Source organism: Cornus florida, unplaced genomic scaffold (assembly GCF_030987335.1).
Source record: "Cornus florida cultivar Cherokee Brave unplaced genomic scaffold, ASM3098733v1 CherokeeBrave_3.0.0_Hap2_Chr05, whole genome shotgun sequence".
Taxonomy (NCBI): domain Eukaryota; kingdom Viridiplantae; phylum Streptophyta; class Magnoliopsida; order Cornales; family Cornaceae; genus Cornus; species Cornus florida.
Genome location: NW_026775575.1, coordinates 62,905,281 through 62,977,369, shown reverse-complemented (window position 1 = coordinate 62,977,369; position 72,089 = coordinate 62,905,281). Strand labels below are relative to the sequence as shown.

The 72,089-nt window shown below is 33.9% G+C and overlaps 1 pseudogene; it reads right to left on the bottom strand.

Moving 5' to 3' along the window:
* Positions 1–15,242: 15,242 nt before the first annotated feature.
* Positions 15,243–46,338, bottom strand: LOC132306631 (chloroplast envelope quinone oxidoreductase homolog; annotated as a pseudogene).
* Between the last annotated feature and the right edge of the window lie 25,751 nt (positions 46,339–72,089).

Here is a 72,089-nt window from a genome sequence, read left to right as displayed (position 1 = left end):
TGCATGCATAAGGAGGGTAAAAATATAGAATCATTTACAAAACTTATGGAATACATCAATTAGACAACTTTACCTCTTTAGACGCAAAAAGTTCCAATTTATGCCCAAATTTTGAAAATCCCACAATCACCCAAACGAAAATCGGCTCTGATCACTTTGAAGCTCTCGTGTATATATATATATATATATATATATATATATATATATATATATATAGAATATTTCGGCTGAAAGAAAGAAGAAAGAATGGCCAAAAAATGAATATGTGGCCTTATATATATGGATGGGATGTTATATTAAAATTGTAAGGGTTTTGGGTTTTAGATCCAGATAGAGAAAAATGTCACAAAACTATACACCAGTTTCTCAAACGTAGAGACCCAAAACCCTTGTATACCCCATCAATTAGTAATAAATTAACTGGATCGATGGGATGTTCCATCAACAGTCAAATTAATTTCATATATATAAGTATATACTATATGTAAAAATAGGAAATATCTAAAAAGAAACAAACAATACAAAAATGGAATAAAAAAATTTACAATAGGAAATATCCAAAAAAGAAACAAACCATACAAAAATGGAATAAAAAAATGGCAAGTTATCACAAAAGCTATGAAGGTGATAATGAAGAAAGAGAGAAAAAGACTGAGCGAGACAAAAACATACCTATCTGTGAACAGCGTGAGACATGTTACGTGTAGTGGGAGGAAATCGACAAAGATGGGGGAGAGTGATCGTTGCATTATTAGAAGAAGATCAAGAAGGTAAGGTTAGGGTTAAAAAAGCAACCGCAGATTTAAATTATAAATATGTTAGAGATAGAGAACAAACCCAAAATGCTTTAGACAAGAAGTGATCCTTTTGGTTAGAGGAGCAGTCGTAAGCTGATTTATAAGAGTATTGAATCTTAGGGTTTCAATAATCAAGAAAAGTTGAACAAGTTAGATGTGTAAGCCAGGAGATTGCTATTTTAGAGTTAAAGACTGATATGGTAACTCTTTGTAGTCAACTTAGGAAATTCTTGTACAACAAGAAATTAGGTTTGAAGACTATATAAATAGAGATGAGTGTGAGAGATTAGAGAGAAAAAAGAGAAAAGATGTATGAGGTTTAAGGGTGAATGTTGTGAGGAGATGGGAGAGAATATGTATTTCCCGCATATATAATGTAGCCTCAAAAGAGAAGATGAGTGAGTAAGTGGAGTTTTGACATCCGGTTGTATATTCTCTTCCTTGATTTATAGTATTGGAAATCTCTCTCTCCAAGGCCGTAGCCTTAGAATTTGGTGACCCATATAAAATATTGTGTTATGCATATATGTGTATGATTGCTATTTCTATATATGCTTGTGTTGATGTGATGTGATGATACTTTCGCTGTGTCTGATGAACGTGTGATTCAACTTTCAATAACAGCCGACCGTTGAGTAGGTTGGAAGGAGTTAATATCCCTAACACTTGATTTGTGGTGTTAAACTCGGTTTGTATGTTACAATTATGGGTCCAATTTATAGAGTTCCCACATAGCAGTTATTACTAACAATTCCATTGGTAGTTACATTGTTTTGATCAGAGTTTGCCAAGTGTCTCGTGTTGCCCTGACTATTTTCTTACACGACTTTCCACCAGAATAACCGTTTGCCACCACGATCTTCCATTAGAAATCTGTCACGTGTCCAATGTTCCAATGTTTTGTGCTTAGATTGCACCTATGTTTTAGTCCATGTTCTGTTGTTTCTGTTGCTTTATTGCACGACCTTCCACCAAATCTTCCACGTGTCATTGGAATAACCATTCTTCTATTGAAATTCTGCTATATGTCCCACTTAGCATATATAATATTCAACTGCAAGTAACCATTTACTCATTTGCTTTCCACGTGTCCCACTCAGCAATAACAACCTTCCAACAGCAGGTAACTGCTTACTTATTTGCTTGTCACATGTCTCACTTGGAGGATATAACTTTCAGCCATAACCACCATCTTAGATGTCTGCCACATGTTTATAGGTAGTTTCTTTTACCAAATGGCTTCGTTAGATGAGACTATATGTCACTTTTTAATTGAATCCTTATCTACACATCAATCTTCCATTGGAATCGACAACCACAATTTTCATTGAAAAGTGGTTGATAATTATGGTTTAAACCAGGGACGGAGGGAACATGTGTCCGAGGGGGCACATGCCCCCCTCCCCGTAAATTTATTTATTTGTTATTATATATATTTTTTTAAAAAAAAAAATTTAGGAATGCCCCTCTAAGTTTTTTCCAACCTTTAGACTGGTGATGGTGTAAATTTTTTTATACACATTCACTTACTCAATGCAATCCATGAAAGATAATTAACTGATGCCTTTAGATGACATAAATTTTTTTTTTCTGCACCTACACATACACAATACAAACTATTTGTAACGACCCAAATCCGGGTGTCCGGATCGCTAACTGAGTCCTAACCTGACCTGGGGACACATAACGGCAAAATGGTTATTTTGTGTAAAAATTATGGGATAGGACCAATACGATTAGAAAGATGGCTAAAAAACATGAAAGTTAGGCTCAAAAACGACCTTAATCGGGTTTAAAACGAAGAAGATATTGGCGTTTGAAGTTTAAAGTAACATAAGTAGGGTCAAGACACTTTGTGCTCGAGCACAAAATTTTTGCTTGAGCTCTGAGACCTGTAGAGAAAAGCCCCAGGAGCTACCAATCCAAAACCATCCCAATGCTTGAGCACAAAAAGTTTGTGCTCGAGCACAAGCCACCTTGCAAAAACTAGCTCTCGGTCCAGGGCCCTATGCTCGAGTACAAAAGTTTGTATGTATGTAATATATGGATGTGGAGACAAAAGGTGTTTGACACTCAGAATAAATGTGGAATTTCTACGACGTCTACGTACTATTTGTAATTTGTCCCACTACACTACGAATACCTCCCGCCTCTCCCCCTCTTTCTTACACACAGTACACTACACACGCTTAACACCTCTCTTTCTCTCAACAATATGCACAAGTTCCACGCGCTCTCCCAAGTCATGTATAAGAGAAATTATTTCATAGTTTAAGATTATTTGGTCTTGGCTATTTACAATTTATGTTTAAGTAAAAAATTAAATAAAATTAATATATTTATTTTTGTATCCAGTTGGAATCATATAATCCTGAACCAAATTAAAGTTTTTCATTAAAAGTTGGGCAGTAAACTAAAGGCATGGCATAAGTTCAAACCGTATTGTAAATTTAAGCAATTTTCTTGTACTAGCTGTACATAATATATACTAGTATTTACCTTACTTAAAAAAAAAAAAAAAAAAATGAGTGAAAAGTTTAAAAAGAGAGGGCACAACGGTAAATGAAGGACTGGAGGGGTTATGATTCTCATGAATCAGAATCACAGAACGTGAAGAATAGGAAGTGGTAACACCGATTCAACACTTCTTGGTTTAGTGAGAATCGTAGTTGGCTACAATATAACATAACCAAATATGCTGCATTTTCTTTATATTGTTACCTTTTCAAGACATATTTCGAAGAACAAGCGGGCGGTGACTCCTTTGTAAGTGAGTGATTTTTTAATTAGAAGAAGAAAAAAAAAATTCAAAGCTCATGTTGGAGGCCCCTATACCCCTAATCAAGCTTGTAGATCGGAAGAAGCTTCGATGAACCAAAATCAACATATTCAAATAAGTTTTTTCAAGCAGTCGGACCAAGCTCGAAGTGAATATCAAACTCGTTTGAATGCATCAATTGAATGCATCTGATATCTTTTACAACAAGGACTTGCATTTTGTGGCAACGATGAATCCCATGATTCAAACAATCAAGGGAACTTTCTTACTCTTTTGAGATTTCATGCCCGTCACAATGAGGATGTTAAAGCCATTGTATTGGAAAAAGCTCCTGAAAATATGAAATTAACGTCACCAAATATTCAAAAAGAAATTGTAAATGCCACTGCAACATAGATCATCAATTTTAGTATCAGAGTTATTGGAGATGCATTTTTTTTCTATTCTAGTTGATGAGTCTCATGACATATCGGTAAAGGATCAAATGGCTATTGTGCTACGTTATGTGAAGGATGGGCATATCATTGAGCGATTTATTGGTCTTGTACATGTTAGAGATACAACTGCTATTTCACTTAAGATGGCGATAGGTAATTTTCTATACATGGATTGAACATTTCTAAATTTCATGGGTAAGGTTATAATGAGGCAATCAACATGCAAGGTGAGTTCAATGGTCTTAAAATGCTTATTCTGAAACCGAATGAAATTTTTTTTTTTTTTTTTATTCATTGTTTTGCTCATCAACTTCAGTTGGCTCCTATGGCAAAGAATCATGCTAAGATTTCTCATTTTTTTTTTTTTTTTTTTAAATTTTTTTAGTGGTTGCTAATGTGGTGAATGTAGTTGGAGCCTCGTGTAAATATTGTGATATATTTACACGTTCTTATGCGTGACTTAATAGTGGCGAGCTTTCAAGTGGGTAAAACTTAAATCAAAGTACTTCTCTTATATGTTCTTGTGACACTTGTTGGGGCTCACATTATGGTATTTTAATTAGCTTGATTACGATTTCATCTGTAATTAGTGTTTTTGAAAATATTGAAGAGGATTGATTGAATTCTAATCAAAGAGGTGACGCAACTATTCTGCTTGAGTTGATGCAATCCTTTAATTTTATATTTAATCTCTATTTGATGAAGGCAATGTTGAGAATTACAAATGAATTATCAAAAGCCCTCCAAAGAAAAGATCAAGATATTGTGAATGCCATGTCCTTAGTCAGATTATGTAAGCAACAACTACAAATGATGAGAGAGGATGATATGTACTTAACTCGAGGACGACCATGGCGTAATGCACAAGAGATCACAAACTTGCATTATTATCGTGTTGGAGTTGTTTTATTCAGTCATATACATGCAACTTTAAGAGCTAAATGGTCATTTCAATGAGGTAAATACTGAGTTACTTCTTTGTGTGGCATGTTTATCGCCACATGATTCATTTGTGGCTTTTGACATGGAAAAGCTAATTTGCTGTGCTAAATTCTACCTAAAAGAATTTTCTGCAAGCAAGCTTACAGAACTTGGTGATCAACTTGAGACTTATTTAAGGATTGAAAGGGATTTTGATTCTTGCAAAAAGAATGGTTGAGACACAAAAAAAAAAAAAAAAGACGAGATATATCCATTGGTTTATTTGCTTATGACTTTAGCGTTGATTTTACCAGTCGCGACTGCCTCGGTGGAGAGGGCATTTTCTGCCATGAATCTTGTAAAGAATCCATTGCGTAATCGGATGGGAGATCAATTTATGAATGATAACTTGGTTGTATATATAGAAAGAAATATATTTAATGGCATAGATAATGATGCTATCATGCGTCGTTTTCAAAATATGAAAACCGACCGAGGACGGTTGTAATTGTATTAAATTGAAATATATTATCAATTGATATTTTGGTTTTTGGCAATATAAATGGAAATATTATCCATCGATATTTTGGTTCATATATTTGTCAAGTTTTCTTGTCTCTTTAGTTCAGTTTTATTTTATTTTTATCAAGTACACTAGACCCCCTGAACTGAAATCCTGGTTCCATCCGTGATATAAATAGTATGCATATAATCAAACTTGTTGCTTATATGAGATGAAAACAACTAATCATACCTATATCTCAAAGAAAAAGTGAAACACTCTGTTCTAAAGTTATCCAATTATTTAATTGTGTATCTGTGGAAAAAAAAAAAAAAATTTAGAAAACTATAAAAATGATTTCATTCTATTAATTCTCCGAATGAATATGCAGTAAATTAAAATTTAAAGAAAAAGAATTCGGGGAGTTTTAAATACATGTAATATTTTTATAATTAATAATATATAGAGTTAGAATTCGTATTTAGTCGGTTTAGGGTGGTGACGCTTCAACCAACTCCAATCTCTAATTCAATATGGGTTGGACACTTCTTGGACTTTGTTTGATACTTTATTGACATGTTTATAATTTAGAAATAATATTTTTTTTAAACTCGAACAATTGGCTGACACATCCAAGACACTTGATCGACACGTCATGAAAACTTGACCAAGGCTTTTAATACAAGTCTTTTATAATAAAAATATATGATCGTCTTGAAAATGTTATAGTATAGTCCAAAGTGTTCAATCTAATTTTCTTTTTAAGAAAAAATTGACAATACGCATGTCATAGCATATTTAAAAAAATTATAATGACAAAATAACAAAGTGTCAATATATATAATATTAAGATATTCACACAGCTCTGTTCTCTACACATGTTGTATTCTGTCTTAATTTTTTAAGATTTCACTTGTCATGATATTCGTGTTATCTCTGGTCTGTGTCAATGTTATAATTAGGTTGGAGTTTTTTTTTTACCCAAGTTTCGAGTTTATAAAAACAGTAAATTCTCATTGGAATTAAACCACCCAAATTGCAGAGTAGATCTAGGGTACGCCAAATATACCAAATCATTGGTACGCTAAGCTGCTCAAAATGTGCAGTTTAAGTTGGGTGTTGGCAGCTTTTATATATTATTGGGACTGATTTTCTTGAATGCTTAATTATAATTGATTGAATATACTAATGACGTGATATGCACGATACGATAAATCTCCTCCAATTTGCAACACTCTCCAATTTGCACTACTATTGATGAGCCAAAGAGATTTTCTTATCCAGCTTGATGAGGGATACCTTAAAAATTATAGGATGACAAAGTCCACAGCCCTATTGCTTGTAGAGGTAGATCACACACACACACATATATTTTGATAGGTAATCATATAAAATTATTGGATGACCAAATTCATGTAGCCCTATCGCAGCCAACTTTTGGAAAGACCCGCTTTCTATTTATATATATCATGGATTAATGGCTCAACTTTATTCTACAATCCACGTTACTGCTTTCATGAAAGCAATGATATATATTACAAACATGGTGCTGGCCTCTCTCACATGCACTATTGACAAAATTAAATTGTGGCTACTATACTAGCATTTAAAAAACAGTTGTCAACCCTCCTCAGAAATCAATAACAGAGGCCACCTTTTTTTGTAAGGATTTCTTAGTATTTTATATGGTCGGTAATAAATTAATAATAAGGAGATCAAGAGGGAACACCATGATCAGGGGATTTTTTTGATGCATGTCCGACGGAAGGATTGTATGTGCTCGATAGTAAATTATGAATTATTCTATAAGATCCGATCATATACATATACATATATTTATATCTATATCTATACTATTATTAAATGTGTAACGAATTTCAGTATTTATTTATTAATATATCTATATTATTATTAAATGTGTTAAGAGTTTCAGTATTTCAGTATTTATTTATTAATATAAAAATAGAGTTTTTATAAACAAAAAATTACTTAAAAATTATTTAAAGAGTTTAATTCAAATTACAAATTACCTAATAAAATTTATAAAAATTAATTTAAAGAGTTTAATTCAAATTGCAAATTACCTAATAAAATTCATTTTTCTTGTCCCACATTGGTTTTAAGTAAAAATGATTATATGGAAGCCTCTTATAAAATTATAGACATAAAGAAATAATAATCATACATTTCTCGGCTTTTTGCTAAGATCAAGTGTAGTACTAAATTTTTTGGGTTGGCCTTTTGGCTAACCTTTTTAGGTTTTTTGACTAACATCAAATGTAGTACTACTTTCTCAGCCTTTTGGCTTTCAGTATTTATTTATTAATATAAAGATCTTTTGGCTAAGATCAAGTGTAGTACTACTTTCTCGGCCTTTTGACTTTCAGTATTTATTTATTAATATAAAAAAAGAGTTTTTATAAACAAAAAATTACCTAAAAATTATTCAAAGAGTTTAATTCAAATTACAAATTACCTAATAAAATTTATAAAAATTAATTTAAAGAGTTAAATTCAAATTACAAATTACTTAATAAAAATTAATTAAATGTGTAAAGAGTTTCAGTATTTCAGTATTTATTTATTAATATAAAAATAGAGTTTTTATAAACAAACAATTACCTAAAAATTATTTAAAGAGTTTAACTCAAATTACGAATTACCTAATAAAATTTATAAAAATTAATTTAAATAATTTAATTCAAATTGGAAATTAGCTAATAAAATTCATTTTTTTTGTCCCACATTGGTTTTAAGTAAAAATGATTATATGGAAGCCTCTTATAAAAGTATAGACCTAAAGAAATAATAATCACACATTTCTCGATCTTTTAGCTAAGATCAAGTGTAATACTAATTTTTTTTGTGTTGACCTTTTGGCCAACCTTTTTAGGTCTTTTGACTAAGATCAAGTGTAGTACTACTTTCTCAGCCTTTTGGCTTTCAATATTTATTTATTAATATATATAAAAAAGAGTTTATATAAACAAAAAATTACCTAAAAATTATTTAAAGAGTTTAATTCAAATTAGCCTTTTGGTTAACATTTCTTAGTCTTTTCGCTAAGATCAAGTGTAGCACTACTTTTTCGGCCTTTTACCTTTCAGTATTTATTTATTAATATAAAAAAAGAGTTTTTATATACAAAAAATTACCTAAAAATTATTTAAAGAGTTTAATTTAAATTACAAATAACCTAATAAAATTTATAAAAATTAATTTAAAGAGTTTAATTCAAATTACAAATTACCTAATAAAATTCATTTTTCTTGTCCCACATTGGTTTTAAGTAAAAAAAATTACATGGAAGCCTCTTATAAAACTATTGATCCAAAAAAATAATATTCACACATTTCTCGACCTTTTGGCTAAGATCAAGTGTAATACTAAATTTTTTTGGGTTAGCCTTTTGGCTAACCTTTCTTGATCTTTTGGCTAAAATTAAGTGTAGTACTACTTTAAAGAGTTTAATTCGAATTACAAATTACCTAATAAAATTCAATTTTCTTGTCCCACATTGGTTTGAAGTAAAAATGATTACATGGAAACCTCTTATAAAACTATAGACCTAAAGAAATAATAATCACACATTTCTCAGCCTTTTGGCTATGATTAAGTGTAGTACTACTTTCTTGACTTTTTGCCTTTTAGTATTTATTTATTAATATATAAAAAAAGAGTCTTTATAAATAAAAAATTACTTAAAAATTATTTAAAAAGGTTTAATTCAAATTACAAATTACCTAATAAAATTTACAAAAATTAATTTAAAAAGTTTAATTCAAATTACAAATTACCTAATAATTTTTTTTTTTTTTTCTTGTCCACATTGGTTTTAAGTAAAAAGAATTACATAAAAACCTCTTATAAAATTATAGATCTAAAGAAATAATAATCACACATTTCTTAACCTTTTGGCTAAGATCAAGTGTATTACTACTTTCTTGGCTTTCAGTATTTATTTATTAATATAAAAAAAGAGTCTTTATAAACAAAAAATTACCTAAAAATTATTTTAAAAGATTTAATTTAAATTACAAATTACCTAATAAAATTTACAAAAATTAATTTAAAAAGTTTAATTCAAATTACAAATTACCTAATAAAATTCATTTTTCTTGTCCCACATGGGTTTTAAGTAAAAAAGATTACATGGAAGCCTCTTATAAAAGTATAGAGCTAAAAAAAAAAATTAATCACACATTTCTTGGCCTTTTGGCTAAGATTAAGTGTAGTATTAAAAATTTTTAGGTCGGCTTTTTGGCTAACCTTTTTTGATCTTTTGACTAAGATCAAGTGTAGTATTAATTTCTCAACCATTGTGCAAAGAGTTTAAGTATTTTAGTATTTATTTATTTATAAACAAAAAATGACCTAAAAATTATTTAAAGAGTTTAATTTAAATTACAAATTACCTAATAAAATTTATATAAATTAATTTAAATAGTTTAATTCAAATTATAAATTACCTAATAAAATTTATTTTTCTTGTCCCACATTGGTTTTAAGTAAAAATGATTACATAGAAGCCTCTTATAAAACTATAGACAAAGAAATAATAATCACACATTTCTCGGCCTTTTGGCTAAGATCAAGTGTGACAATTATTACTATCTTAAGGCATTCTGGGCCTGAAACTATTTTGTCTAATTTTTTAATAAAACTATAAACAATTAAAAAATATATGTAAATATATATTATATAAGTTAGAAAACATTCATCACATGCATCAATCAAGGGGTTTAGTTATTTTTTATTTGAGGCGAATTCCAAATTGTTCGAACCGTGGAATTGTCAATTACCGATATTGGTAAACGACCCAAAGTAACTTGATTATAATTCAATTCGTGACGATCATACGTAGAAAGTTCATATTCTTCAGTCATCCAGTGCCTTTTACTAGTATATATATATATATATATATATATATATATATGTATGTATATATATATATATAAGGAGAGAATTTACCTGAGAACTTGGGACATGACCCAAGCCTACGAAAATGGCCTCAAAGCCCATGTGGGCTATAAAGAGACAATTGTTCATACCAGAGCCGAAACAAACTAAGCAACAAAGCCCAAATCAAAGTTTTAGTTGAATTTAAATATTTTTCCGTCCACTTCCAGGAAAAATGGGCCAAATAAACTCTTTCATTTTGAAATTTCTTAAATAAACTATTTCATGTAAAACTATGTTTTATTTATTATAAGAGTGACAAGAAATTTTTTGCTCTAATACCATATTACTCACTATCTGTTTATTTTTTATTTTTTATTTTTTGACAATTTTAGAGATGGTGTTTTCAAATGGATAGCTTTGAATGACAATGGGCTTGCTGATTGTTTCTATTTTAAAAGAATGGGCCTATTTTTGTAGGTCCAATAGGCTTAGTATATGGACTTTGCGGTTCATACAATCCTCTTGTATATCATCTACCGAGTACTTACTACTTACTACTTAGCATATGGAATTTTAAATTAATATTAAGTTAATTTCTCCACCGACCAAGCAACTAACTAAACTAACCTCTTTTGATGGAGAAGAGCCAAATTGAATCCGCAATGACATGTAAGGCGTGTTTGGTTGTATAAAATTATAGTCTTGAAATCGGTAAAATTTGAAAAAAATAATTAAGAAAATTGAATGAAATTTTTTTCAAATTTCATTAATTTCAAGGTTTCAATTTTATGCAGCCACCCTTAAAGTTTTCAGAGGAAATAATTTTTCTACCTATAGTTATATATATAGTATTATTATCATTTTTATCTAGATTTATTGCCATTAGAATGTACTTCATCTATTTCAAAATAAATATTTATTTTAGAAGTTTTAAGAGATTGAGTTTTAATAATTTTTTATTGTATTGATAACGATGGGTCTAACTCGGCAACTTGTGGGCCCCAAACAAAAATTGGTGGAAATGCTTGTAATGCAAATTGACTAAATTGGAACACCGTGTTCTTATTGCCAGGATATATATATAAGGCATGTGAGCATCATGCTCCTTGTTGTAAATCATACCAGTTATAACTTTCTTGAATATCTGAGTTCCATATAATAACAATAACATAGAAATTGAAAAGTTTATTATTCCATTCAACAAGCAATCCACATACGTATACCTTTTTTTAAACTATTCTATTTTTTTTTTTTTTAAAAAAAATAAAACAAAAAAAACTTGCATGCATTTATAGTCTTTTGATTTTCGCAATACCTTTTTTATAAGAACAAATGGTCGACGAACATCTCGAGCTCACTTTATGTTTTTTTATTTTCGCAATACCTTTTCGCAATACGTTCATTTGCATGTTCTGCTTTCCTTTGTTCGCAATGCCCATTTTTCCAATGCGGTGTAGGTATAAAGATTAGGTCGACGCTTATCCAGTGTAATTTGAGTAAATCTCAGGGACTTTACATAGAAGCTATGTTGAACATGCCTTCTTTGCAAATACCATCAATCATGGGCCATCATCTACTATCTTTCTTAGTATTAACAAAAAGTGAGGAAGACACGTTTCCTTTCCTAGAAATAAAAAAATGAATACTTGACCGAACAAGAAAAATGTTTTGAATAATCTTTCGAATTGGTCAACACTATCTAGTTTATGGCCGTGGTGGGGGATGTCTCACTTTCCATCCATTTTCCATCCCTCCAAAAGCTAAAACAACTCTTCCCTCTTTGCAGGATTTAACCATTAATCAGTGCTTTGCAAGTCAGCTTGTGAGCAAACAACTACCTTTTAACATCTTTCTGAACATCATATTGGCCTCCAAAGTCCATCCTTCAATGCATAACCAAAAGGCTTTTTGGAGCTTGCCTGCTTCAATAGACCAATATATCAAATATTAAGTAAAACTGTTAGGGCCACAACCATCCTCTTCGTGCATTATCTGCATCACCCAGAATTCAGAAGGTCTGCCAGAGATCTGTTGGGATTTATATGTCTTAGCATAACAAATTCTTATTTGAATTATAGTGACATATGTTCCTGACGTTTCTGAAATATTTATGCTTTATACAATTGGTGAATTCAATGTATTATGTTTCGATTCATTATAAAATTGATAGTGTCCACTTGATTACAAGAGATATTTATATATGTATGTGATAACGATCAATACATGAATATAAGTAGTAATCATAAAATGTTCATAGTCAGTAATTATAGATGGACTCATAATTAATTAAGACTTGAACTGAATCCGCGTTAGGTTGAGATATATTGTGAGAGCCGTCATATGCAATTGCTCCCTATCACCGTCATGGCATTTGACTCTTAAGTATGAGAAAAGTATAAACTCTTTTATTAATTAATAATTACTTTGATTTATTCGGCGGATACTTCGGGATCCTTAGACCGACACTTTAGGTAGTTATGTAATTAATAGTTAGAGGGTTATATTTTTAATATTTGCATCATTGCTACTTGTATTTATTTTGTATTGATTAAGGTTGATCACAAAGTAAATTCGAAGGCCTTTGTGTGTTTTTAGACAAAATAATTTATTATATATTTATTTATTTAAATTATTATTTTTGTCAAACAAATGCTTTATTGTGATCAAGCCAGAAATAATCAAAGGTACCAAAATAAATATATTAATTAAGTAGTCGGATTGATAGGTTTATTTATCCGATAACTAATTATGCATAGGGAGGTCAAAGTGCAATATTGACTTAGAGGTTATTTATTATTTTATTGGAATTCAATTAATTTCTTTTAGTGGAGTATAAATTAATTTATGAATTAATTGAGTTGGGTCCATGGACTGGGCCAGTTATTAATTCATTGTAACTAATAAAATAATAAGCTCAAAGAATTCTCACTTATAACCCAATTTGATATTGGAATCCTATTAGATTTGAGACATGTGAATTAGAGGATGAGAATGATTTATTGTTTCCTTTTCTTTATCTTTATGTTGTCTATATATATACATGGTCTATGTATATTTCGGGTGTGTTTTTTGGAAGAAGGAAAAAAAAAGAATCTATTTTCTTTCTCTAGAAAATTAGGGTTAATGTTCTTATCTATTGGAGGCTCCTACAAGCCTAGTTTTCCAAGGTCATTCATGGAGGCTTATGAGTGATTCCTAAAGGCAAAACAATTACCAAGAAGATGGAAATTCAAGGAGAAGACATCTTGTTAAGGGATCTACAATAAGTGAGAACATTCATTTTAAAGGAAAGATTTAAAGGTTTACTCAGACATTTGATGTAAGTATTCAATCTATTAATTGAATGATACATCATATTTTATTTTTGCATAAAACTTGTCTCCATATGATGAATCAAGATCTATGAATCATAATCCCTCAAAAAGTTTTTAAAACTTGCACGTTTCCCAACAAGATCACCTACCACACAACTGTTAAGAATTATGTCTCAAATTCCCATTTTTATTAGTTTCTATTTTAGAGTGTAATTTTATGGTAATTTCTTATAGAGACGTGAATTGGGCTTTAAGAAATTGTAATCCTTGTCCACAAAGGAATTGGGTATGTGACTCTATAAATAGACACTTAGGCTATTGTTGAGAGTGATGAGTTGAGAGAGATATAGCCTCATGAGGGAGTACGATGCTGGTAGGGGTGAGTTACGGGTTTGGTAGAGTGAACACTGATGGCGAGAGGGAGTCTCATAGAGTACACGGAGAATTCGGGAAGAGTTTGTGTGTATGATTCGGTGTTGAAATTCTCTACAATTGTAATATCTCTACATATATAGTGAATCTCTTCTCATCCGTAAATGTAACCCTGATTTTAGGTGAACCATGTATATATCTTGTGTTGTGGTTTGAATTGTTGTTTTTCTTTCTTTCTTTTGCTTTCGCTGTGCCCCAACAACTGGTATCAGAGCCAAAGGTGAAGGAGATCCAGAAAACATAAGAAGTCTCAACATGTGCTACAACGGGCTTCAGTTGTAGGTGGAGTCAATCGGCTTGGTTCCATGGCATGAAGCTTTAGTAGTCAAGGTGGAGCCTTGGGGTTTGACTGATTGAGCAACGTATAGTGAGGGGATAATCCGAGTTCTGCAATAAGATAGCGAAGATTGAAGTTGCAGAGAATTGTCCAGATTCAATTGCCATAAGAAGCGATGATTGACGTAATAGAATTTGAGCCAAGGTGGAGATTGTTAGGAATTATGTCTCAAATTCCCATTATTATTAGTTTCTATTTTAGAGTGTAATTTTATGGTAATTTCTTATAGAGACGTGAATTGGGCTCTAAGAAATTGTAATCCTTATTCACAAAGGAATTGGGTATGTGACTCTATAAATAGACACTTAGGCTATTGTTGAGAGTGATGAATTGAGAGAGATGTAACCTCATGAAAGAGTACGATGCTGGTAGGGGTGAGTTACGGGTTTGGTAGAGTGAATACTGATGGCGAGAGGGAGTCTCATGGAGTACACGGAGAACTCGGGAAGAGTTTGTGTGTATGATCCGGTGTTGAAATTCTCTACAATTGTAATATCTCTACATATATAGTGAATCTCTTTTCATCCGTGGATGTAACCCTGATTTTGGATGTAACCACATATATATCTTGTGTTGTGGTTTGAATTATTATTTTTCCTTTCTTTCTTTTCCGCTGTGCCCAACAACTACCCACACCAAGACCTATATTAGTATGAGCATCCACACCAATTAAACCCGAGTCTCGAAACTCGAAACTCTCAAACAAGAATATTTCAGCAGCTTGTGTAAATGCAGTCTTGCATAGTGCATTACTTCCTGTCTTGCGGTCAATTAACCATAGCCCAAACAAACTTGTCAGAAATAAATTATAAGATGCCACTAAATTTAAGAGATGAATTCTACTATCTTAATCAAGAAATACAAGGGTTGTTGAATATACACAAGTACACACCGAAGAACTTGATCCCTGAGTTGAATAAGAGTCAACAAACGACTGGATTGTTCGGTACTGTGGAGATGGAAGGGAAATAGAGTAAAGCATGGAAAGAGACTGCTGCACATGAAAAGGTTTGGAGAGCAGCTTCTGTTTTGGTACATGGTTCACCCGCATACCCTATCATTCAAGTACATTATTACTAAATGTGTAATTCAACGTACAATAATTTAAGGCTCCACGATGATTTTCCCGGTAGCATGACTGTCAATGCTCTTAGCCCAAGCATTTTCAGCCCTGCTCAGAGGATATTTTGAATCGATCACCGTCTTAAGCTTCCCTTCCTTCACCAACTTAACAAGACAATCCAGGTTTTCACATTTGCGTATTAGATGTAGTGGCACCAGCTGCTTTTTAGATAAGGTGAGTTTCTTGAAGGCAAAAGTCAGCACGGTACTGATGCCGGGAGTGATATCTATTACCTTCCCATTTGTGCTTAAATTAGGCTCGAAAGTAGACCAAGGAATGCCCATTGCGCAGTGGATAACTGCATCATATTTCTGGCCTGACGGGCTCTTCAAAGCTTCCCCACCCGGAGTTTTGTAGTCGAGGACCTCATCAGCCCCTAAGCTCTTCACCAAATCCATGTTGCGCGCTCCACATGTGGCTGTGACGTGCATGTTGCCAAGCTTTGCCAGTTGAACTGCATAATGACCCACACCACCGGAGGCAGCCGTAATTAGAATATTTGTTCGCAGGCCGCTACCATCAAGCTTGATCCCTGCTGATTGAGTGACAGCCTGGTGAGCTGTAAGACCGGCTATGGGTAAGCCCACACCTTCAGTGGCTGATACTTCTGGGGGCCTACAAACAGTCAGACTTTCCTTGGCCACTGCAAACTCAGCTAGTCCGCCCCCACCCTGTCATTCAATCCCATAATGATCAAGAACCATAATAAACAAATATGGACATAGCAAACAGATTTGAGATATGATTTGTGAGGCTACCAAACAACCCATTACCGGGTTTTGGAATTCAGAACACCTTTTCTTCTTTCTTTTTTTTTTTTTTTTTTTTTTTTTTTTTTTTAAACTATTCTTCAACTGATAAAATCATCCAACTGGATGTTGATCGGATTTTCTCAACTCATGCTTTTGTCTTTTTCCTCTGCTATGACATGTAGATTACTTTGGAGGGTCATGTTGTGCTTTGGTGTAACAAGGCAAGGTGAGAGTTTCGAACTAGGAGGCAGAGAATTTGGCTTCAAGGGAAGGAAAAACATGAGAATTGATCGCTACATTTGTTGGGAAACGTGCAAGTTTTAAAACTTTTTAAGGGATTTTGATTCATAGATCTTGATTCATCACATGGAGACAAGTTTTATACAAAAATAAAATATGATGTATCATTCAATTAATAGATTGAATACTTACATCAAAGGTCTGAGTAAACCTTTAATTCTTTCATCTAAAGTGAATGTTCTCACTTATTGTAGATCCCTTAGCAAGATGCCTTTTCTTGGATCTCCATCTTCTTGATAATTGTTTTGCCTTTAGGAATCACTCATAAGCCTCCATGAATGACCTTGAAAAATTAGGCTTGTGGGAGCCTTCATTAGATGAGAACATAAACCTTAATTTTCTAGAGAGAGAAAATATATTCCTTCTTTCTTCTTATAAAAATCATCATTCAAATATACATAGACCATGTATATTTATAGGCAACATAAAGATAAAGAAAAGTAAACAACAAATCCTTCTTAATCTCTAATTCACATGTCTCAAATCTAATATGATTCCAATATCAAGTTGGGCTATGAGTGAGAATCTATTGAGCTTATTATTTTGTTGGCTACAATGAATTAATAATTGGCCCGGTCCATGGACCCAATTCAATTAATTCATAAATTAATTTCTACTCCATTAAAAGAAATTAATTGAACTCCAATTAAATAATAAATAACCTCTAAGTCAATATTACACTTTGACTCCTCTATGCATAATTAGTTATCGGATAAATAAAGCCATCAATCCGACTACTTAATTAATATATTTATTTTGGTACCTTTGATTATTTCTGACTCGATCACAATAAAACATTTGTTTGACAAAAATAATAATTTAAATAAATAAATATATAATAAATCATTTTGTCTAAAAACACACGAAGGCCTTCGAATTTACTTTGTGATCAACCATAATCAATATAAAATAAATACAAGTAGGAATGATGCAAATATTGAAAATATAACCCTCTAACTATTAATTACATAACTACCCAAAGTGTCGGTCTAAGGATATCGAAGAATCCGCCGAACAAATCAAAGTAATTATTAATTAATAAAAGAGTTTATACTTTTCTCATGCTTAAGAGTCAAATGGTATGACGGTGAAAGGGAGCAATTGCATACGACGGCTCTCGCAATATATCTCAACCTAACGCGGATCCAGTTCAAGTCTTAATTAATTATGAGTCCATCCATAATTACCGACTATGAACAATTTATGATTACTATTTATATACATGTATTGATTGCCATCACATACATATATAAATATCTCTTATAATCAAATGGACACTATTAATTCTATAGTGAATCGAAACATAATACATTGAATTCACCAATTGTATAAAGCATAAATATTTCAGAAACGTCAGGAACATATGTCACTATAATCTAAATGGGAATTTGCTATGCCAGGGCATATAAATCCCAATAGCTCCCACTTGCCCTCATAGCCAATTCAAATTACAACTAACTCCAATGTTATCCAGATGATGATCAAAACTATTGATCGATGACACCTCTGTTAATGGATCAACAAAGTTGTGTTCCAATGCAATGTTCTAGCCATGAATACATTTTCTTGCCAGACAATATCATGTAGAACATGATACTTCCTCTCAGTGTATCTTGTTCCTTTATGGAACCTTGGGTCATTGGTTTGGACTACTTCTGCACTATTATCACAACATAGTTCAATAGGTAGGCTAGTATACTCCACAACCTCTAAATCAGTGAGATCAAACCAATAGGCTTCATTTGCCGCCTTTAAGGCTGCAATATATTCCACTTGTAGGTTTGAGTCAGCAGTTGAAATCTACTTAACAATCTACCAACTGATTTCCCTTCCATTAAGTGAACATACACTAAGTCATGAACCTCATAGTATCTACTTTTGATTGAAAATCAGAACTAACACACCTGATTAGGACCATATCATCATATCTATAAATGAGTATGATATCCTTGGTCCTCTCAGGTACTTAATGATATTTTTCATAACAGACCAGTTATCAAGTCTAGGATAGGATTGATATCTTTTGACTATCCCTACTATGTAGCGGATGTCTTATTTGGTATAGACCATGGCATATATGAGACTCCCATATGCCAAAGCATATAGTTCCAGTTTCATTTACTCAATCTCCTCTACTAGTCTTAGAAAACTACTTACTAGAGAGAGCAATCCATATCAATAAAGCAAGAACTCATTCTTTGAGTTATGCATACCAACCTGCTCAAAACTTTATCAATGTAGGATTATTAAGATAAGCCTATTTTCCTTTTAACCTGATCTTGCAAAAGCTTGATCCTAAGAATATAGCTTACATCTTGAAAATCATTCATTTAAAAGTAATTGAACAACTACCTTTTTATTGATGACAAAACTTCCACGTCATTATAAATGAGTAGGATGTCATCAATATATAGAATTAGGAAAAATAATGACACTCCCTTATACACTCATGATTTAATTACTAAGAAATCTTCTGGTATCCTTTTGTAGATTAACTTGCCTTCCATAGGTATCACCCTACTAGAAAGTTCTACAAGATCTAAGATTTTATTAAAATACACAGATTCTAACTCTGATTTCATAGCAACTTGCCAAAACGATCTGTATCCATATCGGTTCACGCTTCCGTGTAGCTTACTGGGTCTAACTCATGTTTAACAGGAATGTCCATAACGGTCTCACCTAAAAACATGATTCTGTCGGATTGGATGATAATCCTCCCACTACAACAATGTACCGATGCAGAAATCTGTGTATTTGATGATGCTGATGCATCAATAGAGAATTCATATATTATTCTCAATCTCTATAATAAGTGTGTTCACATGTGGTACATCTGGTACTCATATCATATTCTCTAACATTATGCTACTAGGTATGTGATTCATAATATGATTCTCCTATAGATAAATAGTGAGTGTAAATAATCAACTTTTATCTTTGAGATCATAAAATAATCCATCCTAGTGACTTTAGAGTAGCTATCAAATCTAGCATGCCTATGATCTGCTTCCAACTTATTCGTCTATATCAAACGCACATGTGCAAGACTACCCCATATGTGCATGTGATTCAAACTAATAGTTAGTAAAAAACACAGCTCAAACGGTATCCTTAAGACAGACTAAGATATAATGCAGTTCATAATGCGCATCGATATCATTAACACTAAACTCTTAAATGAAAGAGATAATGTAGCATAATTGTTCATAGATCTAACCATGTTAAGTGGAATTCTGTTATTCCTATTTGACACCTTAATCAATTGAGCATCAATTGCGGAAAACTGGTACACAACACCCTCATTGACTATATAGTCTTTGCACTATCCCAAGAAATACTCATATCCACAATCAGATCGAAGTGTTTTGATAAGTTTACCTAATCTGTGCTCTATATCAGTCTTGACACTTTCAGAATATACCAAAAGTTTAAGACTCTTGTCGCATCAGATAAATTTATCCAAAACTTGAGTAATCTTGCTTGGATGTTCATAAGACCACACGTGTTTGTGTGTACTGATTCCAATTGTTCTTTATGTCTATTTCATTTGGCTGATTAAGCCCTTAGGGTTTTCTATCCTTCAATAAAAGATTCACAAGTTGGTTTAGGCTCCTCTGACTCACTAGGTTATAAACCTTCTTTGACCAATCTTTGAATCTCATTTTGATTGATTACAACCCAATAATAGACACTAAAAATACAATGAGTCAGGAATAACAATTTTTCTCTTAACATTCAATCTAGAAGATGCAACATTAGTTTCTACATCCTGCAAATCTTAAGAGTTTATGATTATGGTATATTAACCATCTTTCAATGCACCAGAAGCAATCGCATAACTATTCAATTTTATAAAACCAGTTTTACAAAATAACGATCCAGTTTTTATAAACCACAAGTGAAACAAAAATTAGATAGCGTCTAACCTCTGTGCATAAAGATAATTCTCTAATACTAATATGCTCATACTCTCTAATTTCAGATGTAATGCTCCCACTGACTTAGCTATAACCTTGACGTCAGGTCAAGTACAAATATATTCCGTATCATCGAGGGTTCTGAATTCCTGAAATTCTTGCAATGAATTGCAAACATGTTTGGTGGGTCCAGAATCTATTCATCAGGAATTAATAGATACAACCACATAACATGGCTCAATGATTAAATATATATTTTCCTATGCCACGTCATTGCTTAGACAGTTTGTCCTTTAGTGTCTTAGTCAGCGGCAAAAGAAATAATTTCATTCGCCCTCAACATACACTGCCTTATTCCCTTTAACTATTTGGATACTTATGTTTTGTGCTAGCCTAGTCCTATTATCATCCTTCTTCTTTGCTTTGCCCTTCCACTTGGGCCTAGAAGAAGATGGTATAGACTAGGTTAGATTGATAGGAATGCCTATACTTTTGATTATCCCTTCATCTGTTACCAATTCTATAAGAATATCAACGAGTGTGAACTCAAACTGATTCCTTATTTAGTTTACTCTGAAAGAACCGAGCCAGTTTGGTAACAAGGCAATAATCATGTTAACTTGAAACTTACCACCCAAGTCAACCCTATTGATCTCCAGCTAATTTTTAAATAATAAACAATCATTTTCAAAATACAATTTCATACTGGAGTTCCTTAGGCTATCTTGATGATGTTCAAGTCTGACATAGTACGTAGGCATACGCCCTATCTAATCTCACTAAAACATCTCATTAAGTATCTTAAAGTAAAGGAATTAGGTATAGGAGTATTAAATACATTTTGTACCCTTACGTTGTGAATAAAATATCTAAGTTCCTTTTCTTGTCATTATAAATGAGGTCCACATACATTGAATATGTTAGCAGGCAGATAACATGGATTAGACATAATAAATCTGAATATAAATGCATTCATACAATACGCAAGGTGAATTATTAATACTATCATGCATATTTAAAATTAAAATGAGTTTGTTAACCACATAATATAATAAATCTCAAATAGAATAAGAAATCATTATCATTATTGGTAAACAATCCCTTTTAATTAATGCGGGTTCCTCAACTCTGTAGCATAATAAATCAATCAATCAATATGTCAATAACTTATTCTGTTGGAGGAGTTCATTATTACTATTGTTGAGATTCATTTGCTATTAGGCGAGCACTTCCATTAAAATAGTATGTGGGTCCCTTAACCACTGCATGAAAAATCGGATACCAATACGCCAATAACTTATTCGGTTGGCGAAGTTCATTATTGTTATTGGCGGGCAAATCCCATCATCTCCATATCTCTTAAGACAATGCCTTGTCTATCTATATGAAATGATTCCCGATTTATGTTTAGCCTTTTGAAAATCACCTAGTATAGACCACTCCGTTGGGGAGTTAACACTATTGATTTTAGATTGAATGTATAATGTTATTAAAGCTCTAATGAAAAATAAAACATTAAATATATTGTCATTATAATCTAGACTCTTTAAATCATGCGTAGGGCCTTATTTTTAAAGATCTAAATACAATGAACATTTAATATTATTATTTTCATGAGACAACCATTCTTGTAATATTAAGACTCTTCAAATCATGCGTGGGGCCTTATTTTTGAAGATCTAATTACAATGGTTTTAATAACGAAGGCCATGGGGTAATGTATAAAAATCCTCGCTCCTACTCAATTTTTAATCATTCATAATTAGGGTTTATTTATTTATTCATTTACATGATATAATGCGTGCAAAACGTCTTAATTTTGATCCAATTAAATTTAGAAAATATTTGGACTTTAAATGATTCACTAATATTTAATTTGAGGCACACTTTAAAAATAATTTACAAAAATAATTTTTCGTTTCCCAATAAGTGCCATCTAATTAATTAGTAATCAAATCCAATTAATTTTCATAATTTAATTAATATAAATCAAGTCATTTAGATAAAATATCATGGATCTAATGCATGAATAATAATTAATTAACAATTATCTATTCTATGCATCACATAAATAAATAAACAACTGATAAAGCAAATTAAATGGCTAATGGAATCAGCTTTTAACATTTAAATACTATTCTAGTTGTACTGACAACCATCAACGGCTTGTATACACCTATAGGGAGCTTGATCGCGCTAGGAGAAGCAAAACAACGTTTTGGATGTGACCGAACGACACTGCACGCGTTGGCACGGGCCTCGGAGGTCCAGAAGCGCGTGGCACGCGCACCCACACGCCTCCACGCGCACCCATGCGCTTCCACGCGCTCATACGCGCCAGAAAGGCGCTGCAGTGCGTGGCATGCGCATGAATGTGCTTCCACGCGCCTACACGCGGGCGTGGAAGATTCTTGCTTGGCCTGGCGTGTGCTCCTCATGCGCCAGCAAGCAGCCTACCTGGCGCTTGTGGAACACGCGCCAGTTGCATGGAAGGTGCGCTGCACCTGATTCCTCTCTCCAATCCAACCGTTGTGGATCCATGCGCACGGTACTAAGGTGTACCTCGCCGCACTGGATTCTCCTTGATCTTTCCAGCACTGCAGTCGCTGCTGGCGGCGCTCCGGTCGCCTAAAAGTCGCCGAAAAGCAATCGAAAACAATAAAAAAAAAAACAGAAAAATTAAATTTAGGCTCTAAAAATTCCAGAAAAATTCTGAAAAATTTCTAAAAAATCCCAGAAAATTCCTGAAGCCTAATTTAACCCTCGTGGGCCTTCTTGAAGCTTCATGATATCCTTTGATGAAGATTACACGACTTTAATAAATACTTACAATTTGAAATACAATGGAAAAAATTAAATTACATTATTGAATTTTCAAACGGCTAAATCAAAGCCTTAATTACATTCATCCAAAGATAAAATTACATTCAACGAACCTATAAGCTTCATCCATGGCCCAAACACACATCATCATCCATTCACAATTATACATACATCATCATGTATCAATATATTAAATCATACATCAATATATATATATATATATATATATATATATATATATATAATTTGGATCCATGATGATGATTTTGATAAAAACATGATCTCTAGTAATGAATCAAACCATGCTCTGATACCACTGTTGGGAAATATGCAAGTTTTAAAACTTTTTGAGAGATTTTGATTCATAGATTTTGATTCATCACATAGAGACAAGTTTTATACAAAAATAAAATATGATGTATCATTCAATTAATAGATTGAATACTTACATCAAAGGTCTGAGTAAACCTTTAATTCTTTCCTCTAAAGTGAATGTTCTCACTTATTGTAAATCCCTTAGCAAGATACCTTTTCTTGGATCTCCATCTTCTTGGTAATTGTTTTACCTTTAGGAATTACTCATAAGCCTCCATGAATGACCTTGGAAAACTAGGCTTGTGGGAGCCTCCATTAGATGAGAACATAAACCCTAATTTTCTAGAGAGAGAAAATATATTCCTTTTTCCTTCTCATAAAAATCATCATTCAAATATACATAGACCATGTATATTTGTAGGCAACATAAAGATAAAGAAAAGGAAACAACAAATCCTTCTCAATCTCTAATTTACATGTCTCAAATCTAATATGATTCCAATATCAAGTTAGGCTATGAGTGAGAATCCACTGGGCCTATTATTTTATTGGCTACAATGAATTAATAATTGGCCCGGTTCATGAACCTAATTCAATTAATTCATAAATTAATTTCTACTCCACTAAAAGAAATTAATTGAACTCCAATTAAATAATAAATAATCTCTAAGTCAATATTACACTTTGACCTCTCTATGCATAATTAGTTATTGGATAAATAAAGCCATCAATTCGACTACTTAATTAATATATTTATTTTGGTACCTTTGATTATTTCTGACTCGATCACAATAAAACATTTGTTTGACAAAAATAATAATTTAAATAAATAAATATATAATAAATCATTTTGTCTAAAAACACACGAAGGCCTTCGAATTTATTTTGTGATCAAGCATAATCAATACAAAATAAATACAAGTAGCAATGATGCAAATATTGAAAATATAACCCTCTAACTATTAATTACATAACTATCCAAAGTGTCGGTCTAAGGATCCCGAAGAATCCGCCGAACAAATCAAAGTAATTATTAATTAATAAAATAGTTTATACTTTTATCATGCTGAAGAATCAAATGCCATGACGGTGATAGGGAGCAATTGCATACGACGGCTCTAACAATATATCTCAACCTAACGCGGATCCAGTTCAAGTATAAATTAATTATGAGTCCATCCATAATTACCGACTATGAATAATTTATGATTACTATTTATATACATGTATTGATTGCCATCACATACATATATAAATATCTCTTGTAATCAAATGGACACTATCAATTTCATAGTGAATCGAAACATAATACATTGAATTCACAAATTGTATAAAGTATAAATATTTCAGAAACGTCAGGAATATATGTTACTATAATCCAAATAGGAATTTGTTATGCCAGGGCATATAAATCCCAACAACATTTGCCATTTTCCTATGGATTTGAAACCACCTGTGAAGAATGTATGCAAATAGGATACATGTACTGCAAGGACTCCTCTGTTTAACTCATCTTGCCCTGATTATGTGATTAACAACAGTCTCCGATTTTTCCTTCATTATAAATAATTTAGCCTAAATAACGAAAATCTTATACTTTTTTTGTACCTCTTGATCCTCAATATTCATTACATCCCTATTTGTATTTCTAAATTTATTAAAATAACATGTCACATATTCAGTTTTATTTCTACTTATCTTAGACATGTTATATGATATGTATGCATGAAATGAAATATAATGTATTAGTAATTCAGAGGCTCCTAGGGCATAAGCCAAATGAGAACACTGATAATTTTTTTAAAGCTTGAAGCCATTCAAAACCGCCTCTCCATGAGGTGAGCCTTAATTTCTTGGAGTGCCTTAATTTCTCTTGAAACATGGCAACCATTCAATGATAAGCTCCAAACCACCGCAATATGATATTTCCACAAAACAATTTGAAATCATGTGAAGCCTTTTTTTTTTTTAATTGGAAGTTCACCTTCATGGCCTCACCAATGGCGCAAGTACACACTAGAAGGAAGGTAAAAAAAGAAAAATAAAAAACGAACGAGGAGGATGCATTATACTTACAACATGGCCAAGCATGGCTAAAACTTTGTCACCAGGTTTAAAATTCTTGACTCCACCTCTCCTGCCACATCAGTAACTTTTTCAACCAAAAAATAATCATTAACCCCAAAAACATAACCTGCAAATACTTCCCTAAAATTGCAAGATTAATACTTTTAACTTAATACAAATACATTGGGGTTTCATAATTTAATGTTTTGATCTGGAAAAATCCTAATTCAATTGCATATAAGTGTTTCTGGAAACTGCTTATTCTGAAATTTTCTGAGTATACATGACTTAGGCACTTCGATCAATCGACATATCAATTGAAAGGCACTGGACGTATGTGGACCGACTGACATGAGTCCTTGATCCACTGAACTTCAGGGAAACAAATTTTTTATTTTTTATTTTACAATCTAAACTCTAAAACCATAATCTTTCTACTACTCTATTTTGTATATCAAATTAGTCTACATTAAAACCATTAGTCCTTGATCATTTGAAAGGCACTGGACGCATGTGGACGGATTAAGTGACATACGTTAATAGAACATATGAATCATATATGATAATGTTTATATTGCAGATTTCTTTTTTTCTTTTTTCTTTTTTTGCTAAATATTATGTTTTGTTTTTTTCCTTTCACTTTTATGAGTTTTGAATTTTATGTTCTAATTATTTAAAAATGCATCAGTATAAGAATATCATTAAACTAAAAATACAGGTGTATTATACATAATAATTTATCGTACTCAAATTAGTCTACATTAATATTTTTGCATAAAAAATTAAGTAATAAAGTGACTTTAAAATAAAAACAAATAAGTAAATATTTGATACAATACAGATTTTAGTCTGCATTAAACTTTTGTAATTCAAAATAAAATATAAAGTGAATTGAAAAAAACAGAAAGTTGCAGTTATATTCAATAAAATCCATTGGACTAAAAGTAAACTTGAAATACTGACAATGCCTTAAAATCTAATACATAGGCTATCACTAAATATCAAAACACCTTTAAATATTAAATAAAATACATTAAATATCATCTATATTTTTATGTACCCACAAAACACACACACACACACACACACATGGACAGTTAAAGCAGTTAAAAAAAAAAAAAAAACCATGTAAATATATAAATAACATCATACATGTAAAGTATTCATATAGATACTAACAGCATGCTAATACTTCATGAAGTGTTTCTCCTCGAAAGTTAACAAAAGGAAAATTGTCACAATTGAGGGCCAAAATGGAGAGGCTCTGCAGGGTCCTGAGCTACAAAATGAGTTCCTCAACCACTTCCAAAACTTGCTGGGGCAGAGCTACAACCACTATCCAGCATGCTGCAGGGATCTACATCAACCCTACCAACTGGAGGGACCTAATTTCATGGTGCTCAACAACCTGGAGACAGAACCACTTCATCACACACAAGTTGCTTCTCTCATGTGTCATTTACTTCATATGGCATGAGAGAAATGCAAGAGCATTCAGGAACAAATCATCTTCATGCCCACCACATCATCCATCGCATCAAGGACTGTATAAGAGCAAGGTTTACATCTCTTAAATTAAAGTCTAGTGCAGAAATGAGGAAGATTGGCTCCCTTGAAGCACTCCAGTAGCTTTTCATTCAAGGATGTTCTTATGCCAATGGACAATCATGGTTCCTAAGACAGCAGCTGTAACATTACTGTTATCCCTCACTTGTTCAACAAAGATTTGGCCTCCAGCATACCACACTGCTACTGGAATTGATGAAGGGAACTATAGCCTATTGAGATTACTTAATAGAAGCACTTGGTAGCTTGACAGGTTGTTGCATTGGTATTTGTCTGATGTTGTATTGATTGGATCAGTTTTTGGCTTAGATTGCTTTTACTTTACTACTCTAGGAGACAACCTTTGTTGTCTTTAGCCTGGACTTGTATTGTCCTACTTGGACTCCTGTACATTCTTCTTTTTATTTATTAAAGCTTACCATTTACCTTAAAAAAAAAAAACACACACGCATATATACACTAGTAACAATTCACCTGCAACGCACATCATCATCATCCCTATCTTTGTCTCATACGAGTGGAGTTGGCCACATGAATCCTCATTTTCTATTCTTTCCTATTGCATGTCAACCACGTCTCTTACAATATTTACTTTTTTAAAATATTTTTTAATTACTTCATCCCATGTAAGCTTTGGTTGGCCTTTTTGTTGCTTACCTTCTACCTTCTAGCTAGGAAAACCACCCTTCTCTGGCCTCTTAACTGGTGCATCTTCTGTTCTACGCTGTATATGACCATACCACCTAAGCCTACTTTCTCTAATTTTATCACTAATAGGAGCTACTCCTAACTTACCCCTCACTTGTTCTCTGCTAATCCTATCTCTTCTACTTACTCTTATTATCCATCTTGGCATCCTCATTTCCGCAACATGAGCACGTTGTTCTTGTTTCTTTTTCATCGCCTAACACTCTGCTCCATACAACAGTCCTATAGAATTTTCTTTTCATTTATCTGAGATTCGTTTATAACATAGGATGCAATTAGCTTGCCTCCATTTTTTCCACCCTGTTCCAATCCTATTTCCTACATCACCATCCATCTCTCCCATCTTTTTGTAATATTGACCTTAAATAGCAAAAACAGTTATTTTGAGTAACTATATTTGGTCTTGAATTTTAATATTTATATTGTCTTCTTCTGTTGCTTTATCAAAATTACATCTCATACACCTCTGTTTTAGTTTTACTAATTTTTAGACCTTTTGCTTCTAAAGCTTTTCTCCATATTTCTAACTTTGTTGCTAAAGCTTCTTTCGACATATCTATTAAAACAATGTCATCCGCAAATAACAAGCACCATGGAATGTTTTCTTGGATATATTTCGTTATTTCATATAACACTATTGTAAATAGGTATGGACTTAGCACGGATCCTCGATGTAGTCCTACTTTTATGGAGAAATCCCCAGTTTCTCCACATGTAGACGAACTCTAGTCAACATCTCGCTATACATATCCTGAATAAGATTTATAAGTTTATGAGGGACTTGTTTACTTTTTAGAGCCCAGCAAATTATGTCTTAGGTGTAATTTTTAGAAATTTTCCAAGAGTCATAATTTAGATTAAATAAATCAATTTATTTTTATAAAATGTAAAAAAAAATAAAAATTGGCATTTATATAGCAATATATATATGCTCTTGGGAGACACATGTAAGGTATTTAAGAACTTTATTCAGGTTGTAGTTGTGAAAAAACCAAAAGAACAAGGATACCGATTCAGTGGTTCAAATTGTTAAATGAAAGATCAAAATGAGAAAATAAAATCTTGCTGATGAGAAAGGTGACATAAGAAAGATATATTGTTGATATAGGCTGCAAGTGCATTCAATGTACCTGGTATGTATGGAAATTTGCGGGGAAAAATAGGTCGTAACAAGCCATCTTGAATTTTCCAATCCACTGGATTTAAGCTTGCTGCTTCTAGTTTCAGCAAAACCTCATCTAAATTGGGGGCAGGAACAGGAACTTCAACATGCTGCAACATGGAATTCAGAAGTTAAGGTAGGACCAAACTCATTAAAATAAGTTGATCCCTGCTGTCTTACTTCAGGGAGCATTCAGATGCTTCATAAATTATAAATGTGCAATCATATCCTGCAAGACGTGAGAAGAGGAAGATTGATTTACATAGAGGGCAACTGACAAATAGGTCGACCAAAACTAAAATGCAATGAAGTGATAAAGAAATGATTTCAATATATTAAATGCACTAGAAGATACGACGTATGATATAAAAAAGTGGAAAAAGAGAATCCATATGACTGATCCGTTTGTACGGGATAATAGCAAGGATGATGATGATCCTGCAAGGGCCGTTGCTTGAAGCAATGGTAAAAGGTGTTGTCAAGAATGAAAACGTGCATGGGGGGCTCAAACTAGAGCAGTCACTTCTTGCAAAAAATGCCTTTGGTCTATAACAATTACAACCCCTCGCAGCACCCCATATTGGTGAGAATTGTGAGATCAAGACTGTGTAAAGACATACTCTGACCAGATTTAAGTTCTAAAATTTCAAAATTTACTCAAGTTGTCAACTAAAGAATTCCATTCATGCCCTCTTCTGTTTTACCTTCTAGAAAAATTGATATAACGGGGTTCTGAACAAATGGGGTTGATTTTCGAGCTTCAAAAACATATTGTGTGTACTCAGGGTTACAGTGTTTGTATGCTTGAAATTCATCATTGAGAAATTTATAAAGCTGAAAAAATTTCTAACAAACATTTAGTATATTCAATTGAACAAAAAGGGTTTTGAGGTATGGTGCAGAGAAATCAGAGTAAGAAAGTCAAACTGAAAATAATATGGATTAGAACATAAACTTGTCTTTTCTCTCCCGTTCTCCGAGGATGACAAATACATAAATTAAGGTTCCTTTTATTTGGATGTAAAATATTTTTTAAAAAATAAAATTTTATTTTATGGTATTTAGTTGCCTTAAAATATTTACGAAAAAAAATATTAAGACCTAACAAAACTAACTTACCCATTAATTTTGGACAAGTATTTTACGATGGATTCGAACTCAACTTTAACTTAGACCTTTACCAAATACTAAAAAAAATAAAAAAAAATAAAAATATTTATTCTTAAAAAGAAAAATCTTTTCTGAAGAAAATATTTACAGAGTCTAAATGGCGTTGAAATTTAGAACAGAAATAGCAAATTTCCTTACTCATTATGTCCAGTATAAATTATGCACCTCAATACCTCATTATGTCCAGTATAATTTATGCACCTATACCCTTGTGGGAAACTGGAAAACAGTGTCTTTTTACTGCAGATATCCTAGTAGCATGGAAATGTGGTGGTAGAACTAGAGGGGTGAATTGGTGCCTTTTCGTCTCTTGTATCTTAGCTTTATTGGTTAACCAATTACAAAATTTTACTTTCACTCAATCAACCACACAATCAAAGTAAGAAACAACACAGTAGAGAAACGCAAATCAAATGAGAAAGACCAATATTAACCGCCCCCTTCAAATAAATTTCTGGCCAGTCACTGCAAAATTGTATCTAGATACACCATTAAATAACTACCACACTTTTTTCCTACATACCCGTTAAAATCTCAACCTATAAATACATGTACAGATACGACCAAGTATATCAAATTCTCTCCAAACCTACAATGGTGGGAGCCTACTAGCTCAAACGACCTATCAAATCCTCTCAAAGGACCTATTAATAGAACCTCCCTATTATGTGTTTACTTTCCCATTCAAATATATATACACACAAATATGGAAAGACAAATTAACTTTACGGAAGAGGGATTCGAGCCAGCGTGGGCAAGAGGGTGTTTATGTGTTTACTTTACCATTCAAACATATATATATATGCATATTTATAAAATTATATATACATACACATAATATGGAAAGACAAATTTACTTTTACGGAGGAAATGTATTTTACCTCAATAATACGGAGGAAACCGTGGAAGCCAAAAACCCTTTCTTTGAAGTATCACCACCACCTTACACTACAGCATAGGGAAAAGGTGTGATATAGTGGGCATGGAGGGAAAGGATGGGAAGGTTCGTTCCATATTTGTCTCCATCGGGACTCTCTGCTTATATAATAAAGTATATGGATATTATTTCTCATTATATTTTCTTCGAAAAAAAAAAATATAATAATAATAATAATTCAGTAGCTTTTTTTTATCCGTTGAGTTTGACCTTTCAAGATGATAAGATTACGTGGTAGTATCTTGGTAGGAGCTAAGTCACACAATTCTTTTCAATGGATGTCAGTCTCATGTTTCGAGCATACTTTCGCTCTCACACTTCGCGCGCGCTCTAGCTCAAATCTCACCATTTATAATTTAATTTTGCCGCTCTTATGGTCCCGCTCTCGAATTCGCTTTCGCTCCCACTTTATGTGACTTAGGGTGAGAGTCTGTGCAACTATTGAATTATCTCGTAAATTCCAATTGTCAAGAAAAAATAAAAATAAAATACGTTGTGAATTCTACTTTGTTGAAAATAATAATAATAATAATCATAATAATAATAATAATAAAAATCTACTTTGGTAAACTTACCGCAAAGTCCTATAGAGTACTTTTTTTTTTTTTTTTTTTGTTGGAAGATATATTAGTCATTTAAATTTTGTTTACTACCAATAAATCTTACTTTTTAATTTTTTTAATTTTATTTAAGTTCTAAATTAAATTCTTTAGAAGAATCAATATGATGTTCTGAATATTTAGCATGGAACATCGTCAAATTGGTGATGAAGAGTCTGCGCATTTGTCGCCATTTTTCTACGGGTATGGCGTTATAGCGACAACAACTGGTAGTTGCTCCGGTATCGATAAGAACACAAAAACTGTATGGTTTATAGACTTTGAAGTCAAGTATGCCGTTGACATAGGTATACTTTCGCTTTTTCCCTTAAGAAGGGGCGATAAGGATTTCATCTTTTTCGTGTTGGAAATGAAAAAATAGTGCAGACTCCTTGGAAGGAAAGGTGCATCAATGGTAGCTTTTCCTTTTTCTGCCCATGTAAACCTTCTTTGTGGAAGTAGTAGATCAGAGGACTGAATGTTGGATGTTTGTGGAGGAAGTAACTTGTCCCATCCAGATGGTTCTCGAGTAGTCGTGCTGAAACTAAAATGGTATAATGTTATTACCCAGTATTCTTTTTCCATTGAACATATTAAAGGCACTAATAATTTTCTTGCAGATTTTCTAAGTAGAAATTACAATGAAGTATCTAACCTAGATATTTCTTTGTACACAGATGAGTGATCAAGGCAAAAATCCGCTTGATAAAGAAGGTTGGATCACAATCACCAAAAAAACGATCAATAAACCAACTTCATCACAACCTAACAAATGGTTTGTGGTTTTTGCTAGTCACCAACCAGGAATCTATTCAAATTGGAACGACTGCCACAAACAGTTGTGATCATTTCTTGGCTCGTGCTTCAAGGCTTATGACACACTTATAGAAGCCCAAACAGTCTTCTATCATGTGGGTAAAGTCTCCCAAAAAATGTTTTCACATTTACAGGAGCCAATAGAGGTAAACGACTTCTATAACCCTGGTCTTCCAAACAATTTTTTGGCAACCTAAAACTGTAGAAAAATAACCTGCTGCATTTGCTACATCCTATAATTACGATTATATGACCTTTCCTACCTTTACCCGAAAGGATGACCTTAGTAAGTATCCTATTTCACAAAATGGTACTTAACTTGATCTTACTAATGTCCCCTACAAAAATCATCTAAAAGCTATAGATGAATAGGCACAATCCTTAGCTATTCTGGTAAATAACCAGAAAGCTCATTGGGGAAAGATCGCTTTCTCGATTACATTGCAGCAACCCTATAAGGTGATGCCCTTGATTGGCTTCGCCAGTGGGATCAAATAGCCCAAGGCAAAATCCAAAAAGGAGACCTCCTTAACAACTTTCACGAGATACCAGATATTCTACGTGGCTTTGTTTAGATCCTTAACGAAGAACTCGTTGGACATACCGGTGAAGTACTTCTTTCTGATGATGCTAATTTTGCTCTTTCTAAAATTGAATTATGCGATATTTGCCGTTTTCCCGAATACGTCAAGATATTTAGCAAATACTTTCGGCATCTTCCCCCAAATGCTATGGAACATTGGTTACCCCAATTTTTTCATAAACTTCCCCGGGATGAGTTAGCCATCAAAGGCTATCGTGACTTTTTAGTACGAATCAAACGAACCGACAACCTTGGTTTTCGTATCAATTTCATTTATTGTCTTCTTAACAATAAATGTTTAGAAACCGAAGCCAAAAAGCAAGTAAAGAATCAAATCAGCAACACTCCAGCTGGACAGCGTTGTTGTGACAAGATTCTCCAAGAAACCTGGAAGGTTGGATGCGCACCTAGCAAATCTGCCCCTGCCCGGCATTCCATTAGGAAGAAATGCTTCAAATATCGCAAATGGAAAAAAGGGTAACAAGCCAATTCAAAAATCAAAGAAGTATGTTAAACCAACATCTTCTCCTTCTAGCAAAAGCAAACGAAAGGGAAAAAAGACTCTTGAGATAAAAAAAGGATTGCAAAAGCAACATTTGTAATGAACCTGGTCATATTGCACCCAATTGCCCTAATAAAGGTAAAAGTGCATCCAAAATGATCAAACGCCTAAACGCAGAAGTCGTTTATGGCCGCGACCTCTCCGATTCTGATGATATTCTTTATGAAATTTCTAGTCAATCCTCAGAATCCAGTAATAGCGATGAAGAAGTCTGTATGATGCAGTTTACTTCTCATCAAGAAGATGAAACCTCTAACATTAAACTCAGTAGTGTTATTGGGGAAGAAGTCCAGTTTACGAATGAACAGCTCAGTCAGTTCGCTAAACTCCAGAAGCTGAAGAAAGAAGAAGTCTACAAAACTTCAAAGTTCTTAATCTTTTCAAAAAGGATTCTTGAACAGTTCAGCGGCAATACCACTATTGATTATACTTCTGGTGGTAAACAAGGATTCAACATCTTCAGCAACGAAAATATTGCTAGATGGAAACAACAGAATCCTCTTACATGATATATTCATATAGGAATGGTTCAAATTAAGATCACTTCTCTTTTCCGAAAAGGTACTGATCAACCCATTCTTGCTCTAGTCATGGACAACAGATTCCATAATCCAATTGATGCCTTAATCGGAGGAATTCAATCCAACCTTGTCAACAATGTTATTTGGTTCAAACTCACACCAAATTATTTTTTTTCCCTTACTGATCCAAATATTGAGAAAGTTCTTCAAGTTAAACTCCAACTTTCAAACCTTAAAATGGATCATGATTCTCCTGGGTTAGGAATACAGTGGAAAGTTCTTTATGAACTCACACGAGAACCCGAAACCGCTACTGTTCCAACAATTGACTCTAAATTAGTTACATTGTTTGAACCACGTCCTTTTGACTCAGTAAACGAACCAAAATTATTAAAATGGACAGATCTGGAAATCCCTAGAAATTGGTTATTCGAAGACATTAATTCGAAACCCAAAATTCGAATAGTTGAACCCACTGTTATGACTATTCAAGCCTCTGGTTCAAATCTTTATATAACCAATATAGAAAAACCACAGTTGCAAATATTAGTTTCAGCATGACTATCTCGAGAACCATCTGGATAGGACAAGTTACTTCCTCCACGAACATCCAACGTTCAGTCCTCTGATCTACTACCTCCACGAAGAAGGTTTACATGGGCAGAAAAAGGAAAAGCTACCATTGATGCACCTTTCCTTCCGGGATCTAATCAATCCATGAAGTCTGCACGATTTTTTCATTTCCAACACGGAAAAGATGAAATCCTTATCGCCCATTCTTAAGGGAAAAAGCGAAAGTATACCTATGTCAACGGCATACTTAACTTCAAAGGCTATAAACCATACAGTCTTTGTGTTCTTATCGACACCGGAGCAACTACCAGTTGTTGTCGCTATAACGCCATACCAGCAGAAAAATGGCAACAAATGAAACATCCCATTGGTGTACAAGGTATTGATGCAGAAGCTCCAATGAATGTCATTCAATTTAAAGAAAAAGAAATTGCTATTTGGTTAAATGACAATAAGTTTATCATACCAAAATTACTCTGCTTTCCATATTTGCATTGTGATTTCATTTTAGGATGTAACTTTATTTACAGTTATCTTCCTTTACAGTTAAACGAAAAAACAATTTCTTTAACTTTGAAAGACAAAACAGTTGTCGAAATTCTAATTCAAGAAAATTTAGCTTCTATTTGTAATGAAAAATTTTCTCCCCCAAAACGAGAAAATAATGAACTCTTTGTCTTGAATGAATCCCATTGGTTATATTCTATTTTGAGACAAAATTTCTCTGATAACCCTTTAAATCTGTGGAAAAGAAGTCCTCGATTTTGCAAGTTACAACTCAAAGATGCACATATCATTATTCACGTCAAACCCATGATATATCTCAAAAAAGATATAGACGAATTCGACGACCAACTTCAAGACCTTCTCGAAAAGAAGCTCATTGAATGGATTAAAAGTTCTCATAGTAGTCCCGCTTTTATGGTAAGAAACCATAGTGAGGTTAAAAGAGGAAAAGCCCGTATGGTAACAACTATAAACGGCTTAATGAACATTTAATATTCGATGGATATTTTATTCCTTGAAAAGATGTTCTCATTAATCAAACTCGCGGAGCAAAAATCTTCAGCAAGTTTGATTGTAAAGCAAAATTTTGGCAAATAAAATTACGGAAAAAATCCAAACCATTAACTGCTTTCAGCACACCACGAGGTCATTATCAGTGGACTGTAATGCCATTCGGTCTCAATACTGCACCTCAGATCTATCAACGATGGATGGATAAAATCTTTAATGACCTTAAAGATTTTGTTGTTGTATACATCGATGATATTCTGGTTTTCTCTAAAACAAGAAATGATCACAAAAAACATCTCCAATTTCTTTCAGAAAAATTGAAAAACCATGGAATCATTCTATCTCCGACAAAGATAGATGTTGAACAGGAATCTATTGATTTCTTTGGCCTAGTTTTAACCCACAACGGAATAAAACTACAGGATCACATCATTATCAAAATTCGTGATTTTCCTGATGTCATTCAAGATAAAAAGCAGCTACAAAGATTCCATAATCCAATTGATGCCTTAATCGGAAGAATTCAATCCAACCTTGTCAACAATATTATTTGGTTCAAACTCACACCAAATAATCCCTTGAGAAGGGGCGATAAGGATTTCATCTTTTCTGTGTTGGAAATGAAAAAATCGTGCAGACTTCATGGATTGATTAGATCCCAGAAGGAATTAAGGCATCATATTTTATTTTATTTTTGATTTCTTGCCAAAAGAGATAATTTGATAACTTATTTTTTTGTTACTTTTGGGTACAATCTATATATATATATTTTGGTTCATATTAAAAGAGATAATTTATTTAGTAGTTGGTGGGTTTAAAAAATTGATTCGAACCTAGGATCATCGGTTGGAATGATTAATGATGGTTAAAGTCTGACTCTTGCCACTAGTCTAGAATGCAAATATGGACTAATTTTAATACAAAATTTGATTGTTATTCGTAAAAATTTTCTTTCACGGGTGGACTTTAGATTGCATATAAAAGACATGTAATGATTGTAGCACATTTGTGTTAAGTCCACTCTTTGATTTTGACACGTAGATTAGAGTTTGCATACTCGGACAAGCCCTAGATGTCAAATTTCATTTCAATCTTTACTATGAAGAGTTACATACTCTATTTAAATTTATTGATCTTATATATATATATATATAGAGAGAGAGAGAGAGAGGCTCTCAGGCGGTCCAAACAAGGCGACTCTTGAACGGTCCTGAGTAGATTTCTTTTTTTAAGCCTTAAAAGTTAAAAGTCATATTGGTGGGACCATTGAAACGGTTGGGTAGACGAGATCTGAAATTGGTGATGCGGGTGATTGACGGAGAGAATGGAGATGGCATCACGACGGTTGAAATGACACCGAACCCAATCACCACAACAACAACAAACACCCAACCAATTTAACCACCCATTTCAAAACACTGTAAACAAACCCACAGAAAGCACAACAACCCATAAATTCAATAACAAGCACAACCTCACTGGTGTCCACTTCACCGGAGAAGAAAACAACACTTGGAATTGACGCAAAATAGTGACCCAACAAACCGTGGCCGTCGGAGAACACAACCCGCCATCCCATACCCACAATCCACACATGACCGCCATGCAAACTGCCGGTGAGAAGACTGTTACCCACGACGGCGCAGCAACCCACAGCCGAAAAACACACACCCACGTCGTCGGACACGTTTTCTCTGTCTTCTTTTTGTTTTTTAATTTTTTTTTTCTGCCTATGAAGAAACAATCCCACGGGCTCTGTCGCAGCTGGCTTTCCCTTTCCTCCGGCGAGATGGGAGTTGGTGAATTAGATTTGGGTTTTGCAAAAATTCGACATCAATTGAATACTCCGATGATTGATCAAAAGAAGGGGAAAAAAGTGATAACGAAAGGGGAAAGGGTTTTTGCAGAGTAAGGGACTAGGGAGAAGGGTGTTGGGAGAGATAATAATAAACAAACACAGCGGAATAACTCTTCGCCCTATATTTAAGCAAATATAGTGTATCTCTACTTTTATATGTGCTGAAAATAATAGAAAAATAATCAATCACACCAAGCCACAAGAACACAAGCAATTTTTTACGTGAAAAATATCCCCAGTGTGAGGAAGAAAAATCACAGGACCTAGTCCAGTTGAAATCTCCACTATCAATCAAATAATGGGTACACAAAGTCTTCTCTAATCGTAATTAGAGGTTACAGTACATCTCATCAAGATATCACCAATCTTGGCAAAAACAAAGAGAATTGGAGAGAAGATACCAAAAACCTGGTTACTGTTCATGGGCACGACCCCAACTCCCAAGTTCAAAATCTGATCTCCACTGTTCAGATTTTAACTCAGTGAGTCTTGAACCTCTCCTCCAAATTTTAGCTCGATCGGACCACGGACAAAGCGGAATTGGAGTTTTGATGAAATCTGGACAGTATGAGAAAAAACTGCGTTTTTCTCTCTTTCTTGGGAAAAAACTACGGCTGATGTCCCTCTATTTTTATTTTGACTTCCTTAGGGTTATTCACCCTAAAGGGCTGGGCTTTGGGCTATAATAAAACCACTTTAGCTTTCCTCCATATAGAAGGAAATAAACCTAACAAGTCTCCTCCTTTCCGACTATGTGGAGGGAATCGCCATCCCGGTGAACGAACAACAAACTTCAAGCTTCTCTCTTGGTAGGGTCTTTGTCAACATATCAGAACCATTATCATCAGTGTGAACCTTCTCAAGTTTAAGTAACTTATTGTTCAACGCATCTCTGATCCAATGTTATCGTACATCAATGTGCTTAGATCTTGCATGGAAACTAAAATTCTAAGCAAGATGAATAGCACTCTGGCTATCACAAAATAACACATACCTCTGCTGCTTGAAACCAAGTTCTCTCAAGAACTTTTTTGCCCATAACAACTCTTTAGTCACTTCCGTTGCTGCAATAAACTCTGCCTCTGTTGTAGAAAGAGCAATACGCTTTTGAAGTCTCAATTGCCAACCTACAGCCCCACTTGCAAAAGTGATCAAATAACCTGAAGTAGACTTACGAGTATCCACATCCCTTGCTATATCTGCATCTGTGTAGCCAACTAACAATGGTTGTCCATTTCCCAAACCAAGTCTCAAACAGAAAGTGCCTCGAAGATACCTCATGATCCACTTCACTGCATTCCAATGCTCTCTTCCCGGATTTGACAAGAATTGGCTAACTACACCAACTGCATGGACTATATCTGGTCTTGTGCAAATCATTACATACATCAAACTTCCTACTGCTAAGGCGTAAGGAACTCTTTCCATGTCTTCCTTTTTCTTATCTGTAGAAGGACCTTGCTTTGTACTCAGTCTGAAGTGGGTAGCAAGAGGAGAGCTAACCACTTTGGTGTTGTCCATATTGAACCTCTGAAGCACTTTTTCAATGTACTCCTCCTGTGACAAATATAACTTCTTGGCATTCTTGTCACGACTGATTCTTATGCCAAGAATTTTCTTTGCTGGCCCCAAATCCTTCATAGCAAATGACTTACTCAATTGCTTCTTCATCTAGTCAATCCTTGAAGCATTCCTGCCAACAATCAACATGTCATCCACATAAAGCAGTAGAATAATAAAATCATCATCGGAGAATTTTTGAACAAATACACAGTGATCAGAAGTTGTTTTCTTGTAGCCTTGCTCCCCCATAACAGACTCAAACTTCTTATACCACTGTATCGGTGCTTGTTTCAAACTATATAGGCTTTTCTTCAGCTTACACACATAATCCTCTTTCCTTTTCACTTTGAAACCCTCTGGTTGCTTCATATAAATCTCTTCCTCAAATTACCATGAAGGAAGGTAGTTTTCACATCCATCTGTTCAACTTCCAAGTCAAGACTAGCTGCTAGGCAGAGTGCTATACGGATCGATGACATCTTTACTACTGGAGAGGAGATCTCATCAAAGTCAATACCTTTTCTCTAACCGAACCCTTTGACAACCAATCTAGCTTTGTACCGTGGCCTTGAAGAAAACCCATTTGGCTTCTTCCTGTAAATTCACTTGTTTTCCAAAGCTCTTTTTCCTTTAGGTAGCTTTACTAACTCAAATGTGTGATTATCATATAATAACTGCATCTCATCTTGCATGGCCTGTGATACCCCTCGGATCCGAGACGCGGGTTGATCAGGTCTGAGCCCAAACCCGAGGGATATCAAACAATTAAAGTATTTTAAATCGAACACGAAATACAAAGTGAATAAGAAATAAAAGTTAAAAACTGAAAGAATACTAAATTAAAAAGAAATCCTCAACTTAAACTAATTAAAAACCAACTTATTCAAACTCCTCCAATCCTTACAACTCGGGAATCCATCTCTAGTGGACCCTTACTGAAACTCCAAACTGAAATGAAAGTAAAAACTGAAGATAAAATCCAAATCGAACATCTGGAAAGAAATCCTACATCATCGGTAAAGTGGAAGTCTGTATCTGCTCTGCTCGTCCAAGCTTTAACCTTGGAACTGATGAACACCTGAAAAATAAAGGAGTGGGTCAGGCCCACATGCAAGTCCTATTTTACTACGATCCAAACAGTAATCCGATACACAGATACATCCTAGGAAGACTCAACAATATCTAGAGTAGTCCATAGATGTATATATAGTACACACTATAGGACGCTCGCTAGTCCAGTAGGTCTGTCTCAGCCTGAATAGAAGACAACATGCAAATACGCACCCGAGGGTGGGCATGAGTATTTAGGCCTACCAGGGAATAACATCTATGTCCAGTTATCCATCCTAGGCGATATACGTACCCTAACCGTGGTCATGAGACTCAAGCTCATACCACGGCACCATATAATATATATATAAAGTCCATACTCCTCCTAATACAAAATACCATCCATCTGTGTAGTGGTCTGATATATTTATAACAAATCCATCCTGAAACCATAATAGGTCATTCAATTCACAATTGATATGACACATGTAGGTGATGGACTTAACCTTTGTGATTAATCCATACCTTAATCCAAGTTAGGTAGAACTTAGTGTTTGAACTAGTCCATACCTAGTATGTCACCGTCCCATACCGGTACATACAATCCTCCAGTGAACACAGTTGACAAAACTATATTAAACAGTCATCAACCACACTCCAGAATATGCATAAGATAAATTTAATGCATGTACATAAATGTTAGGCATTCATTATAGAGGCCAAAATCCAAATCCAATAATGTAAACTGCTACAATAAATTTAAGCGATCACATTCACCAACACAGTCCAGGAATTGAAATCGCTAATAGGATTTTAAGTATCAATCACATCCAAGCTAAGCATAGGAAATTTTAGTTAATTCCCTATACTTATAATACTATGGAAATATGATTTATATTTATAGTTAAACCATATATAACAATCTTGCTAAGCTTCAGAATATAAACCTAGCAGATCCTCCGACATTGTCCATGAATTGATAAAATTTCATAACAGTTTAAGTACCACTAAACACAATCTAAGTATAGTTGAGTTTAATTAAGTCACCATACTTAGAACACTGTAAGAAAATATATGATTATATATAAAACTCTTGCCAAATTCTAGTAAATAAAATTAGCATAACAGTGAGCAAGTTACAAATTTCCTCTTAGGTTTTGCTTGCTCTATTCCTCAATCCAATTGTGAATTTATATTTTTCCATCACAATTCCAGCCTTATACAGTCCCACACATCATTTAAACAATTTAAATTAATTGCAGAAACCCAAAAACCAAACAGTTTAAAAAAAAAACCCACGTTACAGTGCATTTCAAGATAGAGCAGGCTCTTAAAATGGGAGCCTGCTCTATTTTTCAACCTAGAGTCAGCTCTAGGATCTTAGAGTCGGCTCCATGACACCTAGAGCCGGCTCTAAGAGGTTTGGAGCCTTCTCTCCTTCCTCTTAGCAGCCCTCGTCCGTTTTAGCTTCAACTATTTCAATTCCGGTGATTTACAGAACCCTCTGTGATGTTTTTAATCCTTGTTCTAAGCTCCAACTCAGTCCTAGGTTCATCTTAAATCTCTTAGATCCAATCCCAACATGTATAGGATCTAATTTTTAAAGCCACGAACACAGAACCTCTGTTAGAAATTTTTAAGCAAGTTTTTACAGATTTAATTCTAATTAATTTTGTGCAATTAAATACTGTTCTATGGACTTGTTTTAGAGTTCAAACTTAGTTCTAGATTAATTACGAGGCATCCAATTATAATACTAAGCTCAATTAGAACAATACTTAATTGTAAACATAGAAGGAACATATTACAGAATTTCAATAATTATGAAAAACAGTTAATACAATGAGATCAAATAAATTCATATATGCATGGAAGACATGTAATTATGTTTGTTTCAATCCGTTTTAGCCTTTAATAAAACCCTAGAGTCTAACTAGGCATGCACAGAACACGAATTAATGGGAAAGCGAAGAACATAAACTTGCCTTTGAGACTTTGATTTAAAATCTCTAACTGTTGTCTCTATCAACTCCGGCAACGTCGGTTGTGTTAAACGACCTCTGCTGCTCCTAGTTCAGTCCAGTATCATCCACCAAACTCCCCTCCTTGATTAAATCTTAACTCAAGACCAAAAAGCTCTCTCTGTAACTCCCTGTAATCTCTCTCTATTTCACAGTATAAGGGAATAGGGTGAAAAGAGTTTTATTTGTAACCCTAAACCAACGAAATATGTATTTACAGGCTTCATCCCATAACCTAATTCTAATACGACACCAACTCTAAGTCCAACGTCAAATAAATTCTAAGTCGGCTCCATTCCCAGTCACGATTAATTAAAACTAAACCCTAATGTAAACCTAATGTAAACCAACTCATGTAATTAATGTAAACCTAACGTAAACCAACTCACGTAATTAATTTGGTCCATTTAGAATAAAATAAAATTTAAATAATAAATTAAATACCTTAAAAACAAAAGCAATTTATTAAATACACCATGTAAATAAATATCCATAAATAATGTAAATAAATAAAAACAAAACAACCAAGCCAAATAAAGCAATTAAATTAAGAAAAATACACGTAAATAATTAAATTAAAATTCCAGGACTGTCCTTTTAAATTAGGGATATTACATGGCCTCAACCCACTCTGTCTTGTGTTCATCTTCTATGGCTTCTGTAAAACACTGGGGCTTTTCCCCATCAGTTAATAACACATATTACTCTGCTGAATACCAAGTGGAAGGATGGCGGTTTTTGGCAGACTTCTTGGATGGAATCTCTGGTGGAATCTCTGGCGCTATCAACTGCTTATCAGTTTCAACATCTCCCTGAACCTGTAGGGGAACATTCACATCACCTGTACACTGGTGGTCATCCTGAACATCATTCTCAACCTGAGATGGCAGATTTTTCAGAGGAGTTGGATCCACATCAGTTAAGATATCTCCTTGTTGAGACATAGATTTCCCTACTTTCTCAATATCCTGAATCGTCTGATCTTCTACGAACACGACATCTCTGCTTCTCACAATTTTCTTCTCAACTGGATCATAAAGCTTGTACCCAAACTCATATTGGCCATAGCCAAGGAATATACACCGTCGCGTTTTCACATCAAGTTTGGAACTTTTATCTTTTGGAATATGCACAAATGCTTTGCACCCAAAAACACGCAGATAATTATAGGAAACATCCTTACGTATCCAAACTCGGTCTGGCACATCAAACTGTAGAGGAACACAGGGTGTAAGATTCAACACATGATCAACTGTGCTCAATGCCTCCCCCCGAAAGGATTTTGGCAATTGGGCTTGTGAAAGCAAACATCTCACTCTCTCAACTAGTGTCCTGTTTATCCTTTTTGCTACGCCATTCAACTGAGGAGTTTTCAGAGTTGTCTTTTGATGCCGGATACCTTGTTGTCTACAATACTCATCAAAAGGACCAAAATACTCTCCACCGTTATTAGTACGAATGCATCTCAGTTTCTTCCCAGTCTGTCTCTCAACTAGGGCTTGGAATTGCTTGAACATTGCCAACACTTGGTCTTTTGAATTCAAGGTATATACCCACAACTTCCTTGAATGGTCATCTATGAAGGTCACAAAGTATCTGGAGCCACCAAGTGTTCTCGTTTTCATAGGGCCACACACATCTGAATGTATCAAATCCAGTATCTCTGACTTTCTTGAATGAGGGGAATTCTTGAAGGAAACTCTGCTCTGCTTCCCTGACAAATAATGAGTACACCTTTTCAGAAGTGTACTTTTCAGTCTATATAGCATTGAGATTAATCATTGTACTCGTATTTGCTTCCATAACTCAAACTGCCAACTTGACAATCTGTCAACCTGGCGCTTTGATACCACTTTGTTGGGAGAGATAACAATAAACAAACATAGCGGAATACCTCTTCTCCCTATATGCAAGTAAATATAGTGTATCTCTACTTTTATATGTGCTGAAAATAATAGAAAAATAATCAATCATACCAAGCCACAAGAACACAAGCAATTTTTTACGTGAAAAATTTCCCCAGTGTGGGAAGAAAAACCACGAGACCTAGTCTAGTTGAAATCTCCACTATCAATCAAATAATGGGTACACAAAGTCTTCTCTAATTGCAATTAGAGGCTACAATACATCTCATCAAGATATCACCAATCTTGGCAAAAACAAAGAGAATTGGAGAGAATATACACAAACATAGCGGAATAACTCTTCTCCCTATATTCAAGCAAATATAGTGTATCTCTACTTTTATATGTGCTGAAAATAATAAAAAAATAATCAATCACACCAAGCCACAAAAACACAAACAATTTTTTACGTGGAAAATTTTCCCAGTATGAGGAAGAAAAACCACGGGATCTAGTCCAGTTGAAATCTCCACTATCAATCAAATAATGGGTACACAAAGTTTTCTCTAATCGCAATTAGAGGCTACAATATATCTCATCAAGATATCACCAATCTTGGCAAAAATAAAGAGAATTGGAGAGAATATATCAAAAACCCGGTTACTGTTCATGGGCACGAACCCCAACTCCCGAGCTCAAAATCCGATCTCCACCATTCAGATTGTAACTTAGTGAGTCGTGAACCTCTTCTCCAAATTTTAGCTCGGTCGGACCACGGACGAAGCGGGATCGAAGTTTTGATGAAATCTGGATAGTATGAGAAAAAACTGCGTTTTTCTCTCTTTCTTGGGAAAAAACTACGGCTGATCTCCCTCTCTTTTTATTTGGACTTTCTTAGAGTTATTCACCCTAAAGGGCTAGGCTTTGGACTTTAATAAAATCCATTTAGGCTTTCCTAAATAAACCCAACAAAGGGATGTGCACATGAAGAGAGAGAAAGGTTTGCGCAAATTTCTGTGAGATTTCTGAACGGCGGCGATGACAGTGAAATTTCTGCAACGAGCCCGCAGGAAGTGGACAGATGGTAACAGCGGCATGAAGTATTCTAACCGGCAAGCATGGAGTCCGACAGCGAGCAAAGACAGCGACTGTAAGAGGCGAACAACCCGGACTGCCGGTAGCCAAGGATGAATCGCACCGGCGGTTCTGTTCTAACGGGCGATGCAAGGAGAGTGACAAGGCCAACAACGGACTTCGTCTACGCCGAGAATTGGGTCTGGTCTACTCAGCCGTTTCAGTGATCCAACCAATATGACTTTTAACTTTTAAGGCTTAAAAAAAGTTCATGTATATATATATATATATATATATATAGAATAAAAGTAAATTTTAAAATATAAATGTTGGGTTGAAGGGCATAACATAACGAGTTGCTTTCCAATGTTTAAGAGTCAAATCTTCCTTTTTGTAAATAGAGGTTAAAGCAATTAGATTTGAATGATACTTCAATTCATAAAAAATTTCTCACCAAGTTACGTAAAACCAATTCACCCTTTTTAAGTACATAAAAAAAGACTATAATTTCGTGAAAGTAGAAGACTGGTTTATATGATTTTCAATTACCCAAAAAATGAAAGAAGAAACTTCCGAAATCATAAGAAATTACCTTCAAAGCAGCAGCTCCTCCTCCATAACAATAGTAGCAAACCGCATTCATAAGAATCTTCCCGGCCATTTCTAGATAGAGAGACACGCAAACACAATACAGAGAGAGATCGAGAGTAACAAGTAATCAACCAGTGGCAGTGGTAGCCCCAATGTATTGTTTTGTTATAAGTTGATAATTTTTTTATTTTTATTTTTAGAAAGCAAAATCCGGAGCAGAAGTTGCTTACCTTAGCTTTGGGAAATTATTATTATTTTTTTTATTTTTATTTTTATTTTTTTTTTGGTGATAAAAACACCCTTCGACATCTCCAAGAACCATGACTAAGCAAACCACCATGTGACACCACAACAAATTAACAAGACCCACAAATTGACAGGGAGGAGCAAACACCCAAAAGACACCTGGCAAACCACCATATGAAATGATCAAAGGGACCCCTGACATTGTGAATACGGAATAGCTTTGGGAAAAGTTGAGCAACCATAAATGGTCATCAACACACTGCCCCAATTTTTTTATTTAATGGACCCCCCAAAAGTAGCTATGTCATAGATGAGCCTAAGTTGTGGTCCCAAAATTAATTTGAAACTCCAATTGGTCCTCCAATTTTTTTTCAAATCATTTATTATTATAAAAATAAAAAGTGAAAATAAATTTTAACTTCGGTTCGTTGAAACTCATAAAAAATATCAACATGGACCATTTTAGTTATACTTTTTATACATTTAATCTTGTGAAACAAAATATCAGTTATTATTATTGTACTGCTTACCGCAATAAATTGTTACTTCATTTATTTATAGACATCTTTAATATATGATATTATATGAATTCAGGAGAGAGTTATTCTCGTTAGAAAACAAGCAAGCACACAAAGCAGCTAATAAAAACAACACAAAACAGAAATCATAATACAAAGGTTTTTACGTGATTTGATAATATCATACCATTTCACTGTTCCTTGGAAATGAAAGAATACAGGGATACACAATTACAAGCCCTCTCTTGGGTGACTGTGTAGCCAATAACGAAATTAATAGGCTAGGGTTACATAACAATCAGTGTAAATACCACTAATTAATTAAATTTTCCAAATAAAATGGCTCGGGTTCCACCCTAAATAATCAGACTCCACAAACCCAACAATCTCCCACCTAGATACTAATATGCTTCACTGCCACTGATACCTTCATACCCCACAAGAAACAAGTGTGAGACTTCCCTGTCTTCTAGGCTTGAATATGTCTTCAGCTTCTCAACAGTAACCACCTTTGTCAGCCTGTCTACAAGATTGCCTCTTATGGGAATTTTCTCCAATATAAATTATCCCTCCTCCAAGCGTGAGTGAATGAAGTGATATTTAATATCTATATGTTTAGTTCTCGGGTGAAAGACTCAGTTACCTTGCAAGATGGATTGTGCTTTGACTGTCACTCAATAACATAAAAGTCTTTTGCTCTTTACCCATCTCTTTCATGAAAAATTTCAACCACATCTGTTACTTGCATGCCTCTATGTCAACTATGTACTCTGCCTCTGTCATAGATATGGTCACAATTTTTTGTAACTGAGAGACCCAACTAACTGTTGTACTACCCAAATTAAAAATATACCCAATAAAGCTCTTCCGGCTGTCAATGACCTCTACCAAGTCTGAATCCACAAAACCCTGCAAGTATAATTTAACATAAAGCCCTGTCTGTAGTACCTCTAAGATATCTTAAAGTCCACTTAACAGCTTCTCAATGCTCCTTATTTAGATTGCTTATAAATCTGTTTACAACTCTCATTGCATGAGCAATGTCTGGCCTTGTATAGCATACATCGAACTCCCTACAGCTGATGCATAAAACACTCTAGCCATATATTCGCATTCCTCATTAATGGTTGCAAATTGTTCTTTTGAAAGTCTGAAGTGACTTGCTAGCGCTATAGGTGTGCTAACTAGCTTAGTACCATTCATGTTGAGCCTCTTTAAGAAATTTTCAATATACTCAAACTGTGATAACTTAAGCTTTCTTTTCACTCCATCCCTGCTGATTTGCATACTTAAGATATGTTTTGCAGCACCTAAATCCTTTATTGGAAAATCCTTGGATATTGCGCCTTGAAATTTGAAATCTTAACCATGCTTGAACATGCACCAAACATATCATCTACATATAAGAGAAGTATGAGATAAGATGTATTAATTTTCTTAAAATAACAACAACGATTAACATCAAACCTATGAAAACTTGCATTTGATATAAAATTGTCAAATTTCTTGTACCACTCTTTTGGAGCCTTCTTCAACCCACACAGTCTCTTCTTGAGCTTACAAATCAGGTTCTCGTTTCCTGTCACAACATACCTCTGTCGTTGGTGCATATAAATATCTTCCTCCAAGTTACCATGGAAAAAAACAGTCTTGACATCCTACTACTCCAAATATAAGTCCTTAACTGCCATAAAACTAAGGAAAAATCTGATGGTAGAAATTTTCATAACGTGAGAAAAAAATTCTGTTTAGTCAATGCCTACTTTTTGCTAAAAGCCCTTCACTACTAATCTCGACTCATAACATTTGTTTCAATCAATTCAAACCTTTAGTCTGTAAAGCCATTTGTTGTGTAGGGCTGGTTTTCCTTTAGGGAGTGGAATTAGCTCCCATGTCTGGTTTACAGAGAGTGACTCTATCTCATCTTCCATAGCATGCTCTCACTCTTCCCTGGTCTCGACCTGCAATGCTTTCTCAAAACATTTTGGTTCACCACTATCAGTCAAAAACAAGTAATAGAAGGATGGCGAATATCACACTACAAGTCTATGATCTCTAGAAGATCTCCTTCGGGGAGGAGTCTGTGATCAAGTCTGTTTGGAAAAGTGGTTGCATGTGTATCAATAATTTGAGCTTAATTTCAAGACATTCCTATTAGTTATTTCCTTAAATTCGACCATATCAGATTTGTCAACTCTTTTCTTGAGTAGGTCTTTGTACATAACCTTTCATTTTTCAGTTTCTTACAACTTATACCGATAGCTATCAGTATCATAGCCAATAAAAACACACTTTTGAGACTTAGGATCAAGTTTGGTCATATTATTAGACTTAATGTGAGTATAGGCAGTGCAACCAAAAATATGTAAGTGGAAGAGATATACCTGCTTTCAAGTTTATGGTTCTTCAAGCAGTCTACCATTCAAAGAAACTGAAGGTACTTTGTTTATCAAATATGTTGTGGTGTTTACAACATCAGCTCAGAATGGCTTGGGTAACCCAACTTGAATTCACATGCTTCTTACAATTTCTAGGATAGTCTTTTTCGCGTGCTCAACAACTCCATTCTGCCGTGGCTTTCTTGGGGTTGCTTTCAATATTCTAATCCCATTCCTAGCAGAATAAGTGTCAAATTTACTTTTACAGTATTCACCACCATTATCAGATTCAAGACATTTTAACTTCCGACCTGTCTCTCTCAACGAGAGCCTTCCAGTTCTTGTATATCCCAAACAAATCTGATTTATATCTAAAGAAATACACCCACAATTTTCTTGTAGTATCATCAATGAAAGAAACGAAATATCATAAGCCACTAAGAAAAGGTACCTGATATTGTCCCCATACATTAGTATGAGCCAATTCTAGTTGGAGTTTAGAGTTCTTAGTACCCTTGTGAAGCTGTCTTTTTCTGTTTCCCAAAAAACACAGTCTTCACAGAAGTCTAAATGAAGAGACTATAACCCTGCCAACTTCCCTTTTGACGCCATAATCTTCATTCATTTCTCACTCATATGCCCCAGCCTTCTATGCCACGTAATAGCTTCAACCCCTGATTTTTCTACTGTTATACAGTTACTATTATGAGTGTCCATCACATACAAGGCATAAACTGCTTTACCGTAGTTTTTAGTAGATCTAAGGGATTATTCTGTAACAAATGCATAATGTCCATAGGGGCGTGCACATATTTTATCATCAACTTGATTAATTAATTTTAAGATATAGGGCTTTGTTGTTCAAAAGGATCCCCTTTTTGTCACTAGCCAACACCATAGCCCCTTGGGTCATCTTCCACGAATCACTAGTGAAAGTAGGGGGTGGCAATTTGAGTTGGCGTGTTGTGTTCGTGTCGACACGATTACGACACGATTATTAATCGTGTTTAAGGCTCTTGACGCAAATTCAATACGATTATTACACGTCTAACACGACACGACATGCGTAACTTATTTAATAAATGGGTCAAGACTTAATACAATACGAAAAGACACGTTTAAGTCATTTTTTACATGAAAACGACATGTTTATTCTACACGTTTAGTTAAATGGGTCATTTTTTACACGAACACGACACATCTATCTAACACATTTAGTTAATCGGGTTAATAATTAATAATAGTGTTTACAGGATCAAGCACAAACACAACATGTTTTGTTAGCGGGTCAATTTATGTCGACACGATTACGACATGAGCACGATTAACCCAAATCCAAATCTAAACTCTCTTATCTCGTGTCGTGTTCGTGCCGTATTAGCGTGTCATGTCAAACATTGCCACCCCTAAGTGAAAGACAAGCACAATTCCAGTGTCACACAACTGTCCCACAAAAATTAAATTTCTAGTTAGGCTTGGAACATATCTCACATCCTTTAATTTGAACAACATTCCATTAGGCTGGGTTAATTTGCACATCATCCTTTCCAGCAATGTTGCAGGCTTCATCATCACACAAGTACACTTTTTTCAAAATTCCCCTGCACATAGTTTTGAAGGAATTCCTTGCGTGAGGCAACATGGAAAGAACCAGTGGAGTCCACAATCCAAGACTTGTAAGCGGGAATCCTCGACATGATCAATGTATCGTTGTCCTCTCCATCGGTGAGATTCGCTGTATCCCTACCCCTTTGATGATTACCATCCTATTGTTTTCTTGGAGCTCTGTAATCTCTCTCGATGTGCCATTTCTTTCCATAGTTTCAGCAGCCTTCAGATCTTTGGTCAGATTGTCGAGTTTTAGGTAGACCCCTTGACTTTGATTTGCCGTGATTCTTATCGTTTCCTCTGTTGTTTTTCCTGCCCTTTTCAGCGGTACTCAACACAGAGCTATATTGCGAAGATTTTCTTGAATTCATTTTATGAACTTCTTCTCCTAAAATAAATCTAGCGGCATCCTCTAATTTAAACTTTGCAAATACAAAGGAATTGATCATTGTCCAAGTCATCCCAGCTGTCCGGCAAACTTGTCAGGAGTAATAGGGCTCTGGCCTCATCATCAAACATGATACCAACAGATTTCTGATGGTGTTAAAATTGTTGAGGTGTTCAGCCACGACAGCGTCATCAACCATTTTTAGGTTAAACAACTTATTCATCAAATAGACCTTATTTGACGCAAAAGGTTTTTCATACATCTTTTCTAGGGGTGATAACAACCTGCTGTCGTCTTCTTTAGAGAAGTTCGAAGCAACCGATGGTACGAGACTCAAACGCACTATTCCCATGGCTTTACGGTCATCTTTAACCCAATCTTCATCCTTCATCTGGTTTCTTTCTTGAAAGAGCTTGATACAAATCCTTCTGGTACAGATAGTCTTATATCTGCATCTTCTAGCTAGAAGCTGAAGTTCGAACCGTTGAACTACAAATCCATCTAGTGCAGAAGGTTTTTCATACATCTTTTCTAAGGCTACTAAAAACTTTCTGTCGTCTTCTCTTTGGAGATGTTCGAAGCAACCGATGTTGCGAGAATCAAACGCACTATTTCCATGGCTTTACAGTCATGTATAACCTAATCTTCATCTTTTGGTTTCTTTCCCGAATGAGGTTGATACAAATAGTCTTAGATCTGCATCTTCTAGAAGTCGAAGCTCGAACTGTTGAACCTTTCGATCTTCACTTTCCCATCTTCTGCTATTTGGCATAACTTCGCTCTAATACCAGTTGTTGGGAAACAAACAAACACACATAACAAATAACCAATTTACAGAATCAAATAGGAAACAAAAACAGCACAAAACAGAAATCACGACACAAAGAATTTTACTGGGTTCGACAATATCATCTACTCCGTTTGCGCACATTGGTTTTACTATTTTTCAGAAATGGAGGAAGACAGAGATACACAATTACAAGCCCTCTCTCGAGTGGCTGTGTTACATCACAATCACCGTTATACCCTTCGTAGCAAAATAATAATAATAATTTTACTCATTTTAATTTCCCAAATAAAATGACAAACCCAACAATACGAATGTCCTATCATATTTAATAAAAATGCATGTACCCTTCTTCTAGGACATTTTCATAAGATGTTGTTTACAAGAAAAATATAGAAATATATTCTAATTAATATCCATGGGTGAGTCTTGGAGGCATTGAACGGTAAGGAAAACTAAAGTATTTTGAGACCAAGATGGTAAAAATACCAACAATAATAAGAACATAATATGAGAAATGATAAATATAATGAATTGAATTTCATGATTTTTATCTTGAAAGACATGGCTACAATTTTTGTAGTCATGTTTATCTGATACACATCATGAATAAATTTCATGATTTGGATCTTGAATGATACGTGACTCTCTCTCATAGGCCAAATTTCGTATATATATTTATGGTAATATGAGTGATTTTAAGTTATTTTCTTATAAATAAAATTCTCATCTTTTATAGAGCGAATTGTTCTAAATGAAATCCGATTTAAAAAGTGGACAAATGAATCATTCAATACAAATAAAAATATTCATAATATCGTTTAATTAAATTTTGTTTTCATAATAAATTTTAATTTACTGATATTTTTATTTTATTTATTTTATTTTTTTTCGAATTTGAATAACAGGGAATGAATTTATTGCAAAGAGAAGATTGCTTTTCATTTCCAAAATTTGATATCATGGTTATATTCATGGAATAATAATCATTTCTCTAACTACCCTTCTTCACAACTAGTCGTCTCTATCTCTTCTAATAGATATACTTACCATATTCTTTTCCTCCCAGGCATGTACAGAGAGATGCTTTCCCTAAATAAATTTGTATCTACTCTCTCTTCAAAAAAGGAATAAAAACTTTTCAAATAAAAAAGAAAGAAAAAAAAAATAGAAGGAAAAACGTGGCAACTCATTATAAAATCATGAAAGAACTTTCATGAAGTTTATCATTTTTTTAGGGTGAACTACATTAAACTCCTATTTTTTATCTGTATTTTTCACTAAACTCCCATTTTTTATTTTTTTGTCCGTAAATCCTCCTCAACTGTTCGAGGGGGATGATTTAACTAATAGAAGTTAGCTGAAAGGGATCTATTTGGACATTTAGTTTTTCATATATTATTTAGACAAAAATGTCCTTGTACCTATTTTAATACTCTCATATATATATCCACTCCATGATCACTCTTAGCCGCATATCTTCCATCATTGCAACAATACGTACTCTTCCATCATTATAATATTATATATAATTTGTATCATAATATAATGGTATATATAATATGTACCATTAAATATTATTTATACTATATTTTCATTTCTATCCCGCCTTCATATCAATATAAATCTAGGTTTTTTTCTTGAAATTTATCTGCTATATATATATATATATATATTTGGGAATTATATTGTGCATTCATTTATTTGGTTTTTATTGATTTTCATTTTATATAAATTTATTAAAGGGACATTACGAGAAATAATGCCTAATTTTTTTTTTCTTTTTTATATTAGTATTTATGCCTACATGTTTTCTTCTTCTTCTTTTTTTTTTTTATTTTTTTTTTATTTTTTATTATTATTTTATATTTCAATATCATTTGTTTCTATAAAAAATAAAAAATTCCTTCCATATGACTAATGTGAACTTGTCAGTCTAGTAAAATGTTAAAACAAAAAAAGCAATAGAAGTGTTAATTTTTTTTTTTAGTTGGGATTCACACACACTGCCTCTACTAAGGTTCGAATCTCTGACCTCCCTTTGGGAAGTAAGAACCTTGTACCGCTAAGCCACATGCCTGTTGGTAAAAGTGTTAATTTATGTGAATGATGTTGTTTAGGTTATTTAATAAATAAAAAAACAAGAAGCAAAGTAGATTTTCAAATAGTTTTTAATGGGTATTTAAGTCAATTTATATTTCAGTTTTCTTTCAACTAATTTCCGTTAGTTAAATCACCCTCCTTGAATAATTGAGGGGGTTTTTTTTTGGCAGAAAAATAGAAAAAGGGGGTTTAATGAAAAACACAAATAGAAAAATGGGGTTTAATGTAGTTTATCCTTTTCTTTATGCATTTTATTTCAACATTTTTTTAAAATTTCTTACCTTATATAAAAATAACTTTTTATTTTTATTTTCTTACATTACATAGAAATAACCATTTTTTTTCACCTGGCAAGGAGGGGGAAGGATAGGTGAGTCGAACCTGCATGAACTAGTACCTCCACCAATTGTGCTAACCAGCTTACTTTTTACGTATAAATTACTTATTCCCTATTCTAATGCATATGTATTTTGGCGAGTAAGACCATGTTCGGGGGTGACTTCAACCCAAACATTTTCTGCAAAGTTAATTTTATCTTATTTTGGATCTAGTATTTTTATTTTCATTCTCTATGAAAGAGTCATATCCAATATTTTGACCCAAAGAAGTTCAGATTTTTATTAGATAAATGAATGATCAAACCAAGAGTATTCTCCCGTGAGAACGCCCATAATAAACTTTATATCCACTTTTCGCTTACAAGTTCTATAAAAAAAAATTTGGGTTTTCCAAAAAATAAAAGAAAAAACCTAAATTCACAAATTGTATTTATCCTCTTCCATAGGGATTATTTTCATCCAATTTAAATCTGGCTTTTTAAAAAGGTAAAAGAAAGAATGAAAAAATAATTTTTTTAAACTTAAATCCACAAATTTACACAAAATGTATACATATGATTGTGTGTAAATTGTTGTTGTCAGTCAAAGACAAAGTTAATAAGATTGATGGTATGGAATGCAACCTTTAGGAATTCTGAAAGGAAGGGCATGAATGGATGGCTACTTCTAAATTTTGTACGGTCGGTTGGATATGGAGAAGAAGCTGTTCTGGGGTTTTTGCTTTTTATTTATTTATTTATTTTGATTGTAAATTGCACATGAGCCTTTTGAATTAAGAAGTAGCCGCATCAATGTCACATCACTTCTATTGTCTAAAATGGTTCAACTGTACCATATATTATAGTATTACTATTTAAATATTATATAAAATATAATGTGTGTGTATATATATATATATATATATATATAATAAAATAAAACTATATAAAAGGACCTGTTAATCGGTTGAGTATAGAATTGGATTATATCTCCTTAAGACAGATTTGCCCCATTATGTGTTGACAGACTCAGTAACGCCTATTTCCCAGGATAGAACGACATTTCTTTCTTCGGTAGTAGCACTGCAAACAGGAAAAATGTGCAAACCTGCTCGATGTAGTACTCTCTCTCTGAACAAGACTCAAACTCACACACTAACACTATGTGCATGCAAAGAAGTGAGAAGAAGAAAGGAGATAGAAGAGGAGAACTCAGAAACATAAAGAAGAATTATGAGTTGGTGTATTCTGCAAATGACCCCAAGGGGGTATTTATAGGCAACGTGGTGTCCTTTCGTTAACAAACGCAACCACTTCCAATGGGTTGCAATAGTTGGTGGTGTCCCTTCGTTAACATACATAACCACTCCTAATGGGTTACAATGATTGGTTTTAATATAACTCATATCTATTCAGATTATAGGCACCTCATCATTTTTACCAACCACACCTGTTGTTATAATGTATCCCTTTCATAATACGTTAAAACACTGTAGACTACTTTGTATGTAACGTACCACCGCGAATGTCGTTATAACGTAATATTTTCAACCTACATTGTAGACAATGTTCATTCACATATTCCAACAATCCCCCATATGAATGAAAATTGGCGTCAATTGCAAATGATGAAAATGCAGACATAAGAGAGAGTACTATTTGAAAGTTACTGCATTAAAATAGATAATTTTTGGCCTTGAACCATCCCTAGTGTATTATTATCGAATTTACTGGCTAACCAGTGAACATGGTGTCATGAATTGTTCAGCTGTTGATGTAAACCAAGATAATAACAAACACATAGTTCCTTCCCGCACAAAGTCCATTCTCACGGTTGTGTTCATATGGCCCTGAACAACTCTTGGTATTTCGTGAGTGCTTCAGAAAACTCAGCCTTCGAAGTTCTCATAGAAGTGGCCACACTTCACACTCATATAGGTGACTTCTTATTAAGAGTATCCTACCATACCCCACTTGAAATTTTCAAGATATAAGAGTCATTAAAAACGTAACTTATCTTAATTCTCGTTATAGGTAGCACTGTCTCATCATTGAAATGGGTAAAAGATTAAATCTTCCCAGTGTTTTTAGTAAGTCATTCAGAATTTCTGTTGTCACTTTGAACCTAGATCTTGGGATCTCCAGTCAACTAGGTTTGGTTTCCATTAAGATGACTCGTTAGCTTTCGGCTTTAATCCCATTCGATCTCCTTGATGAATAATATACTTGCTTTTTGTCAAACCTTTTGTAGACGGATTCGCCAAATTGTCTTTATACTAAATATAATCTAATGAGATTATCCCACTTGAGAGCAATTGTCTAATGGTATTATGTCTTCGACGTATATGTCGAGACTTACCGTTATATATATTACTTTGTGCCCTTCCAATTGCTGATTAACTATCACAATGTATACATATAGCGGGCACAGGTTTAGGCCAATTTGGAATATCTTCTAAGAAATTACGAAGCCACTCAACTTCTTCAGCAGCTTTATCCAAAGCAATAAATTCAGATTCCATAGTGGATCTGGTAATACAAGTTTATTTTAAAGATTTCTAAGATATGACACCTCCTCCAATAGTCTAGACATAGCCACTTATGGATTTAGAATCCTTTGTATCTATATCCAATTATCATTACTGTATCATTCAAGTGCTGCTGTGATAAGTATTGAAATACGCACATATTCATCCCTAATCTAAGGTATTTTAGACCTTACATCTATCTTTATTTCCCCGTTTTAGTTCTAATTTGTGTTTTTGTCTATTTCATGTCAATAAGGTTCAAATGGACTAATTTCAGTTCATTAAAGCCTTTTTGGAGTCAAGAAAAAGTTTAGAGAAAAATTCAGAAAAAGTCCAAAAAGTGGCTGCAGCCCATTGTTCGCAAGTTCTGCGATCGATCGCAGCTAAGCTGTGATCGTTCGCAAGTCCAGCAAGCCACGTCATCGTTCATAGCCATCTTGCGATCGATCGCACTCCATCGCGATCGTTTGCACTGCCACATCATCGTTTGCGCTGCCATGTCATCATTCACAGCCACGTCGCCAGGATAAGGACAAATCTTACCAGCTAGCTGCGATCGATTGCAGCTAAGTTGCAATCGATCGCACCTGCTGCTGAGAAGATATTTTTTATGCGATTTGATCTGGACTTCACATACCAAGGGACTATGGGATTGCATTATTTTTGGGCATATTTGTGACCTGTTTTGGGCTCCAAGGGTCTTGTATAAATGGGGGATTGAACCATTTGTAAATTTAATGTTTATTTTAGTTATAATTCATTCTTAGAAAATTTAAAGATAAGGGTTTTGGAAAAAAGAGGAGTGTGGAGGCAAGAATACATCTCAAGATCTACACACTCTCTCTCTAGAATTCAACAAAGAAGAAGAAGAAGAAGAAACCATGTTTGGGGATTGCTCTTAAAGGCTCTATAACCACATTCACCTCCTCCATGATTGGCTAGACTTCTTTTTAAGGTTGGATGAGCCCAAAGCTTATAATTTAAACCCTTGTCTTTCATCTTTTTAGGGATTTATATATTGTGATTTGCGCTATAGTCTTGTGTATATACAAAACTTGGTTGTACCAAGGAATTCTATGATTTAATTCTTCCTATCGATTCTCTATGTGATTACATGTTGTCTTATGTGTGATTATTTAGAAATTGATCTCTACACTAGATACTTATTGTACTTGTTTTTAGTGATGGCTATGCATAGTTTTTATTGGATGGATTTGTCAATTAAATTGTTGGATTATGCTTAGACTTAATGAGTTGTGATACACCTTAGTTTACTTGTTGTTAGGTAAACAATTCATGCTTGAATTTGATAGTCCATGACTTATTATTACAAATTCCATTATTCTCTAAATTGATGTGTGCTATAATTGTTAATTAATTTTGATGGATTTTGCTCAGGCTTGATGGATTGTGCTACACCTTAGAGTAATTATAGTTAAGTAGATAATTCATTCTTGAATTTGAAGGTCCATGCTTATGATTACAATTTGGAGTTGCATTTTGATTACAATATAATGTTGTCCCTAATTAGTTGAAAGGATGTGGTTTAGTGAATGAGTTTAGTAGTAATTCCTATACCCTAAGACCTCTCTTCTAATCATTCAAACCCCTAGCTCACTTTATTTTCATTCAATTGCACTTTAGATTAATCAACCAAACCAAACCTCTCTTTGCAATCTTGTGAAACACTAAAGTTAAGTTAGATTCCAACTACGTGTTTAATCTCTGAGGACGATCCCTACTCGCTATGCTATATAGTAATAGTGGTTTTATAAATTTAAATTTGACTTTTAAAGCTTCCAAAACCATATTCATATTTTGACCTTATAAAACGACCTCTCACAAAGACCTGTCATGTTGAATATCTTAAATAATGCAATCCATAACTCATGGTATATCTCAAATACCTCAAAATCCTATTTATAGAAGTCCAATGGTTTTTTTCTGGATTGCTAGTATATCTACTCAATTTATTAACTGAATATGCTATGTCTAGTTGTGTGTAATTCATCAAATACATTAAGCTTTCTCTAATGCGAGAATACTCAAGTTGTGATATGACAGGACCAGTATTTTTCAATAAATGAAAATTTACATCAACAGAAGTATTTATATGACTACTATTTTCTTTTTTTTAAATTTTTCTAGTATTTTCTCAATATAGTGAGATTGAGATAATACTAGACCATCTGATATTCTAGAAATCTTGATTCCTACTATGACATCAGCTATGCCTAAATCTTTATATCGAAATTTTTTATCATCTTTTTAGTAGTTTCATCATTACTACCCATTATTAGCATATCATCCACATATAGGCATACAATGACATATCCATTTTGAGTGTTTTTTTTTTTTTTTTATATTTTATTTTATACATAAACACATTTATCACACTTATTGCTTTTAAAGCCATTTGACAATATCACTTTGTCAAAATTTTCATGCCATTATTTAGGTGCTTGTTTTAATCCATATAAGGATTTTACAAGTTTGCACACCTTATTTTCTTTCCCTGCAACTATAAAACCTTTAAATTGTTTCATATAAATTTCCTCCTCTAATTCACCATTCAAGAATGCATTCTTAACATCCATTTGATGTATTTCTAAATTTTGCAATGCTACATTAGCAAGTAACAATCTAATGGATATTATTCTTATTATTTGTGAATATGTATCAAAATAATCTAAGCCTTCCTTTTGCCTGTATCCCTTAGCAACAAGCTTGGCTTTATATTTATTAATTGAACCATCAGACTTCATTTTCCTCTTAAAAATCTACTTATACCCTAAAAGTTTAGTACCAGGAGGAAGATCCACTAGCTCCCAAGTATGATTTTGCATGATGGATTTAATTTCACTATTAATAGCTTCTTTCCATAAAAGAGCTTCAGGAGAAGACATAGCTGCCTTATAACTTTGTGCCTCATTCTCTAATATATATGTTAGCAAATCAGGATCAAACGACTTAGACGTTCTAGTTCTTTTACTACGTATAAGATTATACTTATTTTCATTGTTTATAGACTCTTGGTCTATATCCTTTTGTATGTTGCTATTAGCAATATCATGATTTCTTTTAATTAAGAGAATTTTTATCTTGTACATCTTTATAGGGAAATATATCCTCAAAGAAATAAGCATTCCTAGACTCAATAATAGTATTGACATGAATGTCCGATTTATGCACAAGGAAATGATATGCACTACTATTATGTGCATTGCCTATGAAAATACCATCAAATGTTTTTAGTCATATCTTAACTTTCTTAGGAGTAGGAACCACGACCATAGTTAGACACCCTCACACTTTTAAGAATTTATAGGAAGGTTTTTGACGTTTCCATAAGTCATAAGGTGTTAATAAGGTGTTACATTTGTTCCCCCCCCCCCCCCCCCCCCCAAAAAAAAAAAAATTCTAGGTTAAACCAGAACTTATCAACATAACATTCATCATTTCTTTTTAGATACGATTTTTGCGTTCAACAATACCATTATGTTGAAGTGAATAAGGAGCGGTAGTTTAGTGAATAAAAGCATGTTCTGAACAAATGTTAGCGAATGGTGCTTGATATTCACCACCTTTATCACTTCTTAATAACTTTATCTTTTTGCTAAGTTGATTTTTAACCTCATTCTTGTAATGTTTGAACATTTTCAAAGTTTCATTTTTGCTTCTTAGCAAGTATACATAACATTGTCTTGTACAATCATTAATAAAAGTAATAAAATACTTTTTTCCACCTCTGGTTGGCACAAATTTAAAGTCACAAATATCACTGTCAATTAATGCTAGAGGTTCAATACTTATCTCTATGGAGTGAAATGAGTTTCTAATTAATTTTGCTTCTACACATGTTTGACACTTTTGATTGAAATCAATATTAACTTTAGGTACAGAATCCATGTTAATTAATCTACAAATCATATCATAATTAACATGTCTTAACTTACCATGCCACACATCAGATGACTCAATCATGTAAGTAAAAACATTAGCTTTATTATTATTAATAACTTTGGGTACAACAATCATTACATTGAATTTGAATAATCATCACTTAGGTACCTTTATCCACATACACCCTATTCTTAGTAAGCATAAACTTATCAGAAACAAAGACCAACTTGAACCCATTCTTGTTTAAGAGTGAACTAGAGACCATTCTTACTTAGGAGTGAACTAGAGACCAAGTTCTTCCAGATGTCTAGTACATGCAGCACATTATTCAAAGTAAGTTCTTTTCCCAAGGTCATCATCAGCTTAATCTGTCATTGTCCTTCAACCTTGGCAATAGAAAAGTTCCCTATGTAGAGTTGTTCTCCGTGATCTATAGTTTCATAGGTAGTGAACAATCTCTTTTCTGAGCAAACATGACGAGTAGCCCCTGTGTCCACCCATCATTCTCTATTGTTGCTTACAAGGTTGATTTCGAAAACCACAGCCGAAAGATCTAGCTCTGACATATCAGCTGTTAATTTATCTTCCTCGGCAATGTGCACTTTATGGGTATTCTTCTTAAAGTTATCTTGTGCTTTGCGGCAACAACAATCTTTAGCTCGGTATCCTTGCTTGTCGTATATGTAGTAGTGCTTCATTTTCTTATTTTTCTGCCTCGCTTCCACTACATTTGCCTTTGACACCATTGAAGAATTCCCGAATTTCTTTTCAGATGTGTGGTTATCTTCTTCAACCCTTAGCCTGACAATTAGGTCTTCGAACCCCATTTCCTTGCACTTATGCTTCAAGTAATTTTTTAAATCTTTCAAAGTATGCGGCAATTTTTCAAATAATTGAAACCAATTGAAAAAATTCACTCAAAGCCATCTTTTCAGCATGTATCTCATGTAGGATTAATTGGAGCTCCTGCACTTGGCTCATAACAATCTTGGAGTCCATCATTTTGAAATCCAGAAATCGTCCAACCACGAATTTCTTCAAACTAGCATCCTCTGTCTTATACTTCTTGTCTAGTGACTCCCACAGCTTTTTAGCAACATTGATCGGACTATAAACATTATATAACGTGTTGCCTAATCCATTGAGGATATAGATCTTGCATAGGAAATATCCTTTCTTCCATGCATCAATAGTTCATACTTTTGTAATGTCAGTCTCACCCTCTACAGTCTTAGTTAAGAACTTGCTCAAATTTAGAGTTGTAAGGTAGAACATCATTTTCTGTTGCCACTTTTTAAACTCTGCCCCATTAAACTTTTCAGGCTTCTCCCTATGAGTGACAGGAAAATTAGGCACAGTTGTACTCATACTTACCATTCGCCTGATAGACCACAATTCAATTTTATGAAATATATAGACCACAATTCAATTTTTAAATAAATTGAAATATATAGACCACAATTCAATTTACAAAATTATAATATAACACCAACAATATTTAAATAACAATAGTATAGTAAAATCGGATTTGTCTTAAGTTTGTTGTCCAAAATGGTCTAAGTGTACCATATACTATAGTATTACTATTTAAATATTATGTAAAATATAATGTATATTTATATATATATAATAATTATTATAAAAAAATAATAATATATATAATTTTCTAATAAAATATAGTTATATATATATATATATATATATATATATATATATAAAATAATATAAAACTATATAAAAGAACCTGTTAATCGATTGAGTTTAGAATTGAATTTTATCTCCTTAAGACAAATTCGCCCCGCTATGGTGCTGACGGACTTAGTGACTTCTTTCTCTTAGGATACAACGACATTTTTTTTCTATAGTAGCATCACTGCAAACTGGAGAAATGGGCGAACCGGCTTGGTGTAGTACTTTCTCTTTGAATGAGACTCTAACTCACACACTAACACTACGTGTGTGCAAAGAAGTGAGAAGAAAAAAAGAGAAGAGGAGAACTTAGAAACAAAAAGAAGAATTCTGAGTTGGTGTATTTTGCGAATGATTCCAAGTGGGGATTTATAGGCAGCGTGGTGTCCCTCGTCAACATACTCAACCACTTCTAATGGGTTGCAATGGTTGGTGGTGTCCTTTCGTTAACATACACAACCACTCCAAATGGGTTGCAATGGTTGGTTTTATTATAAGTCACATCTAATCAGATTATAGGTACCTCATCATTTTAATCAACCGAACCTGGTATAACGTATTCCTTTCATAATACATTAAAACACTGCAAACTACTCTATATATAACGTACTATCATCATATCAGTGTTGACATTCACGTTACTGTAACTTCTCAACCTACGTTGCCAACAATGTTCATTTTCATATTCCAAAAACTTTCACGTAAATTCAAGATTCGAATTTTGAATTACCGTATCACAACTCATATTATATATGTTCTGATGTCATTTACTAAAAAAAAAACTATAATGTCACGTTAAACTCTCTCTTGCTTAACCTTAAAATTTTTACAAGTTAGTTGATGCACTCTTATAGCCAAAACAAAAATCAACTTTTTTTTTTTTTTTTTTTTTTTTTTTTTTTCGGTAAGTAATAAAAATAAACTTATTTACCCTGGGAAAAAAAAAATCAATGTGACTCATATTTACATCCAATTTATATGTTTATTTCTATTATGATTGTCTGCTATAATAAAATTAAATTCTACTTAAAATTCTAGAATTGCCTTCCAACATCATTCCTATATGCAAATTTGCATGCACGGATCTAAATTGGGCAAAGTGGAGGCTGAATTTATATATATTGCATACCAATAATTTTGTTAAAAATCTTTAAAAAAAACTCACTGAATTTTTGGTAAAACCCAAATATATATACCCACCTCCACTGAATTTTTGAGCCCTAATGGACTTCCTATGACACTAGTTTTCTCACTTTTTATTTTTATTTTTATTAATAATATCTAAGTTAAATTCTTATTGATGATTGTCCCTAACGACTTAATTTTTTTTTTTCACCTACAACACATGTATTATTCAAATTAAGAGTGTGGTTAAAAAATGACACAAATATATATTTATACATATATAATATGGAAAGAACACGCAGGAAAACAATTCTGGGGAAGAAAACATAAAAAAAAAACTAAAAGGAGAATATTAATTAAAGAGAAAAAGTAATGCAAATGCAAATTATGAAATTAATAGGGAAACATATTTTACCTCTCACAATGGTAGTGAGGAAACAGTCAAAGCCAAAACCCCTTTCTTTCTACGAAACTTGAGAGAGTTTCAAATGTGATTTAAGTAGTATCCATTATATCTCCTTACATTACAGTTATTGTATTACACACACAGAGATAGGGAGAGCTCTTATCTTATGAAGAGGGTGTGTGATATGGGAAAGGATGGGAAGGTCTGTTGCGCATTTAACTCCGTTTGACGCTCTGCTCATATAAAGCTCTTGCATATTTTTATCAAATTCCCGCAAGAAATTAGCCTTCTCAACCGTTTTAGTTTGACCCGTAAATAATTGATAGGCAGGGCACATCCCAACTTTGTTTAAAGAAGGCTAGGTAATTTTTTCACCACACACAATGAGGAGACAATATGGAAGAGGATATTAGTAAGATATGCACTTTTGCGAGAATAAAAGATATATGGATCTAACATGTCATTTATCCCTGAGCTATATATTGTTGTGGCTTTGTGGAGTTAATTATTTTTTTAGGAAGATTTAATTATATGGAAACTTTAAGAATACGAATTTTAGGAAAAATTCAATTTCGTGATCTGATTTAACTTCCTTATTGGTTTAAGTAAAATTCAGTTTCCTGATCTGATTTAATTTTCCTTATTGGTTTTGGATTCTACAAAAGGCAAGTTCTTGTGGGACAAGTTTGAGACTCTATAAATATCAACTCTAATAAGAGTTTAGAGAGTGTGATAGCAATTCAAAGAGATTAAGTGAGAATTCTCCATTGTAATTCTTCATCTTCTTCATAGTGAATTTGTTCGGTGTGCTCTATGGACGTAGCCTTAAGATTTGGGTGAACCATGTATATCTTGTTTTCTTGTGTGTGATTTTTTTTTATTCTTCGTGATTGCTTATATATTCCTTGAACATCGTTGTTTATTTTGCGTTTCCACCATAACAACTGGTATCAAATCCGGTTGATTGTGTAGAGCAACTCCAACAACTGGTATTAGAGCCTTTGGTTGAGTACCTAGGGCACATAAGGTGTTTGACGAAATTTCGAAAGTCTTTTGATCAGATCTGTCCGTTCGAGTGGGAGTAATGACATTAGAAGATAAGACATTCACATCTATGATCGAGAAGTTCGATGGAACAAACTTCGATTTCTGGAAGATGCAAAGTGAAGACCTTTTGTTTCAAAAAAATTTGTATCAACCTTTGGGAGAGAAGCCAGAGGATACAAAGGATGTAAATTGGGAATTACTTGATAGGAAGGCTCTTGGCACCGTCAGATTGACGTTGTCAAAGTCAGTCACCTTCAACATCAAGAACAAGAAGACGACGATGTCTCTCATGGCAGCCCTTTCTAGTATGTATGAACAGCCTACTGCAGCGAACAAGGTGCACTTGATCAAGAAGTTGTTTAATATGAAGATCGTCGAAGGTGATAAGTTCAACGAACATCTAAATGAATTTAATGAGATAGTTGGGTAATTAGAGTCTGTTGATATCGACTTTAAAGACGAGGTCCAAGTACTGCTAATTCTAGGCAGTTACTCGAGAGTTGGAGTGGCACAGTTACAGCGATCAGTAGCTCTGCAGGAAAGACCAATTGAAGTTTGATGAAGTTGTGAGCATAATTCTGACTGAAGAAATCAGAAGGCAAACAGTAGAGATTTCCACCAGTGGTCTGGCATTGAATGTTGAAGCAAAGGCAATGGTTCAAACAAGAAGAAGAGCAACGGTAATAGAAACAGAGGCAGATCCAAGTCAAGGAATAGAAAAACATAGTCTCAAAATTTCAAGAATTCCACAGATCTCAGTGATGTTGAGTGTTGGAATTATGGAAAGAAGGGACATTATCGTGTTGATTGCAGACATCCAAAGAAGGGATCATATAATCAATTTATTCCAATTGTTGCTGTCACTTGGAGCTCCTTCATTAGAGGTACTACTATGTTCCAGGTTGCCAAAAAATTGAAGGCTCGTAAGCATTCCCTAAAGATCCTCTCAAAGTCATCATCGTGATCATCTTCTACACACTTGATCTATGATCTTAAGTCTCGGCTAAATTCATGTCAAGTTGCTTTGGACCATAATCCCACAGATTCCTCTTTGAGATCGGAGGAAACTAATCTTCTACAACCAATGGTGTAGCCAGGAATTTCTTTCTGTGGGGGCAATCTTTAAGAGCAAGAATATATATATATATATATATATATATATATATATATATATATATATATATTTGAACAATATATGTAAAAATTAAAACATTGATTCATAATTTTCTATTGAGTGTATTCACAATTGTCCTCTTAATAACTACTATGTTAGGCTATCAATGTACTCATAATAAAAATTCATTTATATTAAAAAAAAAGAAAAAAAGATATGAAGATAACTAACTTTATAAGTTATAATTAGATAATCCAATCAATCAAAAAATTTGCTAAAGTAATAATTAATAATTTTTCTAATTAAAATTATAATATTAAATAATAATTGTAAATTTAGATGATAAAAAAATTATTAGATTACCTGTCTGCCGCAGTGCAGTACAACTAACCAAGTCTCTGTCTACTGTAAATGGTTTTTTTTTGTGAAATATTGAAAATTCGTGGAAAGGAAAATGTGATGGAAACAATCCGTAAAGTCAAAAGGGTGAAAGAATATTATCTTGATGAAATGCTTAATTTTTTTTGGAAAGTGGGAATGAATATAATAGTTTGGGAAAGTGGAAATAGTATCATATATTGTGGGAAAGTAATATTTTGTAAAACCGTGAATAGACTTTTGGTTATATATATATATATATAACCAAAAGTCTATTCACAATTTTACAAAATATTTATATATGCAGTGTCAAATTTTAGAGGGGGCAATTATACAAATGCAAAAATCTTTCCATATATAATTTTAAAAAATTATAAGTTTAGTGGGGGCAGTTCCCTTTGTGGCTATGCCATTGTCTACAATAATACTCATGTCTCATCACATCTGAAGAGCAAGGCTTGAGGCAAAAGTTAAGGATTAGGTGGCTACAATTGGGTGATAGCAACTCATCCTTCTTTTTCAAATCTATTGAAGTTAGAAACAATAGGAGAAAGTTCATTTCTTTGGACAATCCAACTGGTGGCCTCATTGAAGGTGATATCCATGTCAAGGATGATGATATCCTTAATTATTTCACAGCCATACCAAGTACCAATCCTCATCTCTATCCTGGTAGAAATAGTTTACTTCAGTTTATTACTAAAGTTGTGCCAGATTACCTCACTAAGCAATTAACTGCAATACCTACAAATGCTAAAATCCAACAATGTTTCCTCTCTCTTAATAAAGAGAAAACCCCAGGCCTAGATGGATATAATGCTTTATTTTTTCACAAAACATGGTCTATAATTGGTGATGTGATTTTATCAAGGTCATTCGAGAGTTCTTTATAAATGGCAAGATGCTTCAAGAATTAAATTATTCTTACATCTCTCTTGTCCCAAAGTCCCCAGATCCCTCTACACTTCATAAGTTTAGATCAATTTCATGTTGTAATACTATCTACAAGTGCATATCCAGGGTCCTTGTACTCAAAATGAAGCCAGTTCTACCTCTCCTAATTGATTCAAGTCAATTAGCTTATGTTCAAGGGAGAGCCATTAGTGATAATGTCCTTCTTGCCTAGGAGTTAATGCATGGTTATCACTTGGCCTCATCCATTATCTCACCTAGATGTGCAATTAAAATTAATTTTCAGAAGGCATTTGACTTAGTATACACTCACCCTTTTTAACTTCCCATAACAGTTTATTCAATGGATTAAGGCCTGTATTACATCACCATCTTATACAATTTCTGTCAATGGAGAATTTACTGGTTTTTTCAAAGGTGAAAGGGGGTTGAGACAAGGGGATCCATTATCCCCTTTCTTGTTTACAATAGTCATGGAGGTCGAATCTTTAATCATCTCCTCATTTATATCATCTTTACCACCATTTAAGTTCCATTGCAAATGTAAAAAGAGATCTATCACCCATCTTATTTTTCCAAATGACCTTTTGCTATTCTCTCATGGAAGCTTTCAATTAGTGAGTATACTACATAATGTAATCAACATCTTCTCAATTATTTTTGGCTTCAACATCAATCAGTCTAAAAGCACTATCTTCTTTTATGGTGTGGATCATGCTACTCAGACTTCGATCTCTAATTTACTTGGGATTGGAATTGGATTTCTTCCAATTAGGTACCTTGGTATGCCTTTAATCACAATAAAACTTCGAGCCCATGACTGTAAAGTACTTGTGGACAAGATATCAAGCAGAATGAACCACTGGACTAACAATGTAATTTCTTATGCAGGTAGAATACAATTAATTCAGTCTATCACTACTAGAATGCAAATGTATTGGCCAAGTGTGTTTATTTTGCCCAAGCCGTGATCTTGTGTTATGTAGAAACTATTGAAACTATCTTTGGTCTGGCAGTGGTCTTAACAACAAAAAAGCAAAAGTGGTTTGGCTTCATGTGTGCAAACCTAAAGGGTTTGGTGGACTTAGTATTCCAAATTTGGAGCTCATCAATAGGGCTTCTATGATGAGACACTTGTGGAAAGTCATTACTAATTGCAGAGAAAACTCTTGGGCTTAGTGGATAATTGATCATCAAGTGAAGGACAAATGCTTCTGGGAATTGAATATCCCATAAAAATGTTCCTATAATTGGAGATCTCTACTACAACTTAGACCTGCTTTTAAGAGATTGATCAAGGCAAAAATAGGGAATGGAGAGAGTATTACCTTCTGGCATCATAACTGTTTGGAAGATAATCCTCTATGTAGTAGATTTTCTCATGCCTAGACTGATGCTTTAGGAAATCCCCTCAATGCTAGAATAAATAGTTGTCTGTCAGCTCACTCATGGAACTTCCCAAGAAATATCATCTCACTGCTGCCAAGCTTGCAACACCTTCCTTCTGCTATGCAATGTCTTTTTTTTTTTTTTTTTTTTTTTTTTTTTTTTTTTCCTGAATTTTTTATTAAATTTATTTATTTATTTTAATTATTTTTCGTGTCTCATTTCTCGTTCCACACGGGTCCCGAGAGGTAATTGGGAAACTTTTATGAGTTTAGATGTTTTGGGAATGCATTTTATATATTTCTGAGCATGCTAGAATTTATGGGGTCGATTTTAGAATTTTCGGGGTCAGGGCCGACTTTATTCTCAGGAATTTTTTCCCTGTTTTTCATTAATGTTATTTTTGAATTTGGCATGCTACATATATTTATATGTATATGTGTATATATATAGATATTTTGGGGACAAAAGAGTACACAAGAGTCAATTAGGAGGGCATTTGAGGGTTTTTAACTAGGAAGGTGGAGACCATCACTTGACATGTGGGTGAATGAGGGCCACACCCTTATTTTGATGAATTGCAAACCCTCCCTTATCCTTCTCATTCGATCTCTCTCTATAACTGCATATACACTTTTGCTCTAAGTTTTAATTCCATCCTTGAGGGATTTAATGTGAGAATTTGGCTAACTCAAGAAGATAAGTTTGCTCCATTAGTCAAAAGCTTTCATTTGATATTGGTGTTGAAGCCATTTGACGGATTTTGAAAATTAACCTAGCTAGGGCTTGTTTGGTTGTCTCCTATTGAGGTAGGGTTTTTCTAATGCATTAAGTTTTGGCTTTTGTTGAGTTTTGTTACATAGTTCTTTCATAAATTTCAAGTTGAAGACTAAATTGTGAAGTTGTTGATGTGTGAAGGTTGATTATTTGCTTAAGTACCCAAAGCATGCATGTGTGAAGGAATTGTGTTATTATGTGATGAGATTAAATGCTAGCAGATTTGAATAGAGATAATGATTTGAAAAGCATGCTTGTGAATAAAAATGTGAATTATAAGCAAAGCTTGAAGTCATCTTGTAGAACCAAATACCATGCCCATGCTCATGCCCATGCTCATTTATTTAAATGCCATGTTATATTACATTGTGGAAAATGCCGTGTATGAGCTATTGTTACTAATTCAATGGATTTGAGGTTAAAGTGATGCATTGAGGAGCATGACATAGTGAGAAAGGGAATGAGAAAGGGGCATAAAGAAATGATTTTATAAAAAGTGACCAAATTTCATGAGTCCAGTGCCAACTTGACCTAGAGGGAGCGTGTACCGGTTTAGGATGCGTAAAGTTAATTACTAGGCCCCAAATGGTCGTCTGTTTAGAGGCCAGGGATAGTTAATCAAGCTCGCCTCGGTAAAGTCAGTTAGCGATTTTCGGTTTGAGTTAGGGTCGGTTGAGACCAAATTGGGGACACAGTGCATTGCATTACATTTTGTATGTACTTGGCATAAGTTGTATACTTGCCTTGATGAGTATGATCATGTGACTTAAATATTATAAAAATCCCAATCCATGACCTTGGTTCCATTTTAAAGTTTGTGTGGAATGAAGTGTGTGAATCCGCTTTTCAGGAATTGAAGATGAGGTTGACTTCGGCTCCGATTTTAATCATAAATGACTGTGGCTTGGGTTATGTCATTTATTGTGACATTTCTCGTGATGGTTTGGGTTGCATCTTGATACAAGACGGTAAGGTTGTTGCTTACAGATCTAGACAGTTGAAGACTCATAAGCACAGCTACCCGCACATGACTTAGAATTGGTGGCAGTTGTTTTTGCCTTGAAAAGTTAGAAGCATTACTTGTATGGCAAAAGGTTTGAATTCTTTTCGAATCATAAGAGTCTCAAGTACCTTTTCGTGCAAAAGGACCTGAATTTGAGGCAAAGGAGATGGGTTGAGTTCATGGAGGACTATAACTTCGACTAACAGTATCATCCCGTAAAGGCGAATGTTGTAGTGGATGCCTTGAGTAGAAAGTCCCGTGGAGAAATAGCTTGTCTAGCTATTCGGGAGTGGAAGATGATGGAAGACATTGGGGCAATGGGGTTACATTTTAGTTATAGCGGCAAACCCGCTACATTATTTGGTCTTGTGGCCCAACCAACACTTTTTAGTAGGGTCATTGAGGCACAAAAGCAAGATGGAGTGTTTGAAGTGATTTGTTCACAGATTTTGGGTGAAGAGACAGTCGAAGGTTTGACCTTACATTCGAACGAGGCTTTACAATTCAAGGGCTTGATAGTTGTTCCTACGTCTTGTCATGAGGACATTTTACGGGAGTTTTACACTTTTCGTTTTGCTATGCATCCCAGTAGTACGAAGATGTATCACGATTTGAAGCGTCAGTATTGGTGGAAAGGAATGAAGAGGGATGTGGCATAGTTTGTGGATAAATGTCTTACTTGTTAACAAGTGAAAGCCGAGCACCAAAGGTCGGCGTGACTATTTCAACCGTTAAATGTGGCACAATGGAAGTGCAAGCATGTCACTATGGACTTTGTGATAGGACTCGTCAGTGAGGGGTAACGATGCAGTTTGGGTCATAGTTGATAGATCGACCAAATCAGCTCATTTTTTACCTATGAGTGTGTCAGATGATGTTAAAACGCTTAGCCGATTATATGTTGGGGAAATTGTGAGGTTGTATGGCACCCTTGTGACTATTGTTTCGGATAGAGATCCTCGGTTTACCTCCAAGTCTTGGAAGGGATTTCAGGACACTTGTTACACTGTTGTGTTTCAGTACAACATTTCATCCGCAGACGGATGGCCAATCTGAGCATACCATTCAAATTTTAGAGGACATTTGCTTCGGGCCTGTATTCTTGATTTTGGAGGTAGTTGGGAGGTCCATTTGCCGTTGGTTGAGTTTGCTTATAACAACAGCTACTAGACGAGCATAGAGATGGCTCTATTTGAGGCATTATATGGAAGACCTTATAGATTACCGGTTTATTGGACAGAGGTGGGCGAGGCAACCATCTTAATTCCAGAAATCGTGCACAAGAAAAGTCAAGCTCATTCGACAGAGATTGCTCACGGCCCAAAGCTGTTAGAAGAGCTATGCAGATAAGCAGAGACGACCGCTGTCCTTTGAGGTGGGAGACCATGTCTTTTTGAAGGTCTCGCCATAGAAGGGCATGTTGAGGCTCGGGAAAAGTGGCAAGCTATCGCCACTGTTCATTGGTCCATTTTAGATTTTAGAATGTGTCTTGTTGGTTGCCTACTAGTTGGCATTGCCACCATATATGGACAGGGTTCATA